The sequence below is a fragment of the Chrysemys picta genome, chromosome 9 (genome assembly GCF_011386835.1).
Source record: "Chrysemys picta bellii isolate R12L10 chromosome 9, ASM1138683v2, whole genome shotgun sequence".
Classification (NCBI taxonomy): Eukaryota; Metazoa; Chordata; order Testudines; family Emydidae; genus Chrysemys; species Chrysemys picta.
In genome coordinates, this window is record NC_088799.1 from 18676283 (window position 1) to 18748371 (window position 72089).

At 39.4% G+C, this 72089-nt stretch overlaps 1 protein-coding gene across 1 annotated transcript; it reads left to right on the forward strand.

The window, feature by feature from the left end:
* Positions 1-7712: 7712 nt before the first annotated feature.
* On the forward strand, positions 7713-60089 carry BCHE (butyrylcholinesterase). The gene is made up of 4 exons (XM_005299204.4): positions 7713-7850; positions 11473-12997; positions 38452-38618; positions 57136-60089. Exons 2-4 carry the CDS (start codon positions 11475-11477, stop codon positions 57258-57260), a joined length of 1815 nt encoding a protein of 604 aa, XP_005299261.2. The 5' UTR covers positions 7713-7850; positions 11473-11474; the 3' UTR covers positions 57261-60089.
* Positions 60090-72089: the final 12000 nt, after the last annotated feature.

A 72089-nucleotide genomic window follows, 5' to 3' on the forward strand; every position in this document is an offset into this window, starting at 1 on the left:
TTTGTCTGTCTCATTAATTTCTTCCAGGCAGAAACTGTCCTTACTGTGTGTTTGTAAAGAGCCCCATCCAATGGGGCCCAAGGATAAAAGTAAAGGAATGGGTGGAGAAATGCAGTGCCCCCCTTCATTGCTGTTAACAGAGGGAGAGTTACTATCTTCTCCCTGGCTAGGCAGTGCTCCTAGAGCTCCCCTTACTTCTTGGCTGATGCAATGAGAGCTGCCCCTCCTTTTTCAATCCATTTTAACCACTGATAACCCCCAATCACAGATGGGGTCTCTAGGCATTACCATAAAACAATATCAAGCAGCCGGTGATGCAGGGTAAAGAAATATTGAGCTAGGTGCCTGCATTCCATCCTTTAGGGGGTGCCTGCATTCCATCCTTAATTGTTATTCTTGTACCTGTGTACTGAGTGTATTTTGGAAAGGTGCCACCACCTTTCTGAGAATGCTACTTCTTAAAAGTAAATTAACTTGGGATTTTTAGAGTTAATTGACAGAAAAATGCAAACGGAGGGAGGGGGGGAAACATGTCCATAGCAATGTTTTTGCAGGCTTGTACAATTTCATCAGCACATGTCAAAGTGAGAGGAAGAAAAGAAAACTGTGTACCATTCATGGAGTGAGTTAATCTGTCAGGAAGCCATATAAGGAAAATGATCATTAGCAAGTTATATGCTTAAGAAATTAACGAAAGTGACTGAAACAATCCCTTTTTCCCTATGCAAAATATGTTGGAATATTTAGGAATGATTCATGGTTTAAGGTCTTTGTGAGATAGCAACTCAAAATGCCCTTTGTAAGGTTATAATCATAGAGTTTAAGGCCAGAAGGGACCACCAGATCATCTAGTCTGACCTTCTGTATATCACCGTTTGTATTCCCCTCATATTATTTTAACATCCTTTTTATTTTAATGTTCCGCACTTTATATCTGTACTTTATATAACCTGAAGGAGTTTACTGTACTTTACCAATAAACCGCCTGTCCTGACATCTCAGTTTTTCAAACAGATGGTACTGTGATGAATTATCTAATATGTAGAAATGATGGCATGTTTCTGGGAAATTTGCACAGATGCTTATAATGAGATGTTCATGATCACACACTGCTTGCACATTCACAGAATGACGCTACCTTCTGTTACGAAAGGCTCTCATACTGCTTTTATGCTTTTATGACTACATTATAACAGCCTCTATCATCAGAGGTCTGATAGGCTTTTGACTACATAAGTGTCTGATGTCAGTGGTTCAAAACATGAATGTAATTTTTCCCTATTTGTGGAAACTGGACAAAGAACAAATCAGCTCAGAGTAATCTCGTTTTTACAAAATGAAATCAATTTAATAAAATTTGTTGGAGGGGAAGGGCTGAATCAGTTTTGAATGATAGGAACTAAATAAAAAGAGACTATGGATTGAAGAACAGTTTTTAGTTTTGTCCTAGTGCAGCAAGTGTTCAAAGAACCTGCACTTGATAGCTAGTCATTATTTCCTCAGTAACCTTGCTCAAGAGATAGGAGGCTGCAATGAAATTAAATTGTTAGCATCATCATCTTAGTTCTTCTAAGACCTTTTCTAGTTCAAGCTTCTGACTTGGTTGTACCAATAAGATTCTATCAGTTGATCTGATAATAGACCTCATGACTAGGAACAAACATCTGAACTAATACTATTAGCAGTTTTCAGCATCATCACAAGGTATTGCTGCCCTGTTCACTGGACCTTACAGGAGTGGACTAAGTTGGATTGAATAGGTGTTACTTATTCCTCCAGAGAGATCCCAGCGGATCATGTATCTATTCTGCAAGCATTTAAATTTCAATTCTTTTGATAAATTTACTCTTATCACTCCTCCTACTAAAAGCCTATGTCAAACCTTTGGGGGAGATTGGAAGATGCTATAAAAATGCAATGTCATTTAATTCTGAGGTCATCCAGCTGCACATCTCTTTCCAACCAGATCTGAAAATTGCTGTTTCTTCGCTGTTCCAGTGTCAGAAGAAACTCAGAATGTGGATAAAATATTGGATTAAACTGATTCCAGGTAGATAGAGGTGACTTATTAACATAGTGCTTTATATTTTAAAGTGCTGTACAAAAATTAACTACTTCAATCTTACAACAACCTATGAAATAGGTCATTAAAAATTGTTATATCTCTTTTACTGTTAGAGAAACTGAGATATGGAGAGGTTAACTAGCAAATTGGCTAAAACCACACAGAGAGAAGCAGAATTAGGTCTCAGGAGTTCCTGGCTTCAAGCCACATGCCTACTCTACTAGATCCAAACATACTCAGTTGTCTGTATCCCTGTCAGGGTCTTACCATTGACTACAGAGTCTGTTCAAGAGTCTCCGTTTGCTTGTAGTACTTATAAATTGTCAGAATATTGAACTAATTTGGGGCATCAATTATTTTCACAAGTGATCTTTGAACAAACACCTGAATCTTCTTTTGTGCCAAGTCAGAACAGCTTGGATACCTACCCAGTGGAGTGGTTGCTACCTGTTGGACACAAATCTATTTCCCAGATGGACAAAAAACTAACTAGTAGAAGTGTTAAACAGCACAGCTTTAACATCTATGCAAAGACTGAATCTCGTGCAGAATACACTGGAACCTAGACCATAATTTAATTAACCTCAACACATTCACATAACATTTCAACTGTGTGCTGACGCTTAATTTTGCTTGTTTTCTTATAAGCCAAAGATGGAAAATGTAAAAGTGCTTTGCAAACCATTTTGTGTATATATTAATCTCTTTTTAAATTCTGTTTATTGAAACAGGTCCCCATAAAAAGACAGAAAAAGTTAAATTATAGAATGATACCATTGGGAACTAAGACTAAATAAACATACAAAATGAATAAAAATAATAAATATATCTTACAATTAGCAATACATTTTTTTTCATTTACACTGATTTCCCCAGAATTTTTGTAAAATAGCAGCCTATAATTGTATAACAAGTAGAAAATTATAGCAGCCTATAATTAGAGTAATAGGGAGAAAATTATAGCACCCTATAATTGTACCAATAATGAGAACAAATAAGAATGCAATGGTTTTTATAAAGGGCAGTGACTTCCATATACTTATTAGATGGGTGTCCATTTTCAAGATATTCACCATAGGTATCTTTTCTAATATTAGGATCAGTGTTATGATTGTTGTCACATTCCAAAAGTGCGAGACATGTTGTTAGGATGATTTGAGATTCAAAAATATTTGAATAGTGGAATGGTATTTGTCTCTGGAAATTTTTTATTATGTGGTGGACACAGCCACATGATCAATGTCACCAATACACACCACATCCTCTTCAGTATAAGGCCTCAGTTCTGCATTTGATCTCACACTGAGAGATTTGCTGCATCCTCACGAAGCCTCATTGAAATAAATGATTCTATAGAGAACATTTTGAGCTGTAGTTTTTGAATCCTAGATTTACCATTGAGTAAGTTACTATGGTGAGTGTCACCTTGGTGAGTGTGTTGGCTAGTCCATCTATTTTCACACTGCTGACTGCCCTCTTAAATTTCATCATTCTTGGAATTACCACCATCAAAGGAATAGTTTTGGAATTGGACTAGGAGAGCTTTGGAACAGGAAAAAGGATAGCTTTGGAACAGGAATGAGCCAAATAATCACAGTGTTGCATGTTGGTCCAACCACTGGCCACCAATCACCTTTATAACTTTAAACTCTATTCAAGGAAAACTGTTTCTACAGTGGCATTGGTTTACATTCATGGCAATGTGGAAGAGTTAAATTAATCATATGAGAGTCCTTACATGCAATACAACATGTTGAGAATTCCAAAAAAATGTATGGCAGAAGAGGCAATAGAAGGGCTAAAGAATTTAAACAAAATGTTCACTTCTTCAGACCCGTGGCAACAATTCATATAAATCAGTCATAATTTACTGTGCATTTTTGTTCCTCACTGATGAAGTAAGATGAAGAGAGAGAACATAGGTTTTCTACTTTTTAACTACAGTATACATTTCTCCATAAATAAGGCACTTATTAAAATAACACTTTCTATATGGTTCTGTAAGAGTCCTTTTGAAGGGCCTTATCAAAAGCCTTTTGAAAAAAATTAAGTAAACATTATCCACCTTGTTACCTTTATCATATAATTTTCCAAAGAGCTGCAAAAGGTTGAAGTAGAACAATTTTTGTTTAAAGCTGTGCTGTTTACACCCTATGAGTAAGGACATATCTTGGACACGGAGGCATGTAAGTCAGATAAAATGTGTTTCCTTCTCTCCTCCACCCCCAAACACTCTCTGTGTGATATTTCCATTGATGATGGTGGTGGCTATGACTGTGACTTGAAAAAATATGACCCCCATTGTTCTATAGATCAGAGCAAGGCTTTTGTTATTGGGATTATGGATGGAATCCAGCAGTCAAAAAGCATTATCAAGTCAGGGATGGGATGGGATGGGATGGGATGAAAGGAGGAGGGTGTTTAAGTCTGAGAGTATCCTTAAAGTTCAGAGCAGCACCTGGTGAGTGAAATACTCTTACTGGTCTGATATAGTAAGAGCATCTCAGTCAAATCTTTTGTAAAACAATTAAGTTTATCACTTGTAATAACTTCCACTAGCATATTGGCCACTCTGGGCTATTTCCTGAAACATCCAGGTATTCAAGCATATGTATAATTTAAGGCTACTCACATGCTAAAAAGTATACATATGCTTAGGTAATTTGCTGATCTGGGGCTTCAGTTATGAAATAATAATACAAATAATATTTTGCACTCCTGTAGTATCTACCTTTGAGGATCTCCAAGTCTTTGGCATACTTCAAGTAGTTCCTCTGAGTATTTTGGTATTTACATTAGAGACTCTCTAGATACAGAGGTAAGATCACTCAAACAACATTAATTCTGCCCTAAGAGTGCCTGAGGTAACTTACCGACAGACAAGACTGGTCTTAAAATAAACTCCTTATTAGGAGGGAAACTGCACAGAAATAAGGTAAAAAACACTTTCTAATGTTCCTAACTTCCTAATGTTCTCTTGCAGCAGCCTGTGCTGTGCCCCTTCATTATTTCTATTACCCAGCAAACAGTGCCTCACCAAAAAAACAAATCACAGCATCTAGAGTCTACAGTAGGAGTGACATCTTTACACTTTCTGGAGGACTTACTCTATAGGACACACAGTGCCTCCTGCTAAGAGAGAGTCTGAGACAACTTGATCTATTAGTCACACAGGTTCACCTCATTAGTGACCACAAAAACTTTATACCTTGAGTTTAATAAATCTCTGTGTTGGACAGAGTTGATAGTTGTTTTCAGGGTGGTCCCATAGGGCCACATTAAGGGTGTTTGATTGACCTTAACGTTGCATACTTTATTTGTAAAGTGTAAATGACTACTGTTTTTCTGTGTCAGAGCCAGTGATAGGGCAGATCTAGGGGACAGATGTTTACGGGGTGGTGGTGACCCATCTTGCTGGGCCTCAGATCTATCAGTTACAAAGTAGCTGAAAGTGAAGTAACGCACAAATCCATCTTCTTGTTTCTTCCATCTACTTGAGGGAATCTCCATGGCAGGTGAAACCAGCAGAAGATGCAGCACTGAAGGGTACATTCTGGGGGAAAATATGTAAGTTGAAGGAATTCAGCTATTTGTCCTAAGCATAAGATGAAGGCAACTCCTCTTTATAAGGGAAATTTAACAATAGCTATTAGGCACAAGGATATGCATAATCCCTCACTGATGTAATTAGAGGGCCAAATGTATGATTTCATGTGGCTTCACTTTCCTGTGTATAAAACTTCTTTGAAGTGTTCATAGATGCTGGGATAAATCAAAAAGGATTTTATTTAGAGAACATATCATTGTATCAGTATATTTGTAAGGAAATTGTTATTTCAGCATGTTCAGATAACAAGAGTCTAGGATCTGCTCTCCGTTACTCCAGTGTAAATCTATTGCAATACTTGGGATTTACCCTTGTGTAACTGAGCTCAGAATCTAGATCGAGAAGTTTTAATCCAAAATGAGTGTGCATATTTGACACTTTCACACTAAAGTTCCAGGGATGTATAACTGAGATTTGGGTTCAGATTGATGATACATTATCACAAAGGCATGTCCCAAGGGTATGCCTAACAGACATGTAAACCTGAACGATACATAGTAAATGCTCTTGGAGAGGTTAAGTGACTGTTGTTTCTTAGAGCTTCCTCACTATGAACAATCCCATTTATCATGATAGTGTCTAGAATTTTCTCTGTCTTCATATTAAAGACTGTAAGTTTTATATTTTAACTTTTTATTTGTGCTTTCTATCTGTTCTGTAATTGCCAATATTGTATTTTTTCCTAATCAAAATAGACCTCTAGTTTGATCATTATATCTAGGGAAATGTATTGCCTTGAGCTCTCAAAGGCAACAAAGTTCTGTCCTATCCAGGATGAAGCTGGCTGTCTTTGTGGTAGTTGAAGACATGTAAAAGTCTGAGGTCTTCCTTCAGAGTAGTGCCAGAGAAAGTTGGGTGAGAGAGTAGTGTGGACACAGAGCAAAAAGATGGTGTTGTGGTTAGGTACTCAGGAGATCTGGCTTTAATTTTTGGCCCTGCCATAGGTTTACTGTGTGACATTAGGTAAACCCCTTAATCGCTGTGTGCCTCAGTTTCCCATCTGTAAAATGGGGTTAATAATATATAATCCTTCCTTCTCTCCACCTCATGTTTGTCTTATTTATTTAGACTGAGATAGGGACTGTCTCCTACTATGTGTCTGTACAGTGCCTAGCACAAAAGGATCCTGAAACTCCTGATCTCAGTTGATGTTTCTAGGTGCCACCCATAATATAAATAATAATAAATTTAAAAGTGACAAACAAGCAAAAAACAGATGGCCCCACCATAAATAACACCCAGTCCTGTTTATGTCTTATTTCCCCAGTTGAAACAGTGATTCTGTGTAGCATAAGTCCATTCAAGTATACATTTTTTAAAACTAAAATTGGAATGAGAAGATACAGTATTGTACAATGGGCATTTGATAGCACAGCCAATCAAAACTCAGAATTTCCATTTCATAGGAAATTCCAGCATTTCAGAATTTGCTTGTATTTCAAATCAGAATGGAAACAATTTGGTCTACATTCATTTTTGTCAAAATAAACACAATTTTGTAAAATATTTTGGTTTTGATTAAACTACATTTTCTGATTGAAACCTGTTTTGTAGAAAATTTTCTGACTAGCTCTATTAGGCAATCAAATTCAGTTAATATAATTGATTATTGTTGCTTGATGGTATATCTGTATAAAATGTTCTCATTTTCTCTCCTTCCACTATTTGTAGTTGGAAATATCCAATTGACCTGGGCTGGAAAGATATTTTAAATATTTTGTCAGATTGTTATAGAAATCTTGAACTTTTGCAAAAGAGAAAAATACAAGTAGGAATAGTTCTTCATGAAAGAAAAACAAAAAAGAAGCAAGATTTATACTTCTGCTGTTGTGTTTGTAGTCTGATTTGTTAAAAAGTTGTAGCCTTGTATTAAGGATAATTTTATTTTTCCCATTCCAATAAAATCTAATGCTTGATTTAATCAAAACTGGTATAATTCTGAAGCATTTCTACAACTATACCATTACCCTTTGAACAGACGTCAGATAAAGAACGGCTGCCTACAGATCAAGTTGCTGTTGCCAACTCTCGCGAGCTTTCTGACAGAAACAGTTGATTATAATGTCAGTACTGTCCAATTTACAGGCTTAAAGTAGCAGCCACACACTGCTTTTCACTGAAGTATACAAAGACCTTGACTCTTTTAGAAACTTTATAGTCTTTGTAATAGAAGCTGGGGTAAGTGGTTCTCTATTTACATGTTTCTATGCCAATATAAGTTACAGTTAAACTCAATTTGTATGGGGATTGTGATCTTTTAAAATGTTATGCTCTGACCATTTGTTGCTCTGTTGGAGATAGTCACTCTGCTCTGCAAATGGAACTGATGGAACAAGTAAGCAGGCATGTGTATCAGACCTTGGTATTATTCAAGGGATTCTGGGCTAAGTAAATTGAACTGAGCAATAAATCATTTATTAATTCAACCATCTTTTCTATTTAAATAGAGATTACGTAGCCTTGTGTATAGATTTTTTGGTTGGGTAAAGATTTGCAAGGAGAGAAAATAATCATTTAAATAAATTATATTCCGTCACTGAATAAGAATACAAAAGCATATTCTGTTTATTTTTATTGGATAAAACAAATGCAGAAGCAACTTTTTAAAATATGCAAATATAGTAAATGACATACCTCTACTTGGTTAAGGTTGGCAGGCTAAAGCAATCTTCTGACTTCTTTTATTCTTGTAGTAATAATCAAGTCATATTTATTTAGCTCAGTGTGTTTTATGTTGCTGAATTTATTTTAATGCAGCATTAAAATTATTACAAAATGTAGTATTTCACCACCAAGTGCAGTAGCATGCCTTTCTATTGCTAGTTTTGTCACTATTAGCAGGAAACATAACTTGAAACTACTATGCTTTCATTTAGCAATGTAGAAGTTTTGTACTTTTTCCAAAGTTTGACATATTTCATTTGCTCATTAAAAAGATCAGATAGTTCATTGGAGAGCTAATTATAAAATGTACAGTATTGATTTTTTTTTTACTTTAACTATTTCTTTAATATTTGCATTAATAGCTGAAACATTTTAGGATTGTGGATCAAAAGTTCAGGATCTGTTTTATATTTGCGGATTTTTACTTTTGTCTCTCTCTCTATATATATATGTGTGTGTGTGTGTATGTATATAAAATAACATAACTGTATGGAGACTAAAGGTTCTACATGAACCCCATACTCCTGATGTTTACACACCCCCCTTTATTATTTATTATTATAATTTCACTTCTTATGCCTATAATATTACCATTAATTATTTCAATCTTTTACAGTTCCAGATAGCACTTTAAATGCTAGATTAAATGCTTGCTTTCAGTGTCACATATTGAATGGTTTTAAAAATTATCCTCCTTATCCAGTTTACTGTATATTGGGTAATTGCTGACTTCCTCTGCTGCTAGGTCCTTAGCCCAATATTGATGCAATCTCCTGGTCACTTAATTCATGAATTAACTTAAAAGTAAAACATCCAGGATTTGACTCTTGCATAATCCTTAACCCCTATGGAATATTTTTCATTTATTGCTCTTTAAAGTGCTTTACAAAGATAGGAATTCTCACTGTATCTCTTTAATGGGTGGGTAAACTGATGTACAAAGCAATAAGTGATTTCATTTTGCCTAAGGACTGCAGCTTGGTGCACTAAATCCCTGATTCTGCAAACACTTGGAGTAATTCTATTGATTTGAGGTTGCCCACACCAGTAAAGTTTAGCAAGGATGTGTTTGCAGGTTTCTAGGTAGGTAAATCTTAAGGTTTGGTTATTGTTAGATAAAGCTCTTTAGCCCTTTTATCTTTATGAATCATATTGAGAAGCTTTTACATAAAAGATTCTATTGCTTTACATCTTTTTCCACAATAGATCATCTATGTACTATAGATTTTTATTTTCTCATGCTTTTAACAAAAAATTGAAATATTGTCTGTGATCATTTATCTCTCTGAGTTACTTTGATTCTATCTCATATTTAGGAATCACTTTAACCAGAAACTTCCCCATTTTTTCTATTCTCCCTCAGCTTTCCAACAATAAACAAATAAATTAAATGGTCTTAGATCAGGCATACAGCTGTACTTTCCACAGAAATTAGCCTCACTCCTTGTAAGGAGAGAAGTGCTGCTCATTAACAAAGAATGAACTATTTAAAGTGGCAGTGCTGAATACACTATGTACAACAGGAGGAGGAGGGGGTAGAACAGAAGAGAAGCTTCGTTGAATATTTTCACTGAAACAGACTATAGGATTGGGCCAAATGAGAGTTTTCTTCTTTTTTGACATTTGGCTTTTGAGAGGAAGAGAATGTTTTTATAACAGAGTTAATAAGTCCAACTTTAAAAGACTAAGATCAATGGGACTACTCACATGCATTAACTTAAGCATGTGATTAAGTACTTTACCTAATTAGGGTCTAAATTCCTAGAATTACCAGCACTTAGAGGCCCCAATCAAGGACTGTACCAAGCGCTGCAAAAATAAAGAAAAAATATAGTCCCTATCCAAATAAATGTACCATCTAAGCAATAACAATAACGTTAATTGTTATGGCAAACAATGTCTATAAAACATTTATTTGTTCATGATTTTGGCATAACTATGTATGTGATCGCATACAAGAACTGAAGTTATAGAGTATTACAGACATACATATCAGTTGAAGTACAGACTTATGAAAAGCACCTCCAATTCCCAGACAGTACTCTTGGGTTTATAACACAGTTATTTTGCTATTGCATTTCAACCTACTTGGGTTCTGTATCATAAATACATGGTTCAATATCTACAGTTTCACGTGATAGAGATCTAACACCCCCAAACATGGGGAAAATTCTAATTCAAATGACAGAGGAGCTGCTTTTTCAGGGTTAATAATGTGTCTGTTTATTTGTGAAGAAATTGGTACATGGCCTGAATTTTGTCCCATAGTTCTAGTAGAAGTTTCCTTGATATCCTTAAGATTGTGCACATTGTTACTAGCTCTCTCTATTTACGGGATAGTATGAATTACAAAAGTAACCACCAACAGAATAATTTCTAATCATGCATTATGTTTTGCATGATGTTCTTCTCATGTATTAGCCTCCAAAGGAGAATGGTCAGGGCACCAATTAACAAAAGTAAATATTATGAAAAGGCCTGAAGGGCATATTTTTGTGTGCTAAACCAGATGAAATAGTATTTGTTCAGTGATTGTGTGTGGGAGGAAAACAGATACTCCTTGGCAAAGCCACCTACGTATGGTACTTCTGGTGACTTTTACTGTGATGCCATACAAGGTGCCTGCTGCACTGGGCATATGGCTAATGGTTCACATAGTCACAAACTCACTGGCCATATACTTTCCTCTCTTTGGCCCACCCCTACCTAGCCTTCAACCTCCCACCTCCTTCCATGTTGTAGTGGACAGAACCGTTGTGGAGCACTACTCTGTGATATTTAGGGGCAGCAAAGTCCCTGTAGATCCTATCCATGCCTGTCCCCTCTGTATTTAGGGACATCCATGCCAATGTGAGGAGAGAAAGCATTGTCTGACTCTAGACTATAAAATTTACCCATTGCTAGAATATCATGTCAGAAGAGGGTAAAGTGGGATTGTTACTGTATATGATTCAACAACAAGTGTAGCCAAGGACAAGCCATGGCTAAAATCTGCTCTGCTGCTCCATGCAGCAGAACCACCCCAGTTTCAGTGCCTTTGGGGCCTTTCACATTCCTTCTGCATGCGACAAGTTTTGGCCCTTGTACTGAAACATTAAAATGCAGGCTCCTAAACTTATTTTTTATTTTATTTCAGGAATGATGACGTGCAGCAATGGGACAAGTGTCTGCACAAGATTTCTGATGTGGTTTCTTCTACTGTATATGTTTGTAAGGAAGGTGCTACCTGAAGACGACATTATAGTTACTACTAAGAAAGGAAAAGTAAGAGGGATTCACTTGCCCGTACTTGGGGGAACTGTGACGGCCTTTCTGGGAATTCCTTATGGCGAGCCACCACTTGGTAGACTACGATTCAAAAAACCAGAACCCCGCAACAAGTGGACAGAGATTTGGGATGCCACAAAACATGCAAACTCTTGTTATCAGAATATAGATAAAACTTTCCCTGGATTCCCTGGGTCAGAGATGTGGAATCCAAACACTAACCTTAGTGAAGACTGCTTATACCTCAATGTATGGGTTCCTTCTCCAAAACCCAAAAATGCAACTGTCATGGTATGGATTTATGGGGGTGGATTTCAATCAGGGACATCTTCTTTACCTATCTATGATGGTAAATTTCTGGCACGTGTTGAAAGAGTCATTGTAGTTTCAGTGAACTACAGAACAGGGGCACTAGGATTCTTGGCTTTACCGGGAAACCAGGAAGCTCCAGGAAATGCAGGTTTATTTGATCAAAGGTTAGCACTTCAGTGGGTCCAGGAGAACATAGCTGTCTTTGGTGGCAATTCTAAAAGTGTGACTTTATTTGGAGAGAGTGCTGGGGCTGCTTCTGTTAGCTATCATATCCTTTCTTCTGAAAGCCATCCTCTTTTCACAAGAGCCATTATGCAAAGTGGCTCTGCTAATGCCCCATGGGCCACACTAACCCATTCCGAGGCAAGGATGAGAACTTTGACTTTAGCTAAACTACTCAGCTGCTCAGGTAGCAATGATACAGACATAATTTTCTGTCTCCAAAACAAGGATCCCCAGGATATCCTCGAGAATGAAGTTTCTGTTTTAACACACAACTCTCTTTTAAAAGTATATTTCTGTCCCATAGTTGATGGTGATTTTCTCACTGAAATGCCACAAACATTGATCCAGCATGGGCTCTTTAAACAAACCCAACTCTTAGTGGGAGTTAACAAAGATGAAGGGACATCTTTTCTAGTGTATGGGGCACCTGGTTTCAGCAAAGATAATGATAGCCAGATCAATAAAACAGAATTTCAAGTAGGTTTAAGTGAATCCTTTCCAGAAGCAAGTGAACTTGGGGTGGAATCAATCATTTTTCACTACACAGACTGGGAAGATGAGCAGAACCCTGACAATTATCGTGATGCTATGGATGACATTATTGGGGATTACAATATCATATGTCCTGTAATGGAGTTCACAAAATTTTTTGCTCAACTAGGAAATAATGTATTCTTCTACTTCTTTGAACATCGGTCCTCAAAACTTGCTTGGCCAGAATGGATGGGAGTAATGCATGGTTATGAGATTGAGTTTATATTTGGATTACCTCTAGAGAGAAGAGTTAATTATACCAAAGCTGAAGAAATCTTGAGTAGATCCATATTGAGATACTGGGCAAGTTTTGCGAAAACGGGGTAAGTTTAAGTTTTGCTGGTTGATTTTTATATCAGATGCACAAACTAGAAATAATGATTCTGCAAATGAAGGGAAGCATTTCAAGCTGCAAAAACATAATACATACACCTCATACACACTATGGGTTAAATCCTGACCTTATTGAAGTAAATGGCAAAACTCTGGTCGACTTAAGTGTGACTCACCCTAAGATTGAAATTCACCACAAAACCCAAAGAACAAAATTTTATTTGAGGCACTAAGTGGGACTTGGGGGATGGAATCCAACCCCCTCAACCAGTCTACCCAGCTTCTGTTCCAGCATATGGACTGGAATAGTGGCCATAACACCTATTGTCCCCATACGGTGGAGGAAAGTATCTGTATTAGTGGATTTGCATAAGACTTCTATAGGCATCGTAGAAATATCCTCTAGGTTTGAAAACATTTACACTAAAGATAGCCATTAGTAGATCCATACAGAGTTAGTCTTAATGTTATAACTCTAGTGCAGTGGTTTTCAAACTAGGATATGTATACCCCGAGCTCTCATCAGGGGTATGCGAGAAAAAATTTGTAATGGCAGACAATGCATCACGTTATGCCTTCCTGTTTTTTTTTATTTTTTTCTGTTTTCATAAGTATATTATGACCCTATCTCAGATGGGTATATATGATAGACTACATTATTTGAAAGGGGTATGCAGCCTAAAAAGTTTGAAAACCATTGCTTTAGTGGTATGTTGAGAATTGAAGCCATGCCTTCTGGTTACTTTACACATATCTACTTAGGGGGGAAAAATCCATATTGTAAATAGAAAACTGTATCCATGGCAATGCACACTTCAGTATTTAACTTATCCTCACAGTAAAAAGAAATCACTTTATCTATATTTTTTTATCCTTACAGTAACTGGCTTCTGAGATGGCTATTTCCTTAAATTTATTTATGCCCTGATACAAAACACACTGAAGTCATTTAAAAGATTCCCACTGACTTCAACTTTGGATCATACCCTAACCATTTTTCATTCATAGATTCATAGTTTACAACCCAGAGGGACCTTTGTGATAATCTAGTCTAATCTCCTATATAACAGATGCCATAGTACTTGCACAAATTAATTTCACTTTGAACTATAGCATATAATTTAGAAAAATAATCCAATCTTGCTTTAAAATTGTCAGTGATGGAGAATCCATCACAACCCTTGGTAAGTTGTTTCATTGGTAAATTAGTCTCACTTCTAAAAATGTGTGCCTTATTTCTAGTCTGAATTTGTCTAGCTTCAATTTCCAGCCATTGGGTCTTGTTTTAGCTTTGTCTATTAAATTGAAGAGCCTTTTACTATCTATTTTCTGTTCTCCATTTAAATACCTATAGACTGTAATCCCCTTAACCTTCTCTTTGTTAAACTAAACAGGCTGTACTCCTGGAGTCTTTCACAATACAGCATATTTTCCCAATCCTTTAATCATGCTCATGGCTCTTCTCTGAACTCTCTCCTAGGGCTGGTCCACACTGGGGTGGGGGATCGATCAAGGAAACGCAACTTCAGCTATGAGAATAGCGTAGCTGAAGTCGAAGTTTCCTAGATCGAACTAAGTTTACTTACTGCAGGTCCACGCGGTGCAGGCAAGCTCCCCCGTTGACAGCGCTTCCTCCTCTGAGCGAGCAGGAGTTCCGCAGTCGAAGGGGGAGCGCTTCTGGGATCGATTTATCGCATCCAGATGAGACGCGATAAATCGATCCCAGAAGATCGATCTCTACCCTCCGAATCGCGCAGGTAGTGTGGACCTAGCCCTACTTAGCAACATCCTTTGTTTATATAGTCAAGAATTACATTAGCCCTTTTGGCCGTAGCATCACACTGGGAGCTGATGTTTAGTTGATTATCCATCATGTCCCTATGTCCTTTTCAGAGTCACTGCTTCCCAGGATTGGTTCCCCCTTCCTGTAAGCATGGCCTACATTCTTTGTTCCAAGATGTATGACTTTACATTGAATTGGGGACTGTTTTCTTCATTATTTACCACTCCCCCAATTGTTGTGTCCTCTGCAAACTGTTAGGCACATATTGCTTAATTAGAAACATATTCATGTTCATAAACTGTTGCCTCACATTTCTCACCCAAATTATTCTTCTAAGTTGATTATGCGTTTATAAGGTATTTAAGAGGGCAGTATTATTTCATGAACAATAAGAATGGCAAAAATTGATTTGGTGAGATGTATTTAATAGGCCTTCTTTTGTATTCATTTTACATTACACATTGAGGGGAACTAACAATCTGTTTAAATGAATCATTCCTTTAACAGATTTTCCCTTTAAGAGCTGTAATTGTTTGGCTTGATGGAAAATAATTCATTTAGCCAATCTATTCCTTTAGCAGGCTTCAATGGAGGCTTTCTTGACTGTACTTAATGAGCATTATAAAAAGAATTAAGATACTACATATTTGCCATCTCTCTGAATTCTATCATACACCACAGAGAAATAAACCCTTCAAATGAATAGTATTTTAATCTAAGTTTTATATTACTGAAAAATTATTTTAATCCAAGAACTCTTTTCAATAGCATCGATGGCAGAACTATATATGCATTTTAGGCAACAAAATGTACTTGCATTGAGTAATTTTTTAACATTGGGATACATTTTAGAAAAGGAATGCATTTGATGCTTTACTATCATATATGCATTAAATTTTTGCAATAAATTGCTGCTCTGGAGCCTATACAGTGAGGTCAGCTAAAACTTGCTATAGGGTTTTCTGCTTAAGGGTTAAGGATGGATCCAATATCCATAGCACTCTGAAACCAGTGGAGATCAGACATTTCAACAGGAATTAAGACTGCACTGAATTAGGGATCTCCACTAGATTCTGCAGCTTTTACAAACCTATCCTGCAGAAAATTGCAGATAATGACAATGCTGTAGCCACCACAACTATATCTAAAAGTGTAGACGTTTCAATTTAAATCGAAACATTTATTTGTTTTAAAAATGAGCTTCTCTTTTCATAGAGATTTTGCAGAGCAATATTTAGATGTGTGCTTTTGGTATTAGCATAGTTTCAGAGGTATAATACATAGTTTCCTGTTTCTCAATACCTGCTTGGTAAGATGAAGTTACAGAGATAAGGGCACAGTGCAAGCTAAAATTAGGCAACGTAAGGTGTGTGTGTGTGCAAGTTTAAGTTTGTGAAAGACTGTCAGCCAATAGTCATGTCATCTAGTCTGATTATCATTTGGACTATAATTAGATTAGCTGGCAGATAGTATTTCAAGTGGTTTCCACAGCAAACAGAAAATACTCACTATCTGTTTCTACTACAAGTATTGAAAACATGACTATTTGTGGTAGATAATACATCTCTGCAATTCTAATCCTCAGCAAAACAATCACATTGGTATGTTTTCTACTTAGTTAACCTGTTAGATGCCACTCACTTCATAAACAAAAACATGAATCTAATCAATGTACACTGCCCATAGTTTAGAATAAGTGGATCAAATTGATTCTAAAAATTATCAGGAGTAGAGTATGCCTCCCCTCTTCCTGACATGTCTGATCATGCACTACAGATTCATAAAAATACAAATACTTCTTGCATTTGACATATTATGCATAGTAAATTCTGGTGCAATAAAACGATAAGTATATAGGGGCAAAAGTGCCTTTGCCATTGATGTTTGCAGTACCAGAGGAGAAAACTAGGAAAAAAGATGAAAATCAGAAAGATTATACAGCACAGTTATTACTGAGGGCGTTTGACCTAATATTCTAATGTGCACTAATACCAAAGCATGAGGGAGGAAACAGAAGCCTGCATATGAAAAGAGATATGAAAAGCTCAGCAAAAGCTGAAAGATTTTTTTTTTTTTTTGTCTCAATGACTTTACACTTGGAGGTAATTTCGAGATGGCTCAATTTACCTCAGAAAGGACAGAGTACTTCATTTAGCCTTCGGTGCTGTGGCTTGTAACTGCATGTTCCTCATGGGTTCTCTTTGAGCTTGCACTCTGGCCCTATATTTTTCATCCAGACATGAGTGCTGGGATTAAGGAAGTTCATATTGAAACAGGCAGGTTCAATGATCCTAAAAGAACGGTCTTCCATTCTCAAGAAATACCTGATGTCATGTAAAACCAGAAAAAAAAGTTATCATAAAAAAGACAAATGATTCCTTCAAAATGTACCCTAGTGATATATAAATCCTTGATTCTTTTGTTTGCCTAATAAAATAGGGCTGTCAACTGGCCTGAAGTTTTCCAAAACAATGAAGACCAAGAACATTTTATACAAGACAGTTGCTTCAATTTTCCAAGTCTGTAGGCACTTTTATCTGGCAACCTCACTAAAAATAAAGGTGTCAATCAAGACTGGCCACTTTGCCAGGAGACACTCTCGTGGATTAGGATTTTCTATTTTTTTAATCAGGATGCAAAAAACAGTACTCTAGACTATGGTAAGACATTAAGAGCCAGAAACAAGCCAGTTAGAACATGTTTGCCAAAATATTCAAAGTTGGATGTCTGAAGTTACAAACCAAAATTCCTATTTAGGACTCTAAGGAAATAGCCTGATTTTAGGATGCAAATCGTAGGTTGAGGTACTGGTCTTTAGGCACCCAGTTTTGCCTTTTGTGCTTGTGAGTGGTACAGGATTGCCTGACCATGGACTGAACTACTTTCTCACCCTGGGAGATGGCCTTTCAGATCAGGGTTGAGATACACTGATGTACAGTGTGAAGTCTGCACTACAGTTGCTCATATTGCATCTGTGGATAAATAGAGGAGTTCAATCTCCAGGCCAGGCAATCCTGTACCACTCACAAGCATGAAAGGCAAAACTGGGTGCCTAAGAGACTGAACTCCTCTATTTATCCACAGATGCAATATGAGCAACAGTAGTGCAGACTTCACACTGTACGTCAGTGTGTCTCAACCCTGATCTGAAAGGCCATCTCTCAGGGTGAGAAAGTAGTTCAGTCCATGGTCTCTCTTATGAGTCTGACAAGAAGAGCAACAATTGGTGTCCAATAGGGTGAGACCTTTGTGAACTTTCCACCATTGAAAATTGCATCAAGATCATCAGATGTGCATAATTTTCAATAATGACCCAGGGATCTGTATTTTCTAGTGCTCCTTGACTCAAGGGAATAGAAATCTCATGCTATCAGCTGATTTACTTAGATTTCTTCCATTTTGGGACAAAATCTCCAGGGTATCTTGCAAGTCTTGCAAGACTTCCATGCCTACAAATGCAATCCAAACCTACACTCTGATTTGGCCTTCAGCCTGATACTCAAATCCTAGCCTGAGCCTAAGCCAGATCTAATCCAAATGCCTCCTCTTTAGCCCAACTTCACTAAAAATAAGAGTTATTTTGAAAATATTTATTTGCTATCTTGCTAAAAATTCAGAATAAATCCAATTTTGAATAGATTCCATGTAATCTGAGTACATTTCTAAATTATCTCACATGATAATGAAAAAGATTTCTCACAACCTCTGATGTCGTCACTATGGTAGTTCAAACAGAAGCCACCATTCTTTGCCAAAAAGAGTTAAGGCCAAAGTCTAGTTTACAACGAAGTGGCCTCTTTACTCTTGTGTTGCTAGATTAGCTATCATTTTATATTTTCTTTTTCCTACTACTCAGCCACATCAGTGATGATTGTATGAATGGTTGGAGAGCAGGATACAGTTTGAGATTAACCCTTTCATACGAGAATTATTCTGAATTTTACTGATGAAAAGAATCTTTTGACAGCTGGATTGTTCTTTGATAGAACAATAGCTCTCTGCTAACTAGGTCATTTTGTTGATGCAAATGTTCTGTTGTTGTGACCATTTCCCTAGAAATCTTTCCTAAGTGCTTTGCATGAAGATTAAGAGCAAAATTCTGACTGCTCTTGAGCAGTTGCTAAAAGTAGGTTGAGGGCTTAGAAGGTCTTTTCCTCCAGTTGGAGAATCCAGGCAGTATACAAACCTGAGCAATAAGATCACGGAGCAGGCTAGTATGCAGCATAGAGACCCCACCGTCCTGGGATGTGGCCAGCTGCATTAGCAATATGGACAAGATGCCAACCAATTGCACATCTACTATCATCTGACCTCTGAGGGGGAAGTGCATGATATTTATGGAAAGAAAAAAACCGGGCAAAGGAATGCTATTTTGTACAATCCATTCTCTCAGTACTCCCTGAATTATGCTACCTGCTTCTGGTCTGTTCAAGAACATGACATCAGAGCACCTTTGTCTGGCTGCTATGGCTCTCCAACACATTGAGCACTCCAAAACAAGGAGAGACCAGAAACTTACCCTAATAAACATCCTTGGAAAACACTGACTAGGGTATGAATTGGCTGAGGGTGCAAAAGGAAATGTTGGTGATGAATAAAGATAACATGGTCTGACATACACTCTGTCTACAGGAGCCACATTCGAATATTCAGCATTTTTGTTTCCTTGGAAAACCTAGAGAGTTATTGGCCTTTATGATGTGACTCGAGTGCTTTTATCTTTCAATAACTATGTGCCTTTTATTGTATCGCTGATGTTCTTTCATCTGAAGTTTATTGACAGGTGAACAGTTGTATTTTCCAGCAACCTTTTTGCTTTCAAATTGAATTCTTTTTATTGAAGCAGAAAGTGCAGATACTTAGGAGTGGCCTCTGTTGAACAATATGTCATCAGCACCAGGCTCACAACTAATGCTCTTTAAAGGGCAGAGAAAGGTAAATATTACTAAACTGTCAATAAGATTCCAGTGAGTTGAAGTCAAAGCCTTACCTATTTTCTACTTACATTCACTGTCACCTGCAGCTTTTTGCTATTGCATTAGTCATTTCAGCTTTTAATAGGCTGAACTGGAGATGGAACTTTTTAGCATTGGGTAAGATTCTTCCATGTTTTTCAAATGCTGTAGTTCACTCAGAGTATTTCTAGTTTCATAAGCTTAATTTTAGGGAATATCTTTCTCCACAACTTTGAGCAAGGAGGAGACAACATTGTTTTTGGTTTCCCTAAAAAAAAAAATCTCTCCTGGCTAGAGAAGAGAGAGAGGTTTTGTTGTTTCTTTGTAAAGAAATAAAGCATAAGAAAAGAACTGGTAGGGGGAAGATGGTGGCTCCAGAACAAAATCATAATTAATTTGTTTGTTTTAAATAGTCTTTCACTTCACCTGACTCATGTTTTTCAGTTGCTATTGTTACCTGGGACCATTTGCAGCTGGACCTAGGCTAGAGCAGCCTTAAGACCAAGGTCTGAACCAGGCCTCAGCCAGCCTGAGACTTGAATGGCTACCCCTTTCAGACCTGCACCTAGCAGAGCTCAGCACAATGGATTCAGACATGTTTTGCTTGATGAAGACCCAATCAAGTCACTAGAGGTTGAATATCAGGCTCTGTATATCTATCTATGTTCAGACATGAAGACCTAGTCAATGTGGATTGAGTTTTTGGTGGGCTTTCTCTGGAAGTTTTCCCTATATGCTTTATTTTAAGTGAGGTCCATGATGACAGACACATTTGTTACTTTCATTTTTCTTCGTCACTTTTGCTGCTCTTCAAAAAGCTTTTGGAAGTAAATGAGTGACACGAACTAGTACTATCAATCATAGTCAGCAGAATGCTCTGCTACCTTCTAGTAAGATGAGGCTTTATTTATCATGGAAAAAATGTATGGCATCGCAAATCAGTTGTTGCTAGGTTATGCCTTTTGCATTCCTTTATTCATTATGTTTATTCAGTGCATTTTTCTAGACACGAGTGAAGGAAAATTGACAAGGAGACAGACAAATCAGATAAGACAAAGGCTCAAGTCAGAAAGCAGTAGAACATATAAATATAATATTTTTAAGGCTTTGTGAAAAATGTCTCCTATAAAAAGAAACTTGCAAAATTTGCCTCGCTGTTTTCACAACTGGTTAAACCAATCTTTTGCAGCCTTTTAAAAACAAACAAAAAAACAACAACAAAAACTAGCCTTTGAAATATTCACCCCTATATTTTAGGGGAACCTGTGTGACTTTGATGGTTAAAGCTCTGAAGGATCTTACCTGGTTATTATAGTCTTCCCCTAATGTTCCTGTGGTGGGCATATGACAAACATCAGTGCTTTTCTTACCAATTTATCACACTATACATACAGGGAGTAGTTTCAGAACAGTGAGTACAAAAACAGAAGCCTCATCTTGAGTCTAGACAGCAGACTGAATTAAAGATCCAAGACTTAGTTGTGTAGAAAGGAACATATATGGTAGAAAACAGAAAATTTAGAAACTCATTTTTTATCTTCCCAACACAGTGGACACAGAGTAGGAAACTAGCTTCTGGAAATAAACTAAACATGGGCTATAGATACTACTGCAATGAGGGCTACATACATTCATAGAAAGAGAGATGTATGAATGGGCCCAAGCCACAAAACTCTGATTCAGATATGGATTTGCACAAAATTCAGGGGTGCATGGGCCCAGGATTCAAAGCATATTTCAACATAGCCCAGAGATTGTTGGATTGGAGCTTATGGTTTCAGCCTTTCTCAAAGAAGAAACGCACACCTTGTCATGAATCCTTCACCTTCTGATCTAGAGCCAAATGGCATGGTCCACATTGGCTCATCGAACCCTCATGTAGCCCTTTTTCTGCCATACAGAAGACAGAAATATGTAGGTGAGATCAAGGAGTTTGAACCAGATGCAAAATATGGTAGGAAGACAATGGAATAATTCACATGTGTTTAGGGATGTATGGGAAGACATATTGTTGGAGCCATGGAAGAGAAAGATGCCTTTATCAGGAGAATAGGGAAGCTTCTTCTGGCATATGGCTTCTGTTGACACAAACAATTAATTAGATATCGGGTAAGTGATGCAGCCATTCCATCACAGCAGCAGCACCCAGAGACATAAATCACATCCATCCACCATCAAGATGATAATGAGTGCAGTCCATAACCAAATGGCATACTATTTGTTCTTGAGCTCCACAGAGGCAGAATAGGAGATGAAGAAGCTGCAATGGGAAAGATACAAGTTAAACCACTTGTGACCAGAATGGATCCTGTTTCAATGAAGAAGGATCTTTTGGTTCATATGGTTGCTCATTTCAATCTTATCAAAAAAGCTTAATTTCAATGTGTTTTAAAAGGAAATTTCATTAAAATTGACACCTTTCCTTGGAAATTTTCAGTTTCAACAAAAAGCATTTTCTATCAGAAAAACATTCCATTAGGAAAAAATTTCACCCACTCTGGTAATGGGAAGAGAGACAAAAAGATAGACTGTGACAAGGTTATACAAGAAGAAATATTAGATCTATATCTATATATATGTAACCCTTCTGCCCATCTAAGTTGGCAGCAACAAGGGCCGGGTTCTGTATCTAGGGGTTCCGTTTCAATAGCGCAATGCAAAACCAGATCAAGCCCCCACCCAGTGACCTGGGACAATTACATACCACCCCCTGGGTGCCTCTAAGAGGCAATACTTCCCCTCTCGCAAGCACGGAGTCTGAGTGTAACAGAAAGTGTTTAATAACATGAGGTAAACGACATCAGCATTAAATTGGAAAAACACCACAAACAGGATTCATAACACAAACCATGAGCAAAAAACCCACCCCAGCAAATTGGGCTATGTCCTTTCCCTTTGGTTCTTGAATCCAGCAACCCAAAAATCAGCTCTTAATAACTTTAGCTCTTTTGTGATTTCAGCTCTTAGCAATTTCAGCTCATAGTAGGGGAGCCCCAGTGCTAGTGCACCATTGGCCCAAAGTGAATTCAGCTCAGCAGCCTGTAACTAGACTCCTAATGGAATCAAAGTTAGCTCTGACCTTCAACAGTGGAGAGAGGAGGTAGTGCAATTGGTGTTTCAAACCCTCGGGGGGGGGGGGGGCAGACCATCAGGTACAAATACCTGTCCCCATCCTCTCTCAATTCACTGGGTTTTGTCACCCATGCCCCTTGTCAAGCAAGTGCTACTTAGGTAATGGTGAAGGACTCACTCAGTCCTTCTGTCATATAACAGTTCCACTGGCCTTGATTCACAGAATAAAAAAACTTTATTCTTCCTGCCCCAATAACAGAGAAAACTGGGGATCCCACACCAGCCAAAGTAACCACTTTCAGTTGCTGTTGTTTCATGCCAGGCGAGTGGGTGTGCCTATGCAAACAAGATCAGCCCCTGGAGTTCTTTTCCACACTCGCCATAATTCACCACCAGATGTCAGGGTAGAGCTCATCCTGACTCTGCTTACATATAAATTGTGGGAGCAAAAGGAGAGTGAAGATTAAAAGATGAGACTCTATAAGCTGGGGAGATGACTAGCTGTCCATTTTGGTTGAGAAAAGAGGAAATGAAGAAGAGTTAGAAGGAAAGACTAGGGCATACAGAAGGAGCTATCTGATAGACTGCAGATGTGAGTTTGGACAGAAAAGGAGAGCAATATTTCAACCATCTTCATAATATGGTTGAAACTCTTGGAGTCAATGAGAAAATCTAAAGAGAGATTGTTCAGCAAGGAGGAGACAGAAGAAAAAACCCTGTGTGATACCAAGAGACAGCGGCAGAAGAGAGGATGAGAAGACACATTAAGTCATCAAGGAAGGACAAGAACTAGGAGAGCACAATATCGTCAATGTGTAGAGGGAAAAGGACCTGGAAGAGGAGAGTGATCAGTGGTGTTGCAAGCAGCAGACAGATTAAAGATAATAAGGACACAGAATCACCCTTATAATTTAGCTAGTGCAAGACACTAGTCACCTTAGTCAGGTGGCTTTGGTCAAGTCAAGAGGGCAGGAGCCAGATTGGTTGGAGGGGAACATGATTTAGAGGAGAGGAATCCCTGGCAATGTGAGGCATACTGGAGCCATTTTATAATTCCAGAAAGAGAATGGGAGGAGAAAGCCCTTATAAATATGATTATTAGGTACCGAAGCACACAGAGTAAAATCTAATTTACTCCTCCCCTCTCCTCCGCACATCCTTGCTATGGAACATCCGCAATACTGTCTCTTTTTCCATGCGACTCATTTTAGAGCCACAAACAAATCTGTGGAAATCATGCTTTCTTCACAGATAGTTCAAAAACAAAAATATGGACTATGCCTAACAAATACAGTGTTTATTATAAACACTTGTTTCCACTTTATTCAGGAGTCTTTAAAATGACTCGGCATCATTCAACATCAGTACTGATGTCCACGCATGTTGTTATATTAAAAAGCAGTAATGGGAACCACTGTTTAGCTATTTGGTACATTTGGATATGGTACATCGTGCATGAAGCCAATAATTGGAGACACGCATTTGGCAGTCATCTGAGGTTCTGGCTTGCAAACTGACAAGCTGTCATAGAATTTCAAAATTGAAAACAGGAATATTTGGTTTAGCCATTTTATTTCAAATGGGGCAGGGTTACAAAATATTTAGACTGGCTTAATATCATTGCCAACATACATAAAAGGTGAACATTTTTTCCCCATATGTACAGAAAATCAGATTCAGAACATAGAAGTTTTGTTCTTGACAAGAGGTGGGTCAAATCATTGCTGAAAAAGTTCTTGCACTTCCAAATGGCAAATCAGAGCTTCGTTTAAAAACTGTGTAAAACCTCATAGTGAACAGTCAAATGAAATAACAGACTAGCAACTGAAAATACAATATAAAGATTTGTCTTGAATTGTGCCACTTAATGCTGTATATATGATGGTCCCATTTAACAAAATGTAAAACCCATTGCAGTAAGTAAAGAGTCTCTCCCTAATGAAGACAGGCCAAAGATGGTCTTGTGATTAAAGCATTGGACTAAGACTCAGGCTACGTAGGTTCCATTCTTGATTATGCTATGGGCTCTTTGTGTGACCTTGTGCAAATCACTTTGTCTCTCTGTGCCTGTGTTCCCCATCTCTAGATAATAAAAAAAAATTGTTTGTCAGGTGTTCAGATACCAAAATGAGGGAGCTATATAAAACTTACAGGTAGCTAGTAGATAGTAAATATGTTGAACCACTTTGGAAGACATCAGGATTCATCAAAACTAATCTTGTATACGTGGAAAAAGTATAGACCCATGAAAAGTCAAAGGGGGAACCAAGGTGGTTGGGGGTGACTCCCCCACTTGCCCCAAAGTAAAGGATGCCCCAGAGGCAGAGGGGGACACTTTTCCACATGATTGACTTCTCTTTGCATTTGTGAAGGATGGGAATTGCATAAATTATGTGCATGTGCAAATTGTGACCACATTAAGAGCTGTGCATGTCTAAGATGGTGCACACTTAAGTTTTTCACATACACTTTAGTACTTAGTTTCACTAGACCATAACTTTTTACAACAGCATTTTTAGAGAAAATCCAAATTCTGTTGCTATTTAGTGTTAACTTCTACCTATAATCAGTATTAATTAAGGGTAAAATCCTCATTTTATAGACACGGGTCTTTTGCCATAGATACAGCTCAAGTTCAAAACTGTTCTGCTTTCCATTTTTTTCTGACTGGACAATGCCATGTGAGTTTAGTTCATAAGAGACTGAAACTGCAGAGCAAAATTTTTGCAAGCTATTATTTTTTTCTAGATAATCCTAGAATTTTTAACTGAAATCCTGATGAGAAATATGAGGAACAGAAACCTGCACATTTCAATTCACTCACAAACACAAGAGAGTGGTTTCCATGGAAAGTGATCTGTGTCAGAGAAGTGGCAATGAGGAATGATAGAGAGATAGCTATGAATCTAGGGCCAAATTGTCACAGAGGCCTCAATCTGGTGTCTAATTCTGTGCCTGTGGTTTTGTTCCCATCAGCTACAGGTGCAGTCAATTAAGGGTGAAAATGATAGCAGCTAACAATCTAGCTGCATGATTTGTGGGAGCAGTTGTTTTTTGGCCCACAAATCTGGAAGTTTGATGTCTAAATTCAATCATTTCATGCTCACAGTTGATTGCACACAGAAAACTGTATTGTAGTGTAGGCATAAAATTAGAAGCTTTTACAGTCTTTTTTCCCCAGATGCTTCAGCCCTCATGTTTGTTCAGCTTTGCCCCTCGGACACAGCCTGAACCATTTGAAGACTGTCTATGGTTACACTACAGCAGTTCAAAATTCCAAGGTCTGCTGTCTGTAGTTTAAAACAAAGAGATCCTTTTGGGGCTGAGACTGCTATTCAAATATTCTGACCATTGTCTTGATTACCAAAGCCTAACAAATCTGCCCGTGATGGATGTGATTTGGTAAGTTGGCAGCCTAAGGATGAACTTCCTGGAATCCCAGTACCTCAAAGGTTATTGTGGATACAACATGATATTGTCTACAAGGCCAGAACATAATAGAAAACATTAGAACATTACAAGGATTATACAGAAATTAATAGACTCATAGCATATCATTTCTGCTGTCCTTACCAAAGAAAGCTAAAGATGTATACAGATGACAACAACCCATTCTTCTCTAAGCTCTCATAGCATCTGGACTGTGAGAAAAGGAGACTGCCACTTCATGTCACTTTCCTTCTGTTAGCCCTCACAAACATGCCCCTCCCCCTTGCTTTCTCTGGTAAGATTTCCCATCAGCTTTTCAAATCTGAGGGGCTCTGGCCCCTCAGAAGGGACTGGGCTTGGGGTGGAAGGAGCGGGGCTAAGGGTCAGCATACCCCAGCCAGCCCTTCCAGGCTGCCTGGTCCATGCCGCCCAGGGTTCCCGTGGCAATTTAAAGGGCCTGGGGCTCCAGACGCCGTTGCTGCGGTAGCGGCATCCAGAGCCCCGGGCCCTTTTAAATAGCCATCCCCGGGGCAGCTGCTCCCTTTGCCCTCCCCCGCATTGGCGGTCAGGGGAGGCAAAAGGGGCAGGGACCTTAAAGCGCTGCAGGGTCTTTTGCCACGGCAGCGATTTAATGCTGCTGCGCCCTCCCGTCCCGTCGGTGGCCCAGCACTGCCACAGCAAAGGATCGTCCTTAAAGCACTGCCGCAGCAGTGCTTTAATGTCCCTGCCCTTTTTGCCTCCCCCGTTGGCGGCCCTGTTGGTAGGGTCCCTACTGGCAGGGACGCCGACGGGGGGGGGAAGGGGCAGCAATGTTAAAGTGCTGCCGCAGCAAAGGTCATTTGCTGCCCCTTCCCCCCCGTCGGTGGTAAAGACGTACAACACATTTCCGCTCTGCTCTTTCTGGCGATTTCTATGTCAGTGAGTTAGTGAGCAAATCTGTAGCGCTATATAGCAAGTTCCTGTACCGCGTGTTAACGAGTCTCACGTGTTAAATAGGTAGCACTGGGAGGCATGTTGCTACCGCACGTTAAGCGGATTCACGTGGAAACGGGTCTGTACTGTATCAGCTCCATTTAGGTTAAGAGGAAGACAATACGGGATGAAAAATCGTCTGCTTCTTTACTTGCAGATACAAGTACAGTCTGAGATACACATGTGATTATTCTTGTATATGTTAGACAGCCTATGTTAACTGTCCTTCACATTCAGAGGGGTAGCCGTGTTAGTCTGGATCTGTAAAAAGCAACAGAAAGTCCTGTGGCACCTTTAAGACTAACAGATGTATTGGAGCATAAGCTTTCGTGGGTATTCACCCACGAAAGATTATGCTCCAATACATCTGTTAGTCTTAAAGGTGCCACAGGACTCTCTGTCCTTCACATTGAAGCCACACAGCATAATTGTGAACTATGGATTAGTAACAGTGTCTGTAAAAAGTTAATAACAGTGTCTGTTAAAATAGCAGTGAGCGAACCTCAAAATGTTTGGAAATTCAATTTGCATAAATACCCAAAAGTTCAGATGTTTATTTGAAGCTGACCTAAACTGAAGTTGTCTCTCCCCACACCCTCAAATGTCCCATCTATTTTTGTAATTATTATTATTTCATTCATTCATGTCAATCTTGGTTTTCCTTACTCCCCCACAGTTCTAGGCCTTTCCTATCCAAGACACTCCAAAGTGACCCTGAGTTAGGGGCCTGTGGTAAGGGGTTGCACAGAGGGATTGGGAGGTATGAAAATGAGTTAGGAGATCATGAAGAGAAAGGTTCTGCCAGCTGGGAAATAGGAGGCCTGGAGCATATTGGGAAGAAAGACTCTTTTTCTAAACCAATACAAACCTAAAAAAAGAGCAGAGTTTGGTTTAATTCAAAATAACTCCTGAGATTCAAGCTGTTTAAATGATTAGTTGTCCATTAAGGGGGTTTTGCACTTGGTAGCACACATTGACTTCCCTAGACCCTATACATTATTTATTTGTTTTAGTCACAACATTTTGAAGACCAGTTTTGAGGACATTTCATGTGTGAGAAAACTTGACAAATGAGGTCCAAGCAATTCATCCACAAGAACCATCTCAGCTTTTGTGGCTTGTTGCACTTTTTAAGTCTTTTGTAGAGTAGAACAGAATCAGACCAAAACAGAAGCAGCAGAATGTTACTTCCGTGGAATACTGCATACCATAATAATTTATGGCTTCAGACATTTATACACATCACTGTTGTCATCAAGTAAGAATCTGGAAAGAATATCCTGAGCCTTATTTAGCATGTATAAGTGATAGAAACCCTAGCTGTCAGGTCCTTCTCCAGTTTCTGGGAGTTAAAATGAGAGCCAGGTGGATCACACAGATTTCTCCAGGGATCAGCAGAAGAAATAATGTCTGCTTTTGATATTCCTCTCTGTTATACTGCAGATTTCTTACGATAGGCAATGGAGCCCCTTCTTGGTCATTAGATTACAAACTCTATTTTGTGTATAGGGTGAGAGGGAATAGACTGAGTACAACAATAAAAAACAAACTTTCCATAGAAAGTAACTGAGGGTCTCGTTCTGCAACCTTTACTCAAGTTACAATGTTCTCACATGGTTTTTCTACTCAGTTCAATGTGAATAATCACCTAAGTCAGACTCCATGTAAAGGTTGCAGAATCAAAACCTAAGAGAGTTGGTTTTTTTGTGTCATCTTTCATTTAAGGAACAAATGGGGGTGGAGGGATAGCTGAGTGGTTTGAGCATTGGTCTGCTAAACCCAGGGTTGTGAGCTCAATCCTTGAAGGAGCCACTTGGGGATCTGGGGCAAAATCAGTATTTGGTCCTGCTAGTGAAGGCAGGCAGCTAGACTCAATGATCTTTCAAGGTCCCTTCCAGTTCTAGGAGATGGGATATCTCCATTAATTATTAAATTATAACAATGCAAAGTTTCAGAAATCCCTTCCTACAGAGATCAAATTAAATTAGATGACACAAGTATATTAATATGTTTAAAAACCACCCGCATTATACATGTACCTAGTGCTATAGGAACCTGGGGTCAGATTGTGACTTGTTGTTTGAAAGGTGCCAGAGGTGGGAAAGAGTGCAAGGGAACTGGATTTTTAAGAATAGTATTAATGCATTTTTCCCATCCACACTAAATATTCCACATGGTGATAATGCCACCAATGGAGTTACCACTTTTTAAACTGATACTTACTATAGTCTCACTATTCCAAATGGCACCATGCATAATCTTTGGATAAGAGACAGAATAGTGAAATACTTCTGTTAGCTTGACTTTTATTTTAGCCTTGTGAGAATCAAAACACCAAAGAGACCATTTTTGAATAAAATATTAGGCATGATGCATTTTCACAGAGAGCCCATCAGATCATTTGATTAGCTGATGTGGGGGAATATTCTGAAGAAGTGTGTTAATTTTAAAAATCTGGAGAATATACTCATTATGCCAACTCACATACTGGTAGCCCCAGTTGGTAATGATATTGAAATCAAAGGTAGTCTATGTATTGTGAAGTGATAGTGTGTCACATTACCATTTTATTATTCAGGAGTGGTGCTTCCCACAGTCTTGTTATTCTAAATGGCACATTCACAAACTTTGGATAATAGACCGGGTAGCAAAATGCTTCTGTCATCTTGTCTTTTCTCTCAGAGTTACTGAAATAACAGAGAGACAGAAGAGGGCATTTTAGTATAAAATATTTTGGCACAGTAGAAAGAATTTACCCAGTGAGCCCATCAGATCATTTTATTAGAAGGTAAATGATTAGTTGACTTGGGAAAATGTTCTGAATAGCTGTCTGAATTTAAAAAATCTGGAGAGTCAACTCATTATACTGAATCACACATAGGTGGCCCCAATTGGTAGTGATATTGGCATCAAATGTAATCTATTTATTCATGCAGTGAAAGCCTTTCGCATTCCTGCAGACCTCTCTTCTTGAATGAAAAGTTTACACAATAATTAGAGCTTCTGGGGATATTTTTGTGTTTATTTTCCCAAGCTTTTGAAGTATTCTTCAGCATCTGTCTATGCTGCCATGAAGCAGAGTTTCCAGAACTATATTTTTTTTGTTCTGACACTGAGTAGTATTGCTCCTCAAGCTGAGGGGGTTTGAGCTATCAAATTTGTGGCACTCCCCAGTGCCTACTTGACAAGGAATAGTGTGAAACTGATAGCTGGGTTTGAGGAAAACAGGAGATAGGACAAATTGTTTCAGCAGGGTTTGGGGAGATTGAACCAAGGTTTAACACCAAATCTGCAACTCCTTTCAGTAAGATTGGGCAGGTAAATATCAGTTTAGGTCCCAGCGTCATCCTCCAGTCTAAGAAAAATCCTTGGAAGTGTTATACTATTTACATGAGGCAAATGTGTGCTGTCACAGGTTTGTAGTCCCTCTGGGAATCAAACCACATCCCAGAATTGTTATTAGCCTAGCAGTTGTTGTGTTGTGACTAGAAAGTGAAAATAGGTATAAATATCATGCATCATGGCCTTTAGAAATTATGTGAGACATCTGGATACATTTGCCTGACTAATGCAACAAACACTTCCTGCCACTCTCTGAAATGATCTAGTGCCTCACACAGCTAGTTACATTTTGAAGGGCTGGAACAGCATAAACATGCCTGGTGCTCCTCTTCAGCTCTCCAGCTAATTAAGAGTGCCCTTCTGTCCAAATGAAGAGAGAGAGAACAGCAAAACCATCTCTTCCAGACCATAAAATATACTGTTCATCCATCTTGCCCAAAAGCCTAGTCAAGATATTAAAGATATTTTATTTGTCTAGTTTGGTCGACTCTCAGCATGGTTAACTCTCAGCAATGTGACTTAATCATTAGCCTACAATTGAGTGTTAAGAAATATTGCTGGGGGTCCCAATCTCATGGTCCTTAATTCCTTCCTCAAACTGCAGGACTCTGCCACCCTTACTCTCATTAAGTGGTCTCTGACTACACTGAAATTAATGGAACTACTCCCCCAGAGTGACCAGGTGTTAAAATCTGGCTCTTTGTGCCTGTTTATTCCCAAAGAGCTGGAGTCTGCTGTCCTTACTCTCACTAAGTAGTTCACTACTCCATTAATATTCCCACTGAAATCAATAGGCTAGATTGTGCCCTTGTCCATGGCTGAGCAGGGATGAAAGATCCCTCATCCTCTTGCTCAACCTACCTGGATCTTGTCTAAAGGGCAGTCCCTCATTGTGAAAAAGTGGGATGGAAGAGAGTGGGGTCTTACTTGAGATGGGAAATAAGCTATATTAATTCAAGAGCCATACAATAATTTTTCTTCCCACAACTTGCCCCTGCGGTGCAGCATTTGTTTATCAACCCTTACTCAATGCTGAATCTAAACAGAGCAAACATTGCTACAGATCATAGCCACTTTCATAGTTCTTACAGCCTTTGTAAAATCAACTATAGGGAATGTAAGAGAGACAGAAGTCATTCTTGCTTCCCATTGTCATGGTACCACACAGCAGAATAGGACCCACTGAACAACAGCCTGGTGTTGAGGAAATCATGAAAACTAGCAATAAAAAAGAAATTCACACTCACATCCTCCCTTAAAGAAACTGTTTAAAGATCAGGGTCAAATTGGAACCATGGTCACTGTTGTTGTTGTTATTATTATTATTATTATAGCACCATAGAAGCCTTGAACAATTACCCACCCAGTTTCATAGAATGGTAAGAAATGTGATAGTGACTGATTCAGGGCACAGATGAAGAGATAAGGAATTGGGCAGTGTTTCAGCATATGATCCTATTAAAGAGGAATATTTGTATATTCTGCCCAGGTTCAATGTATGAATGGAGAAGTTTCTCCTTACTATTTTATTACATACACACGTAAACACATGCACAAATCCAAATAGCTGTTTGTATAAGCTATGGAAATCTATTTTACTATGTGCTACTTCCAGTGGTGAAAGCATTTGAGTAAAAGCTTCCATATGAGGAGAGATTAATAAGACTGGGACTTCCCAGCTTGGAAAAGAGACAACTAAGAGGAGGATATGATAGAGGTCTATAAAATCATGACTGGTGTGGAGAAAGGTAAATAATGAAGTGTTATTTATTCCTTCTCATAACACAAGAACTAGGAGTCACCAAATCAAATTAATAGGCAGCAAGTTTAAAACAAACAAAAGGAAGTATTTATTCATGCAATACACAGTTAACCTGTGGAATCCTTTCCAAGAGGATGTTGTGAAGGCCAAGACTGTAACAGGGTTCAAAAAAGAACTAGATAAGTTTATGGAGGAGAGGTCCATCAATGGCTATTAGCCAGGATGGGCAGGGATGCAAAACCATGCTCTGAAGAGTCCCTAGCCTCTGTTTGCCATTAGCTGGCAATGGGCCACAGGGGTAGATAACTTGATTACCTGTTCTGTTCATTCCCTCTGGGGCACCTAGCATTGGCCACTGTCAAAAGACAGGATACTGGGCTAGATGGACCATTGGTCTGACCCAGTATGGCTGTTCTTATGTTCTTAAGCTAAAGGATAACTAAACACTTCTAAGTCATTTTTAGCTGTATCTTCCCTTGAGAAATTTGTAAAATTGAGCAAAGAACTTTCTTCTGGAGCATTTCAGCATCCAACATGATATTTGTGTTGGGGAATGGTAAAAGGACAAAGCAGAAAGCCAACTAAAGCTCTTTCACTGAAATTAAGTGCACTAATTTACAGGTCTTGGAGAATTCATTACTTGAATGCTAGTAAAAAAAATGAAATGAGTTGTTGCAAAATGATGACCATACCCTGTTCATCATATTTTAGATTAAGCTGGATCTAATTCGATGTGAGATTGATAAATCATCCATAAAAGTAATGCTGAGGAGATACTAATAAAAATGTAATGAATGCTTATATTGTGTTCTCAAATAGTATCAATCATATTATTGAGAAAAATAAGGTAATGGAAATATATTTATTATGATTAATAAAGCTCTGTGTGCAAGGATGTCACAATTTCCATATTAACTAAGTTAATTTTGTTCTACTAAAGAAGTTGCTAATATTAAAACCAGTTGGGAACATTTGCCAAAACTTTTTTTTTTAATGCTGATTCATCAAAACTGAAACTTTTTGCAGAAACATGGCTGTTTTGATGAAAATTTCATTAGGAAGGTTTCTCAAGTCCAGGATGGAATTTTTGGTCAAAATCACAGAGAGAGTGTGGTTAGAGCTCTTCCTTGGAATGCGGGAGATTTTGGTTCAAGTCCCTGCCCTGAATCAGGCAGAGCAGGGACTTAAACCTTGACCTCCCACATCCCATGCAATGGGCTAACCATGGGGTATTGGCTATTCTGGGGTATAGTTCTTCCTCTCCAAAAATTCTGAAAGGTGTCCTGTTTGGTTCCAAGTAGAATGAAAACCAATTCTGAAACCTCAGAATTTGTTGCAAAAAGGAATTCTTATTTTTTGGCTAGGCCTACTACATATGAGCATGGAATATACAGAAATTATCAATGAACAACCCCTGTTAAAATTGTATAGCTTTCTAAAAGTTCCCTCTTTAAGCCAAATCTGCTATGTTTTATGATGCATGAACCTTGAGGGGCAAATTTTGCTGCCAATTAATGGATATAATGTCCAAAGGGTCAGATTCTGATCTCAGTTACACTGATGTAATTCTAGTCTAGCTCTTGTAACTTCAGTATAGCTATTCTGCTATTAGTCCAGTGAGACTGAGATTAAAATCAAGCCCACAGACTTCAGCGGGAGCAAGTATATGTTCAAAGGCAGAATAGGGCCTGTATGTGTACTCTATATATGAAATATGGGAATGTGACTTTAATACAATCTAGCTTTGCCCTGTTGTTTGCACACATTGTGTGAGGTGGACACAACATGTTGATGAAATTTTGGCTCTATTTTTGTCTGAAACTGATCCTACTAAGTTGGCTGAGACACCTGAATTACTTGGCTCCAGTCATGCAACTCAAGATGGAGATCAAATCTAAGGAACAATTTCCCTTTCATCAATGTAATGTTGAGGAAACCAGGAAATAAGTTTGGCTGCCTCATGTTTAAGGACTTATCATCATGAAACATATGAGTGTCCATGAATGACAGGATGCTGTGCCACAGTCAGAACCCGGAGAAGCTCTGCATGGTTTCAGGACATTTTCTTAGACAAAAAGATGTAATGGAAAATAGAATAATAGAAATGTAGGGCTGGAAGGGACCTCAAGAAGACATCTAGTTAGCCCTTTGGGCTAAGGCAGGACCATGTACACCTAGACCATCCCTGACAGGTGTTTGTCTAACCTGTTCTTAAAAATCTCCAGTGATGGGGATTCCACAACCTCCTTTGGCCACCTATTACATGCTTAAATGTCCTTATTGTTAGAAAGTTTTTCCTAATATCTAACCTAAATCTCCCTTGCTGCAGATTAAGGCCATTACTTCTTGTCCTATTTAAAGTGGGCATGGAGAACGATTGATCATCTTCCTCTTTATAACACGTATTTGAAGACTGTTACTAAGTCTCCCCTCAATCTTCTTCTCAAGACTGAATATGCTCAGTTTTTTTAACCTTTCCTCATAGGTCAGGTTTTCAAACCTTTCCTCATTTTTCTTGCTGTCCTCTGACTCTCTCCAGTTAGTCCACATCTTTCTTAAAGTGTGGTGCCCAGAACTGGACACAGTACCCCAGTTTATGCCTCACCAGTGTTGAATAGAATGGGACAATTACCTACCATGCCTTATGTACAATGCTGCAATTAATACATCCCAGAATGATTTAGCCTTTTTTGCCACTGCAACACATTGTTGACTCATAATCAACCTCTGATTCACTACATCCCTCCCATATCTTTTTCTGACAAGTCAGTTATTCCCCATTTTGTAGTTGTGCATTTGATTTTTAATTCCTAAGCATAGTACTTTGCACTTGTCTTTACTGAATGTCATTTTGTTGAATTCAAACCAATTCTCCAATTTCTCAAGGTTGTTTTGAATTCTAATCCTGTACTCCAAAGTCCTGGCAACCCCTCCCAGCTTGGTGTCATCCACACATTTTATAAGAATATTCTCCAAGACATTAATTAAAATATTTTATAGTACCAGACCCAGGACTGACCCCTGCAGGCGCTCACTAGATAGGCCCCCCTAGACTGACAACAAACCATTGATAACTACTCTTTGAATATGGTCTTTAAACCAGTTTTGCACACACCTTATAGTATTTTCATCTAGGTCACATTTCTCTAGTTTTCTTATGAGAATGTCATGTCAAAAGCCTTACTAAAATCAAGATTTATCACATTTACAGTTTCTCCCCTAGCCAAAAGTCAGTAACCCTGTCCAAAAAAAAAATTAGGTTGGTCTGGCATGATTTGTTCTGCACTGCCTGGCCTCCAGGTGCTCCGGGGCTTGGGGGACTGGGGCCACACTGCCCAGTCTCCTAGCACTCCAGGCTTGGGGAGGCTGGAGGCACTCCAGGGCTGGAGGCGCTTGCCTGGGGCAGGGGGCAGCGGTTGCAGTGTGGGGGCTCTGGGCTCCGGCAGGGGGCATGGAAGGGGTGGGGTTTCTGGCAGAAGGAGTGGGCATTGGGGGCTAGCCTCCCAGAGCCTGCAGTTCACCTGCCGCCCATGAGCATAGGAGTGGTTTCTCCCTTCCTTTGCTCATTAGTATGTGGGCAAATTGTGGAGTTTCCTGGGGAAGACACACCTGGAATTTCTCAGGAATTAGGGTTGACTAGGGAGTGGGAGTTTTGGGGAGACGGTGAAGAGGAGACTTTGGAGATAGGCAGCCATTGAAACTGGAATCAGGTTTCCACGGATCACGATGAGTTCTACACAGAAAATTTTCAGCAGGACCAGGCTCTCACCAGTTACATGGATCTCTGCTTCCACAAGGGGGCAGAGTTCAGGCTGTGCATACAACCTCATTTTTGTCATTGCTTGGCACTTGAGTTCTTGCCATGCAATCATAACATTATCTTAATACAGTTAATTTGTATTTGTATTAACTCCATAAACCATGGAATTTCCCAGATTATATTGAGAGTTACAATGCTCATGGCAACATTATTAACAAGAAGGAATGAAACATAGGTGTGATGTGTGCAGATAGATTACAAACCTAAACAATTGTTACAAATTAAAAAATTATTATAATCCTGTGGTCTCTTTGTATTGTTGTATCTGGGAACTGTTTTTTAATTTCTGGAAGTTTTCAGTAAGAAGGGAGCTACAGTACATTTCTAGTTAAGATGGTAAGTGCTCTAGCAATGCAGAGAGAATGTTATAATCAGCATGTTCTGGTATGGCAATATACTATATTAATCTGATCATGTTTTCAATCATTTTTAGTAAAGTATATCTGCATTCATAGGCATAAACCTCCTTATTATCTGTAAATTACAATTTGGAATGTCATGATTTATTTTATAGCATAAAGGCTATTAAATGAATACTGACAGCACTATTAGTGCTCTGATTTTGAACTGAAGTACAAGTCAACTCTATTTAAATCATTGTTTTCAGAAGCCACAAATAAATGTGCAGTTAAAAGGGTTCCATAAGTTAATAAGAGCAGAATTAGTAAAGAAGTGAGCAAGTTAGGAACATAGAAATTGCCATGCCAGATCAGATTAATGGATCTTTTAGTCTAATATCCTGTCTCCACCAGTGACTAGTACCCGATGCTTTAAAATAAAGCAAAACATTAGAGATGGGCCAATAACTAGATTCATTCAGAATACAGAGAATAGGCCTGATGTTCTAGCAATATTTAGATAATTGAATATGATTATTACTTATCCTCCAACCACCCCCATCCACATCACTGGTAAGTAGATCCCACCTGAATCCCATACCCTTTGGGATTCTCTTCTTATTTTTGTCCTCTGAAAGAGGTCACTTATGGCCTGAACCATGTACGCCTCTTATTTACTTTTCCATGTTGAATGCCACTCCTCCTCCTCAACAGCTATTCAGGAAGCTGCATGTGGTTGGAATTGCCCTCATACCATGAAAAAGACTTCTGATGTGGAGGCCGGAGACTGTCCTGTGTACATAATGCATCAGCAGGACAGGAAAGGCTACTGTCCAGTGTTTCACCATTGTACTAACTACCTGAGGTGAAGACACTTCAGACTCCTAGGCAGCAGTCTCCAGCAAGGAAAGCAAAAGTGTTTTCCTTCTTTAAGCACTGAAGTAGGATGTTTAATTACCCTTTTTTCCACCCTGTCTAACCTTCCATAGCCTTGCCATTTAATAGTCACAAATCATCCAGTCTTTATATAAATCATACTCTATCTCAAAGGCCTCCTGCACCAATAAATGATTTTAAGACTTCCTCTCTTCTGCAACTTAAACCAACTTCTTTTTCATCAAGTCCTATCTATTCCCACACAATAAAACTCACCCCTCTCTGGAAAAAAATGGATAAAAATCTTTATGGCCCTAAAACCATATCCCCGTCTTAAATTCAGTTTATCCCTTGGGCCTATTATAATATTTACCACCACTACAACTAATAATAATCATGGTCCTGTTCCTGTTGGAAGCTAATTACATCCTACTAGATGCTCAGCCCCTTTAATTCTCATTGCTTTCATAATGAGTTGTGATTCAGTGTGCTCAGTAACACAGTGCAGGTATTTAGCACATTGTAGTTAAGGGCCTTTTCTTCTAATACAAAAGACATTATCTTCTTCTCTTGGATCTTGCTTTAACCACGGTGGACTCCAGTCACTTCATTTACACAGATGTAAACTTTTACTTGTAGACCCTTCATAGCTACCTGAACAATGCAATCCAATGGACTCATATTACGTTAGCATTTAAATTAAAATACATGTAATACAAGCTCCTAACTTTACTGTTTTGGGGTCATCTGTAACAGATTGTATCTTCTATTAGACCTTCTGGGTTCAACATATGAAATTTATGTAGGTTGGTTTTATTAACTTCATTTTTCCTTTAGGATAAGAAAAAAACAAAAACTAATCTGAATATATTTAGTTTGACTTTTGTTAATTAACCTTAGTGATACGAAAAAATTAAAGTTTTACTGTTTTGGGTGGTGGTTTTATTTCTATCATGTACAAAAGGTGCTCCAATAATTCCAAACTAACATACTGATGTCTGAAATAAAATAACTTGTCAATAGTATAATTTTATTCTATTGATGTGCACAGGTAATTTCCCATGAGAAATGAAATATTTCTCTTTAATCATTTAGAACTCCAAATGGGACTCAGATTAATGGAACCAGATGGCCAATCTTCACTACCACGGAACAAAAATACTTAACATTAAACACTGAAGCTTCAAAGATATATACAAAATTACGTGCCCAGCAGTGTCGATTCTGGAATGTATTTTTTCCCAAAGTCCTGGAAATGACAGGTAAACATTTGGTAAATATGAGAGTATACTGTTCAATGCAAGCACACTTTCCTGATAGTAGCACTGTGTTTCAATTTGAATCTCAAAGCTTATATTTGAAAAGGTTATTTCAATGGAATCAAATCCTGATGTCTTTTCTTAGGCAAACTCTCATTCACTTCAGCAGGAGTTTGCCTTGTTATTCTTCAGTGTGTTATGCAACTCCAAATGTGTCTGATACACAGAGAGCAGATATGTCTGCTTCCAGCTGAGGGGCTTTTGTTGAAACTGTAGTGCAGCAGGCTGTTAATGCTGGAGGTACCAAGTTCAGTCCCCAATGATGACCATGATGGCCAAAAATGGGAGCTTGTCTGGGATTAGCACTGCCAAGGGCTGCAGCTGCTTAGGATGAGTTTTCTTTACCCTTTGTACCTAATCCACTGAGGCTGTGAGTTTGCTTCTGCTGCCAGCTGGGGGATTTGGTTCTTTAGGACCAAGCTGTAGATGCTTGTGATTTATTTCTGGAGTTCCAGGGCTCAATCTCTGGTGACAACCATGCAGTTGTTATATAAAGACTGTGTAAAAAGAATGGAGAGACCTCAGGGTTTGGCCAGTGCAAAATACCACTGGATTTTAATTAAGATTGTCTGCATAGTGCTTTTGCAGTGTTTGTCTAAATCACTTTTAATAACTTTTTATTAGTGATGGATAATTGTCACAAGGTTTGGAGTTATGGTTTCAGTGAGGCTTGGAGTTTGGGTTTAATCATGAAGACTGGAAACTTTGCTATGCTATCCAAATCCATTCAGACTTCAATAACTGGCTAGATATCTCTTGAAAACTGATTTTCTTGTGAGGGTTCTGGTATCTTGCATTTTAGTGAGCCAATGGTACAGATCAGGGTTTTGTGCCTCTGGATATTTTTCAGGAACAGTCTTTATAAAAATGTTTTTGGAGTTCCAACCCTCATCTAAGCCTAGAAGGAAAGAAGTGTGTGAAAATAAAATCAGGTTTTGGAAAGGTTAAGTGATAATTTCACATCCTTCCGTAAAGTTCCGTTTAAGATTGATTCTAGAAGTTGGCTCTAGAAGCGGGTAAGTGTTCATGGTGGCAAAAGTTTGTTTTTGTTCTGTTTTTCTGAAATGGTTAATTCATTCCCATTTTATGCCTTTTGGTCTATTACAGTTCTGATCGAGCTCCTACTGAAATCATTATTACTTTTCCCATTTACTTCAAAAGGAGCGGGATCAGACCAATATTTTTATTCTTGATTGAGATCATATCATTGCAGTTAACTGGATTTGAAATCACAGAATCTAAAGGGATAGGACTGGATCATCGGAATGGTCTCAGATTGTCTGTTGAAACCATTTGCTTTAATCTATTCTGATCTATTTCGGTTCTTAGACTATGCCACATTATCTGAGTGCAATATTCCCATTCACTTCAATAGAAATTGGTTGGGCTCATCAGTATGTTGTAGGTGATGCTCAGTAGCTCTTAGCATCAGACTTCATTTTATTAAATATAAAAAGGGAAAGGAAGCAGCATTTGTAACCAATTCAATGCATTATTTGCTGTTTGGGTGACGCTTTGCTGTGTCTCTTTCATGACACCCTGCCATTTGGTGACTACGTGGGAGATTTTACAAAATAACAAGTATATTTTTTGTGTGCGAATTTGGGTCATTTTCAGGCAAGAAGTGGGTATTTCAGATCTACACAGAGTTGGTTTAATCTGCGTTTTGATCATCAGGCATTACTCATAAAAATGATAATTGTATACTCCATCTGTTTGGATGATGTTATTGATATATGAATGTACTGTGTATACCAAATGTTCTGTGACACGATTTATATCAACACACATGCTTCAGCATCTCTTGGCAGGCCAGCAGAGTTGCCTTTCATGGCCTTGGGCAGGGAAGGATTACAAACCACCTTTCGCGATCTGCCTAGAGAAATGAAAGTATGTTTCTTGATATACCATAAATCATTTATTTTCATCCCTAATGAAAGGTTAAAATCCATGTGCATTTTATATAACAACCTGGTATATGGATTGTGCCAGGTCTTTTCCGGACCCAAAGTCCAGAGTTTGGTTAAGAGACCAGAGGCCTAGCTAATAGTGATCAGCTAAGAGAAAGCAGAATAAATGAGACAACATTGCTTTTGCTAAGATATGCTTGGTCAGTAAAAATGCCAGATGTTGAGGCAATAACTGAATAATTATGTTTCATCCAATGTTTCAAATTGAACAAAGGATCCCTGTTCCTATTGTGCTTCTCCTAAAGGAAAAACAGTCTTCCCACAGATCCAACCTTGAGTTTATGAAAATTGGCACATGTCACTATAATGATATGGTATCCTTCCACCTCCCTTCCAAGGGACCAATGCCCTACCTTAAGACATAAAGGAGACAATCTCTATTTCCATATGCTTTCACTGTTTCTTTGCTTTAACCCCTAGGAATGTATCTGTTGGACAATCAAAGGAGTTACTCCGTCCCTATGGACCCCAAATCAGAATTCAACATATATATTTTATACTAATAACATTTTAACTTGCTAACTTGAGACCATGGGCGGAGACATTGTGTAACCTTTTAACCATTGGCTATTGTGCTATCTTGTCTTGCTGCAAAACCTATCCCGGGGTGTGGAACTGCTTACCCCGTCACCTTCCCCCGCCCATGGAAAATCTATATATTCTATTGTAATCAATTGATTGACAGTGTCTCTGAGCCTAATAAGCCAGGTGACACTCCGCCAGCGCTATGTGTAATAAACCCCTATGCTTTGACCTCTACACGGTGTGGATTTATGTCCTTCAGTTTGGGGGCTCATCAGGGATACGAGTTTGTGAACTGTCTGAGGATCTGAGACTGAAATCCAAAAGAGGTGAGTATGTTTACTTTACCACCTCATTAGGCCAGGGATAGAAGTCTCTCATCCCCTTTCAGACACATCTTGTTTCCTTTTTAATTTGTGTGAAGGACCTTAGACATGTGTAGTCCTAGCAGAGGGGTTGAATAAGGGTACCACTTGGGAGGGAAGACTTGTGCAAGAGGATCATGTACTGTTTAAACAACTAAGGGGTGTGTTACGGAGGACTTGGATAACCCACCAGCAAGCGATTGGCCGTGAGTTAAGCCCAGGATTATCTGGGTACGCAAGCGGTAGGCAGTGCAAACTGGTGGTCCATTTCCTCATTGCACGTAACATTGCAAGTCCTAGGGGAGTGCCCCCCCCCCCCAGGCATGTGACATACATGCTTTCGAATAGCACAAAGTCTCCAACCAATAAGTCCGGCATGTGTGTGTAATTGAAGACACGCTTGGTATTAAGGGTGGGGAGACGTCCTCATGAAATTCAAGGCTGTGGAGAGTTGAAACCATAGCATAAAAAGGGGGGAAAGTAACTCGTCATAAAGGCTGACAAGCATTTAGGAGGGGAAGACGCAAGTTCCCTTCAAGGTCCGCAGCCGGGGTGACGAAAAACCCATGGCGTCAAAAGGAGAGGCAATAATCAGTCCTCGAGAGTACTTGGAATATAAACATGTCAAAACTCGGCAGGCAGCAGCTAAAAAAGCAAACTACTCTGCTGCCAGACCAGAGGCAGATCTGGTTACTTGGTGGAATCATCAGAGAAGTGACAAAACAGACAAAGCAGTAATAGTTGTATTGGATATTCTTAACATAAAGGAGAAAGAAATTGCAACGTTAAGATCTCAAAACCAGGCTCTGAGAGATAAGAGCCTATGTTCTAAAATATGTAACTGTTTGGAAATTGGAAAAGATCCCAGAGAAAAAGAATCATCATGTCTGGGACACACCTCCAGATTGGGAGGGGGAGAGCAAACTCCTGGCATTTGCCAGCCCACCACTCCGCCGATTAACTATCTGTGGGAAAACTCAGCAGCACAAAGCAGAGGGGAGGAATCAGAACCCCCTCCATACATTTCTTCGAATGACAGGACAAATTTAAGCACCCACAGAGATAATAAAGGAGCATCACAAGCATTAATTGCCCCAGGGGAGCAAGTACAGCGTATGGCTCCAATCAAAACACAGTTAAGGAGGTTCAGAAACGTTAACGTGGAGGGTGAGCCAGTAAGGGGACTTAGAACAGAAACAACTGAAATTTACCGTCCCTTCACCCCCCCAGGAAAAACAGGCACTACTGTCTGATTTATCCAAACTCAAGCGTGATAACAAGAATACTGAGTTCTGGGACAAGCTGGATGGCCTGACAGAAATACATGGCCTCCATAGGAAGGACGTTCACATCCTGGTCAAGTGCAAGTGCCCCAGGGATGTGTGGGAGAATCTAGATAATAAATGGAAGACAGGGCGCTGGGCTGAAGATCGTAACCCCAACCCAGCGGGAGGGGATCAGGCTGAAGAACCAGCAGGAATCCCAAACCCAGATGCAGGCACTGTAACAGAATTCAGGAATGCACTATCTGTTGTTCTAGGAGCCCAGACCACTAACTGGGGGGGCTCTGCAGTCTGTGGTTCAGCAGAAGGGGGAGTCTGCCATGTCCTATGCTAAAAAGAAATGGAATGCATTCCGAGCTTATTCAGGTCTGGAGAATATAACATCCCGAGACCATGATGTATTCCTTCAAATCCTAAAGGAGGGGCTGTCTTCAAATCACCAAGCAGGCCTGGCATTAAGCATCTCAGTGGGAGAGACGTACTCAGCGGTAATGAAATGAGCCACAGAAGTAAAAAACAGAAAAAGAGGAAGGTAGCAGCAACCACACCCTCCGAGGAAATTGTAGGGTTCATGCAGTCAGAACCACTACCTGCTTCACATGCAATAAGTCTGAACATATGGCACGTGACTGTAAAAATAAAAATAAAATCAAAACATGCAGTAATTGTAAAAGGAGCTCGGGGGAGTAATCAGCCCCAGAGCTAGCTGCACTGAATGGGACAAAGGGTCCAAACAGGAAAGATCATTTCAAAATATAGCCATAATTGCCAGTAATAAAGTAATAATACCAGAGTGGGGGGAAGTCCAGTAAAAACCCTGTGTTCCCTTCACCCTGAAGTGTGGGCAACAGATAAACAAGATTGTGGGCTAGTAAATATGAAGCCTATATCTGTAGAAGGACCAACTCACAAAGCCCACAGGCAGTACCCAATTAAACTGGAAGCCTTAGAGGCAGTTAAAGATATAGTCACTAATTTGGAATTCAGAGGGGTGATTAGAAAAACCACCTCCACAACTAATTCCCCAATTTGGCCCGTCAGGAAGCCAGACGGGACCTGGAAGTTAACTATAGACTACACGCACCTTAACTGGGTGACTCCAAAGGCACATCCTATTGTGGCAAGCCCTGCCACGATTCTTAATTTGCTAACACCAGGACATTTAATATTCTCAGTCCTGGACGTAGCTAATTGATTTTGGAATATTCCCCTTGCAAAGGAGAGCCACAAGAAATTTGCATTTACAGTAGGAGACCAGCAGTACACTTGGACCCGAATACCTCAGGGGTTCCATAATTCTCCCTCCATATTCCACAGGACAATGGCAGAAGTAATAGCACAAGTGCCTTTGGAAGGGGATATTGTGCTACTGCAGTATGTAGATGATTTGCTAATTGCCAGTTCAAATGAAAAGGACCATTTAAAAACCCTAAACAGACTGTTAATGTATCTTCGCGAGGCAGGATTTAAATTAAGCCCGAAGAAAGCCCAATTGCAACAGCAGCAAGTTTTATAGCTAGGGCATAACATATCACAGGAAGAAAAGGCACTCACAATAGACAGAAAGCAAGCAATTCGAGGGTTAAAGAAACCACGGACAGTTAAGGAAGTCCAAAAGGTCCTGGGACTCCTTAATTTCTGTAGAACCTATATATGGGAGTACTCAGAGATGGTGGAACCAATTCAAAACCTCACTAGAGGGGGAAAGCCTGCAAATGAGTTTGTAATATGGGGCACAGAGCAAGAGGAGGCATTTATAAAAATAAAACAGGCTTTAGCCTCCGTCCCCAGCCTGGGCTTACCTGCTATGGGAAAGCCGTTCCACCTTTACTGTAGCCATAGCAGGACCCTGTATTCCGCTGTATTAACTCAGCTTCACGGAGATAGACAGCGTCTGGTAGCATCCCTATCTACCATAAGACCCCTGTATCCCAGGGATTACTGGAGTGTGTAGCAACTCTAGATTGTGCTACATGAGCTGTGAAAGCTTGTAAATCATACACTCTCATGGGGAAATTAGTGCTTCATACACCCGATACACTTATCAATCTCCTCAACACCGGGGGACTAAGATCTGTAACAGACGCCCGAAGGAGTCAGTGGGAATCAACATTGTGCTTGCAAAACCCTAACTTCTCCATAGTAAGAGACAAGGGAATAAATGTAGCCGAATATCTGAATGTAGAGGGAGAGGTACACAAATGTCTTATAGATAGAGAAGAGGAAGTGTTGGGAAGAATTAAAGAAAAGCCATTAGAGAATCCAAATATAGTTTTGTATGTAAATGGATCAAGAAAGTATGAAAATGGAGTGCCACACACCGGATGGGCAGTGGTACTCAGTGATGGGACAGTGATAGCGTCAGGTCAGATGGAAGGATCAAAGTCAGCACAAGAATCAGAGCTAACAGCCCTCACAGAAGCTTTGAGAGTGGGGGAAGGCAAGAAGCTCACTGTATATACAGACAGCAGATATGCATTTGGAGTAGTGCATGACTACATGGACGTGTGGTCACGCAGAGGTTTTATAACAACAACTGGCAAGCCGATTAATAATATGGAAGCAGTTCAAAGACTAACAAAAGCTGCCAAACTACCATCAGAACTAGCAGTAGTAAAAATAAAAGCCCACAATAAGCTCTCAAGTGAGGAACAAAAAGGAAATTATTGGGCAGATAAACGTACCAAAGAAATTGCACAAGCAAGTCCTATTAAGATTTGTGCAGCTAGAGTGCCAGAAGAGAAAGTGAATTTAAGAAAGCTATATGCAACCATAAGCCCAGAAGAAAAAAGTAAATTGAAAAAACAAGACTGCGTATATAAAAATCACCTCTGGTATGGGCCTGGGGGGAGGAGCTGGTAGCCTCGGAGTGCATACGGGCTCTACTGCTCCATGCCATCCACTCTCCAGCTCATCTGGGGTGGAGACAAATGAGGGCCGCCTTGGAATACTGGTGGTAGCCAGCCATGAAAAAAAAATGCTTTACAATTTCTCGAAAGATGTGTAACGTGCACAAGTGAATGTGGGTAGAAGGAAAAAGGTGCCTCTGAATCACCAACCACGACCACAGGGACCATGGCAAAATTTGCAAATTGATTTTACTGGACCCTTGCCACAAAGCAGAGGGTACACTTACATTTTGGTAATTATTGACACTTTTACCCGATGGGTAGAGGCATTCCCAACCAAGAATTGTACTGCTACAACAGTAGCTCGAATCCTAGCAGAAGAAATAATACCCAGATGGGGTTTACCACTGTCAATAGACTCTGACCAAGGAACTCACTTTACAGGGCAAGTAATAAAGGAGGCATGCAAGGCACTAGGAATAAAGCAAAGGTTCCATATACCATACCACCCTGAAAGCTCGGAAATGGTGGAAAAAATGAACAGAACAATGAAAACAGCCTTAACAAAAGCAATACTGGATACAGGAGAAGGGTGGGTTCGTATGCTTCCTGCTGTATTGTATCGAATTAAAGGCAGCCCAAATAGGCTGACTCAATTTACACCCTTTGAGCTAATGACAGGAAGAGCAATGAGAATGCCTAGCACTGTGATCCTCCCTGCAGGGGACTCAGGGCTTTTTGCAGACAGGCTGCAAAACTACATCAAGGCATTGGACAGAGAGTTGAAGGATTTATACAACCAGGTGAATGAAGGAAAATCAAACCCAGCTGGATGATAATAGCAGTCTGGACAAACCTGCATTTAAAGTTGGGGATTTGGTAATGTGTCGCATTTACCCAGAGGTTAAAGGAATTTTAAAGCCAAGATGGCAAGGCCCTATGAGGGTCCTTCTGACTACTGATACATGTGGAAAGATTGGGGGAAAATTGGGAACATTTTGGCGTCACCAAAATCAGTTAAAATTGTTTGAATCAGCATCTGTCAATCCTAACGATATTTCCATAGGTGTCTCTACAGAACAACAAGAGGAACGACTGACGGGTGACCAGGACAACCAGAACGACCATGGGGAGGCTTCTACTGTGGCTCCTGCTGTCCCTGTGGTGCATGAGAAAGGACGCAAGTCGTGTGCCATGTGAAAAGGAGGACTGGGAATGGGTCACTAACCCCCCTCCTCCGGGTTTGCTTCACTTTAATTGCCGCACTAAGGAAACACTTAGCTTTTGCAAGACACGTGCAGTGGCCAATAAACAAGTTTAGCCAGAAGTAAAGGTGGCACTGTGGTTAGGACATGAGCACACAGTAGAATGCAAGAAGGTCCAAATAAAATCATACACTAATGCTCATAACAACAGGGAGGCTAGTAACATTACAATTTTGATAACAGCTAACTGCCCTGTTATCCGCTGGTGTCAAGTACCAGAAATTATGGAGTTTCATGAAGGCATTTGGAAGGAATCATGGAAGTGTATGAGCTATCCCTTTGAACAGGGTGATGCTCTTAGACAATGTTGTGGCCCTCTTAGAGGAACTATACTTAATGCAACCAGTGTCCGAGTTACCTTTAAAGGGGGACAGCTGAGTACTACTAGTGAAGGGGACTACAAAGTCTTGGGCTATCCCTCATTTGAATACAATTACATGGCATATTGCCACAATGGCTTGGGAGGAAACACACAGACCTCAATACTGGAATTTGTGTGCGATTTTGTGGGAAAGAAACCAAACACTCATAAACAATTATGTGCCAATTATACTGACATGGTACCAGTGGAGGTTGGGCCTGCTGAATCAAGATGGGGCTTACCACTTAAAGCACGAATGAAGGTAACCCCAAAGGCATGGCATACATTTGTTAAACAATGGCTCAAATTAAAATGTCCACAACTGGTAACAATTAACCGGGTTATCAGAGACAGAGTGGAACCACCCAATTGTGTGTCATGCCCTGAACAAATCCCTGTTCCAAAATCAGGATTAATAATGATAGGACCAGCCCTACCGGTCCTCACCTTGGTGGTATTCCACACTTACAGGGTCGAAGTACATATTCCTTTAGAAGAAGTAAACAGGCAACGTGCAAAGATCAGGCCTCAAATAAGTAGAAACATTACTAGCCTAACAAACCAAATTGGTGAGCGCTTAGTTAGACAGAAGAGGGGATTACTAGATACCCTTGCAGAATGGTTTGGTGCAGGTAATTCTGTTGGCAACACCTATACCATAGCATGCCAAGCTGAGAGGAGGGACCGGCTGGAATCAAGGTTGGCTGACGCTGTAATTTCTAATGCCCGGGGAGGACTGGATACTACTAAGGTCAGTCGATTGATCCTAGATAGCTTAAAGAATCTGTCAAACTCTGCATCCACCTCATTAAATATAACAAAATAGCTGAGTCAAGAAGTCACCAGCCTGCTAATAAATGGGTCTAAAATAAAGGCACTGGAGGAAAGTTGTTGGAAACTTTGGCTATCACCACACAAGGAATTGTAACTGATCTCCTTGATGGCCGGGTCCATCCAGCCCTTATGGAAGTGGTGGGACCCTATCTCCCCAGTACCGCTCCGTGGGCATGGGGAAACAAAGAATCAATGAAAGTCCAAAGACCAGTTTGGACAGGTAACAGTATACTCTTTAGCCTTCTGGTACCTTTAGGCATCCCTCATTTACAGCAAGCCAGGATGGTGACCTCCCTGCCAATATGGAGAAGGGGTCATGTTATTAAAATAAAAGGCGTTGCATATGCTGAGGTTGCTGGGAGAGCATTGTATCCTAGTAAATGTTGCACCCATTCTGATAAGGAAATTCTGTGTAGATGTCCATATAATGTTCTAACAAATCTGTCTAGGTTCGAAGTGGCCATTACTGAGAAACTGGCGCACACGGAGCTGGTCCAAATGAATGGTACCTACTGGTGTGTGACTGTACTGTACAACATTTAGGACAGAAGTGAAGAAAAATATGATATCCAGTTGAAAGTGCAGCTGGAATTTAGGTAGACAGGAGTGTAATGAGTCCAACTGGAATCTGAAGAGGACACCCAAACTGACATGTCTACTCTTGCTAAAAGTGCAGTTGAATATTTTAATTACCTCAAGTGGTCAGAGCCTCAGTTTTATGTCTTATCTGAAAAATGGCACCTCCAGCCATACAGTGTTCTCTGTCACCATGCTAGGGAATCAGTTTGGTACTGAGCTACCTACTAACTCATCTTCCTCTGCTATCCTGTTTATTACTTTGAGGTCTCCTGTCTACATAATGGCCAGCACCAATGCTGCTCAACAACAAAGCTGGCTCTACCACACACTAAGCAAGACAGACAGTTGGCTAAAGTAGTAAAATATAAGAGACAGCAAAATGTTTAGTGACTCCAGGCTGCAAGGGTGGATCTTTTCCAGTTTCCTAGGGAAGCAAAATGCCCAGAGCTGGCAAAGCTTATAGTATGACTGCAGATTTAGAAAATTAATAAGAGAAAAACAAATCTCACACATCCAGATAGCAGAAAGAGACACAAATGGAAATGCCAGTCTCTGAATATTTCTAGAGTATTTAGTGTTGGGGATTTCTTAGTGTCTTTACCTTGTGGTGGATTACCACACTATCATTGAGGACCTTAGTTGCAATATATATATTTTTTTGTTCTGATAATACAAGTACCCTAGTAAATTGGGCCCTGGACTTGTCGAGTGTGTGCTCTTGATTCTGAAGAAGACAGAACTCTTGCTGCCTCAGGTTGCATTTCTGCAGGGAGCTGATAGGCTCCTGCAGGGGACTGAGCACTCTCGACTCTCACTGGCCTTAAGAAAAATTCAGGGCACTCAATACCATGGAAGGAACAGACTTAAATATTCATCATGCACAAGGCAAAAAGATTAGTCTGAGGGTACTAGCACTGGCACAATTCACAGTAGTCCTAGAGCCAGAAGACACTAGTCCTTACCTGTAAGGAATAGGAACTAGAATAATGGATTAATTTACTCAAAAGAAGTTTGTTAACTCTTGAACACCCTCCAGTTCTAACAGATATTAATGATCAAAATATTATGTATCCAAATGAATGTTCCTTCCAACACTCCAAGAACCTGTAATGCATCCAGAGACTAACTATCGTGGTGTCTGTTTCCCCTTGAGCTGGCTATAGGCAATTTCCACTCCATTACTTCCTCTGGTCTTTTTAAAAATATAATTTTTTTTTAATTTATAGCAAGATTGTGTCATTATATATTACCTATGAAGAAACAAAACAAAGATAAAATGTCAGAATACTCCTATCAGTGGATTTTGTGAATGTGCTAAGAAAAATATCCTAAGAAAACTAAGGATTAAGCTTGAACATTTTACATGTATGAAAATAGTATCCAAAAGCATTATACATTAGACAAATAATCAGCTGTATGTAGATCATTAAAATGCCTTCTCATAATACAAGAACTAGGGGTCACAAAATGAAATTAATAGGCAACAAGTTTAAAACAAACAAAAGGAAGTATCACAATGCACAGTCAGTCTGTGGAACTCTTTGCCAGAGGATGTTGTGAAGGCCAAGACTATAAAAGGGTTCAACAAAGAACTAGATAAATTCATGGAGTATAGGGTCCATCAATGACTATTAGCCAGGATGGACCAGGATGGTGTCCCTAGCCTCTGTTTCCCAGAAGCTGGGAATGAGCGACAGGGGATGGATAACTTGATGATTACCTGTTCTGATCATTTCCTCTGGGGCACCTGGCATTGGCCACTGTCGGAAGACAGGATACTGGGCTAGATGGACCTTTGGTCTGACCCCATATGGCCGTTCTTATGTTCTTATGCCACAAGTCAGAAAGTTCAATATCAGAAACAGTTTCCATATTACTTTGGGTTAGATTCAGCAACCATTACTCATGTTGAGAAGCCCCATTGATGCCAGTGGGATTAGTCTCAGAATAAGGCAATACTTAATCTAAGGGTGGCAGGATATGGCCCCTAAAGTCCTCTGTCCATTCATTTAATTTGTCTAGTCCCACTCTCCTGCAAACTAGTTAGTAAGGGAGGTAAAACTTATTACAATATTGTACCATCCGATCATTTCTACTGACTGTTAGAAGAAGAAGAAGAAAATAAAAATCTGGTGATTTCTTTAAAAACAAACAAGCAAACAAAAAACCTGCTTTGTGGGTTAAAGCTGCACAGCTCTCCTGAAATTGTATGGATGACTAAAGAACATCCAGGAGAGATTTCAAAATACACCTGTAACCCTTCTGCCCATCTAAGTTGGCAGCAACAAGGGCCGGGTTCTGTATCTAGGGGTTCCGTTTCAATAGCGCAATGCAAAACCAGGTCAAGCCCCCACCCAGTGACCTGGGACAATTACATACCACCCCCTGGGTGCCTCTAAGAGGCAATACTTCCCCTCTCGCAAACACGGAGTCTGAGTGTAACAGAAAATGTTTAATAACATGAGGTAAACGACATCAGCATTAAATTGGAAAAACACCACAAACAGGATTCATAACACAAACCACGAGCAAAAAACCCACCCCAGCAAGTTTGGCTGTGTCCTTTCCCTTGGGTTCTTGAAACCAGCAACCCAAGGATCACCAAAGTCCCAAAAGTCCAACAACCCCCCCAAAGTCTCTGTCCCTGGTCAGTGCAGCCCCAGAGTTTGGGGGGGGCACGCAGGGTGTTAAGGGGCACCTTACGTGATCCGAGGCCGACGGGGTTCCGCCGCAGCCTTCACCACGAGCCGCTCCACTCCACCAGCTGCCCCATGAGCTGCTCCCGCCGTCCCACGAACTGCTCTGGCAGCTGCTCCACTCTGCTCACCGACCTGTGAGCCGCTCAGCTCTGCTCCACTTCAGCCGACCTTGGGCCGCTCCCACAAGGCTCCGCTCTGCTCTGCTAGCTGTTCCTCCAGCCGCTCCGCTCCGCTCACCGACCTGTGAGTCGCTCAGCTCCACTCTGCTAGCTGCTCCACCAGCCGTTTAGCAATATAGCTTCAGGCTCCCCCACTAGTTAACACAGCCTCAGTGATCTCAGCTCATTTGTGATTTCAGCTCTTAGCAATTTCAGCTCATAGTAGGGGAGCCCCAGTGCTAGTGCACCATTGGCCCAAAGTGAATTCGGCTCAGCAGCCTGTAACTAGACTTCTAACGGAATCAAAGTTAGCTCTGATATTCAACAGTGGAGAGAGGAGGTAGTGCAATTGGTGTTTCAACCCCTCAGAGAGGTGCCCATACCATCAGGTACAAACACCTGTCCCCATCCTCTCTCTATTCACTAGGTTTTGTAACCCATGCCCCTTGTCAAGCAAGTGCTACTTAGGTAATGGTGAAGGACTCACTCAGTCCTTCTGTCATACAACAGTTTTACTGGCCTTGATTCACAGAATCAGGGTAACAAAACTTTATTCTTCCTGTCCCAATAACAGAGAAAACTGGGGATCCCACACCAGCCAAAGTAACCACTTTGAGTTGCTGTTGTTTCATGCTAGGCGGGTGGGTGTGCCTATGCAAACAAGATCAGCCCCTGGAGTTCTTTTCCACACTCGCCATAATTCACCACCAGATGTCAGGGTAGAGCTCTTCCTGACTCTGCTTACACACCTAATCCTGCAGACCCCTGTACCTGGACAATTCTTAATATTTATCAGAGCTAAGAGTCAGGAATATATTTGCAGGTACAGTATCTATAGGGTGACCAGATGTCCTGATTTTATAGGGACAGTCCCGATTTTGGGGGCTTTTTCTTATATAGGCACCTGTTACCCCCCAACCCCTGTCCCGATTTTTTACACTTGCTATCTGGTCACCCTAAGTACCTAATAGCAGCTGGGTCGGAAGGAAACATTACTCCTGACTTGTGTTTCCTAGTAAATTATACTATATCATAACTGTTATGTGACCTCTGTCCAGCTCCTAGTGTCCATAACACAAAAATACATTCACAACTGGTGCCCTTTTGGCAGATTTAACAGAGGGGCAAAAAAGGGCAGAGAGCCAAATTTATCTCTGATGTAACTCCACTGAAATTAGGGTACTGTGACATCACCAAAGCAATGTGGGAAGGGATGTGCTGTCAACGGTTTGATCTGTGGGTATATGGAACACTGTTTTCTTGCTTTGTCAAACTGAGCATTAGAGGCCTGATCCAAAAAAGAGACTTTCTATCACGTTAATTATTATGTATCTATTGTTTATTATTATTATTTATTATTATTATTTTTACAATTTATTATTGTTATTTATAATCATGGCCTGCAAATCTTTTTGGATAATCAACTACAAAACCTTTTGAGATTTGAAAATATAAGGAGATTTGGCCATATAAAACTGCATTTAAGCTGTTGCATCTGTTAAAATGTATTAATTATTTCATTGGTTGGCTTTTGTTATATGGTAGTGAATTCGAGTAACCTCATGCTCTGAATTGTAATTATTGGTCAAGATGAATTCTCTAATCTTTTTTTGCCTTCTTTCTGTCATCCCATCTAAGTCACAGGTGGTTGCTTCAAAGAGATTGATGATGTTGGTGATAATGGGATGCATTGACTTGTGACTTCAATTTTGATCTTATCGCTGAAAAAGAGCAAACAAATGGGAACCCAAGTTCTTATTTCAGGGCTTTAGTGTCTCTCTTTCTTTTTTAGATTCATAATGGTGGCTAGTCTGAATTTCTCATTGTCCATTTTCTATAGCTCACTCACTTCTTTTAATGTCCGTTAGGTAGCACTGAAGCATCTCATAATTTATGATCCAGATCAATTATTTCTGATTAGAGATGTATGGACAGGAGATGTATTCAAGTTTATAAAACATTTGGGCATGAATACTTTCCAGTCATTAAGACTTCAGAAATATCTGAGCTTCTGTACCTGAAATATTCAGGAAGAAATGTAACAGTTGCCTGAATCGATAATTGGGCAACACTGCATGGATAAATTAGACTGGATAATCATAATCAAGCTTAAGAAAAGCAATAAGATCCAGGTGTTTTTCTCAAAATAGTACTAGTAATGGTCCAAATGCTAAATTACCCATCCATTTGACATAGTTGCAAATAATCTGGCTTTATCTAAGAGTCTGATTTCTTATTTAAAGTAAAAAAAAAAAATATGCAGAGAACAGCACTTACGGTCAGAAAAGTGACTGTAAAAGTAGAAAATGTAGTATTGTGCATATCTGCTCCTTACAGGTCTTATGAGTCATATTTACATAGTTTATTGACCCAAAAAAGTTTTTAATGTTATCAACATTTGGAAAAGCACAAGCTTTGGGGTTTTTTATTAATGAGAAAACTGGCCAGGAGAAAATAAGAAATTACCTGAATTTTTCCCAAAACTCAAATCTAGTGAAGCCCTAACTGTTTTGGAGCTTTGAAAACAAAAAGTTTGGTTCATCTATTTTTTTTATTTTTTGTATATCTGCATTTTTCTTGCCTTCACTCTGCCCCAGAAGCAAAGGTACTGAATTACTCTTGATATAACTGAAACTAGGAATGCATTAAAATCTTATTGAAAAGTCTCTTATCATTAAATTACCAACCTGGTTTCCAGACCAACAGGTTTGGAAAAATTCAGCTGACCTGCAAATAAACTTTATCTCTTTCGACATAAGAATGACCATACTGGGCTAGACCATTAGTCCATTTAGTCCCATAACCTGTCTTCTGACAATAACCATTGCCAGATGCTTCAAAGAGAATGAACACAGCAGGGCAATTATCAAATGATCCCTTCACTGTCATCCAGTCCCAGCTGCTAGCAGTCAAAAGTTTAGGGACACATGGAGCATGAGGTTGTATTCCTGACCATCTTGGCTAATAGCCATTGATTGACCTATCCTCGATGAACTTATCTAATTCTTTTTTCAACCCAGTTATACTTTTGGCCTTCATAACATCCCTTTGCAAAGTGTTCCACAGGTTGACTGTGAAGTACTTCCTTATGTTTGTTTTAAACCTGCTAATTATTAATTTCATTGAGCAACTTTTGGTTCTTGTGTTAAGGAGTAAATAACTCTTCCCTATTCACTTTCTCCACACCATTCATGATTTTATAAACCTCTATCATGTCCCCACTTATCATCTCATTTCGACGAACTGTCCCAGTCTTTTTAATCTGCCTTTTATAGATGCTGTTCCATGCCCCTAATCATTTTGTTGCCCTTCTTTGTACCTCTCGCATTCTAATATATCCTTTTCTTTTTAGATGGAGAAGCCAGAACTGAACTCAGTATTCAAGCTATGGGCATACCATGTAGTAGCATTATGTTATTTTCAGTCTTATTATATATCCCTGTCTTAATAGTTGCTAACATTCTGTACATTAATGAAAACATTAAGCAGATGTTTTCAGAGAACTATCCACAATGACTCCAAGATCTTTCTTGAGTGGTAGCAGCAAATTTAGACCCTACCATTTGATATGTATAGTTGGGATTATGTTTTCCAATGTATATCACTTTGCACTTCTCAACATTAAATTTCATCTGCCATTTTTTTGCCCAGTCACCCAGTTTTGTGAGATCCCGCTGTAACTCTTTGCAGACAGCTTTGGATTTATCTTAAATAATTTATTACTGTCTGAATACTTTACTACCTCACCGTTTAACCCTTTTCCAGGTAATTTATGAATATGTTGAACAGCACCGATCCCAGGACATGTCTTTGCGGGACCCCACTATTTACCCCTCTCCACTGTGAAAACTGACCAATTATTCCTATCCTTTGTTTCCTATGTTTTAACTAGTTACAGATCACTGAGAGGACCTTTCCTCATATCCCAGGACTGGTTACTTTTATTAAGAGCCTTCGGTATGGGACCATGTCAAAGGCTTTCTGAAAGTTCAAATACACTATATCAACTTGCAAGGATCATTCTTGTCCGCATGCTTGTTGACTCCTTCAAATAATTCTAATAGATTGGTGAGGCATGATTTCCCTTTACAAAAGCCATGTTGACTCTTACCTATCATGATCATGTATGGGTCTGTTAATTCTGTTCTCTACTATAGCTTCAACCAATTTGCCTGGTACTGAAGTTAGGCTTACCAACCTGTAATTGCCAACATCACCTTTGGAGCCTTTTTTTAAAAATTGGCATTACATTAACTATCTTCCAGTCATCTGGTACAGAGTCTGATTTAAGTGATAGGTAATATACCACAATTAGTAGTTCTTCAATTTAATATTTGAGCTCATTCAGAACCTTTGGATGAATATCATCCAGTCCTGGAGAATTGATACTGTTTAATTTATCAATTTGTTCCAAAACTTCCTCTACTGACACCTCAATCTGGGACAATTCCTTTGATATGTTACCTAAAAAGAATGGCTCAGGTGCAAAGATTTCATTTAGCTTCTCTGCAACAGTCTTAACTTGAATGGAGCCGTGATTCCACCACATATCTATGTTTTTGTACAGCACTGTCATAAATCTGTCAGTGGTAGAGTGCCTCATGTAGGAGCTATGTGAGGAGTGCAGACGTGAGTTCAATTGCCCTCACACCAACAGGTGCTGCAAGGTGTATCTTTTTAGCAGGCCAGAGCTCATCTCTTCAGCCAAGGCCTCTTGGTTGTTTCATCCCCTCTCAGGGTCTCAGGTGATTCAAGAAAACAGCCTGCACACAGCAAATGAGCTTAAACAAAAGAAAGGAAAAGAAAAACCTGTCAGCAGTTCCCTCCAGGACATGGGCTGTTGTTACTTCAGAGGGCTTTGGGAGAATTACTTTCAATTACAGAGTTCACTGGACTCCAGTGCAAGTCTCAGTCCCCACCTCTCCCTTTTAGCTCAGGTGATCTGCACCCTCTTTCTGCAGGCTGTCATCTCTCCTGGGGCTGGAGAAATTCAACAGTCTGTTTCCTTCCCAGGGTTAACCCATCTGAGTGGAGTTCCCTCCCTTTAACAACTCCTCCAGTCCTGAAATGATTTGCAAGTGAGGAGGGCAGTGCCACTCCAGCCCAAAGCAGTCCTTAACCCCTTCCACACCACTGTAGGGATTATATACTCTATCACAAGCACCTAACACAGTGGAAATATGATCCTTATTGGGGTTTCTGGGCTGTACTGTAAACTATGTATTAAATCATTCTATATTGATAAAAATAAACAGAGGTTGCTTTTAAAAGCTGCGATAAACAATTCATGTTTATTTGATAAACATATATACAATGTAAAGAGAGCAAATTCATCTTCATAAATATATAATACCTAAGATTGTGCCAGAATGATAGTTCTTCATTTTAACTCGCTACTTTCTGATGCAGTGCTAAAATGTTAGCCACTGAATTTCCAATAGTTGGGGATGAAAGAGAGGGAGGAGAAACTGTTGTGCCATCTAGAGAAAATGGCACTGGTAATCAACATTATTTTTCAATTAATGTAAAAAGAGATTCAAATTTAGATTAATACAACCCATTATGTGTTTTACAGGAAATATTGATGAAGCAGAACGAGAATGGAAAGCAGGATTCCATCGCTGGAACAATTACATGATGGACTGGAAAAATCAATTTAATGATTACACTAGCAAGAAGGAAAGTTGTGCAGGTCTCTAATTAATAGGTTTACCCTTTCAAGAATGTCCATATTACCATTGATCAAGGCAAACATACCAGTAACTATCTAACATGTTTAGCAATAAAGCATATTATGTAAATTAAACAAAATGTCATGAATATAATATTGATTCCCCAGATCTTTTAGTTTATATTCTACCTTGTATCTCAATAAACAATATAAGGCACTCATACCCTTTGAAGCTTCAGAGTATGTCAAATAGGACTATAGAGATTAAAGTATGAAGATTAATGATGTACATGTTATCATAAACACTAGCAGCTTAAAGTCTCACTTCAAGGAAACACTGTAATCTATTACAGAAAGTGTAATTTTTTAAAATAGAAATATCAGTATTTTATAATATTGTCTGGAAAACACAACTGATATAGATCTTTAGCGGCAATGTCACAGCATTATGAACCTTGCTTCAGTAGTAATTTAGTTGACATAAACAGATGATAACTTTTCTGGACACAACAAATGTTAACCACTTGTTAAATCAACGGGGTTTTTAAGAGAGTTATTAAACCTTGAATAATTGCTTCTTTAAGGCCCAGTAACTGGGAATCACCACACAGCCCAGGTATTCATACATTAATATTCCTTACTAGAAGCCAGGGTTAAAAATAATCCTTCCTCTCTGTTATGGAACCACTGTGGAGCCAGTCTGTGTAGCACCTCTCCTGTCCGTGATCCCACTCATCAGGGAGCAAAGGCTCAAAGTAACGGATCCAGAGCCAGGGTCAGCCTTTCCCTGCTCATCTCTCTCTCTCTCTCTTTGCCCTGTGCAAGACTTTCCTGTGGGGCTGGGCTCCGGATAGGGGCTGCAAATGCCCACTGAGCACCCCGACCCTTGAATAATTCTGTCCCTCTTCACCCAATGGAACTAGCCCAGATTCATTGTAGCGAGGAGCTCCCTGCACATTGAAGGATGGATTCAGATTTACTCCTAAGTGACTAGATTCGACATAGTGTCAGTCGCATCCGTTTACCAAAGACCAGAAATATAACCTCAGTTTTCCTGATTAGGTAGAAAAATTACAATCTGTAGAACATGGGCCCTATCCTGTAGTGTGTAGACATTATTCTGGCAATAGTGAAATCATTGGGAGCTGAAGGAGATCAGTATTTTGCAGAAGTGGGCCCTTAGGTTTGTAGGATTGAGCTCCAGGTTTGGTTCATATAAAATCCACCCTAATGTTTTCCACAAACTCTAACTGAATCCTTTTTGTGGCTTCAAAACAAAAATTTGGATAACTATTTCCCCATTAATCTGTACTTCTTGGTTCTGGCTTGAATGGGAAGCAAAATGCCACAAAATACAGTAAGATGCTCTCCTTGGTCCATCTGGAAGGAAGTATTATCAGAATTCTCCTGAGATAGCAGGCTTTGGTGAAATTCATAGTCCATTTTGGCAGACTGAAGAGATCTGGATAACACTGAGATGATGGAGAAGCAGATGAAAATAAAGATGTAAACTCCAAGAAAAAAGACTGACAGCTTCCTTTGCAACAAGCACTTTAGCTGATAAAATATGTTCACCCTTTTGATTAGGGGATATACATTTCTTGTACAAATTCTTGGAAGTCAGTACCAGAACTTTTATCACAATTTATTGGAAGAGCAGTTTCGTGGATTACAACCTGCACAATCAAAAGGTCATCAGTTTTTTGGACAGGCAATTACCATATGTAGAGTAAGGAATGCAAATAGTTAACTACGACCTGGTCTACACTAAAAAGTTAGGTCAACCCAGCTATTGCGCTCAAGGTTTTAAAATATCCACTCGAGCAGTGTAATTAACCCGACCTAATCATGATGTAGACAGTGCTATGTCTACTGAAGAATTCTTCTGTCAACCTAACTATCACATCTTACGAAGGTGGATTACCTACACTGATGGATGAACTCTTCCCATTAGAATAATACATAAGAATGGTGAGACCAATGGTCCATCTAGCCCAGTATCCTGTCTTCCAACAGTGGCTGGTGCCAGATTCTTCAGAAGGAGTGAGCAGAAGAAAGCAATTATCGAGTGAGCCATCCCCTGTCTTCCAGTCCCAGTTTCTATCAAAGAGAAGTTGGCATTGCTTCCCTGCCCATTTTAACTAATAGAGTAGGTAATGAGTACATTGAAGAGCTACAGAGGTGCAGCTGTAGACTTTGCAAACTCTGTGTATCGTATATCATGTTTATAGTATATATACATTTATGGCACTATATAAATTACTATTGTTATTGATGATAATATTATAACATGCAGGATTTTGGTGATCTACAGAGTATTGAATGTTTATCACCTGCTATCCCCTGCTATTCAGACCATTGGAAAAATTTACCGAAAGATTATGAGTCTCTGTGCATCACCCAGCTGGTTCTTTTGGTTCAGAAGGCAGTCCTTTTTTATTGACTTAATGGGTATGATTTTTCAAAAGGGCTCATTGTGGGCTTAACGCTGTCAAAAGTGTCAATAGTGAATCTCAAAGGAAGCAAAGTTAGGTCAACCCTGAGTATTCCTGAAAATCACACCCAAATTCTTGGTGTCATCCTTTCAAGCCATTTCGGTTTGCTTCTGAAAATGAGACAAGCAACAACACTTTTAAAAAAAATTCAGACCTAACAAACATACAATTCTTTTTAAAAAATTAATCATTTAAAAGATATGTAGTATTTTTTTCTGTTTGTACAGCGAGGGGCTGGATGTGTGTATCTGAAGAATAAAACTCTTTTTACAATTTGTAGCTGGACATTGTAACATGACATCTTAAGAGAGGTTGGAGGAAGGGATTCGGAAGAAAAACTGAATAAAATGAAACTTAAACCCATTAATTTGTTGGCTTGCTGACTTTGTTGGTGTGAATATATTTTATACGTTCATTTTTCTTACCCTGGGAAAGGATTTTGTAAAATACCATTACTACATCATTCCTATGCTGTGCTGATTTCATTTAGTCATATGTCTCTATCCTACACTTATGCAAATACAATAAAATCTGTCATAAGTGACTAATGAAGGGAACAGCAAAAAATCAGTCACCCACTGTAGGTGGTGCATAGCTAAATGTCGAACAAAATTGTACTAGAAATTGCATGAGGATACTTTAAAGTAGTTGCTTAAGACAGTCATTGCCTATTGGACAGATACCTTAATATAGATCTATAATCTATATTATATAGTATAATATACATACTGTGTATGTATTGTGGTTAATGATATCGCTATTGGCTCAAAAGGGGCTTGCATCCAGGGGTTGATGGGGAAGATGTGCTGTTACGCTACTCACACACCCTCTCAGGATCCAAAGACTACCACACCTGACTGGTTTTTAGTTTCTGAAAACATGGTTAGCAGTGCAATTAACAATGATGACATTTAAATTAATGCCATTAGGCTTAAGAGTTAACATAACACTGATTTGAGTGGTGTCAGTTGACACCTGGCTTAGAGAAATTGGGTTAACTTCATCATGGTGTTGCCACAGGCCTAGGTACCAAAGTGATTGTTGCTCTGTAAACACATAAACGGATAGAATTTGGATCATTGTTTCTATCTATCAACAGGCTTAGTAAAACAACACTAACGTGGCTACCCCTCTGATACTTAAAACAACACTGTGTCAATTCATATTTGGAAAATGAAATTTAAATGTAAATTATGGAGAAATTGATGGAGCAACCAGAAATTGCCTTTACATTGCATAATGTACAGACTAAATATGAATCCTATACGTTTAGGCCTCTGTACCATTCCTATTATATAGGATGCAGTAGACATACTATCTTTTAAACTACATTATAATGTAATTTTTAATGTATTCAACATTCTGGGGTCTGAACTCCTCTGTGTAACTTAATATCAAAGCAACCTAACCCATTGGTATAGACAGATAACATGCAGCTTAGTCTGAAAAATAATATTAAAAGTGGAAATATTTATATCAGAATGTTGCCTTCATCTCAGCCATTGTTATGGGTCACACTTCCACTGGCTCCACACTGGTTCTGTGGCATCAGCAATAGCTGATTCAGATGGACATCATAACCATCCTAGTACTGCTATTACTCCTGCAATATGTCCAACTATTAAAGAACAGCATTTGTCATCAGTACCAGCTGGCACACTGAAAACCTCACAGCCCCCTTGCTCTTCCTGCTCCTCCAGTGAATTAACTGTTAAAAAACCAAAACGCATTCCAGGGTTAACAAGAATTAGAGGACGTAGAGGAGCTTGCTAATGTGGTTACACTAAGTATTATGGTATCTCTGCTCTGCTAATTTCAGCTATAACTTTGTCCCACTGTGTTGAAGAAATAGGTTAGGAATCTGACAGTGATTCAGAATATGGGCGAGGAATGAGAGCAGCAGCTCTGGCCCAGGCGTGCAGCCTATTGGGGAGATGTGTTAGTGCCAGCTGACTACTTTCTCGCTTGTCTTTCTCTCTCACTCTCTGTGCAGCTATGGGGATTTGCCAACAAATCTGTCTGCTCTTGGCTAGCTAGCAATTACAAAACCAAACACCTGTGTAACAGATATGTGCAGCTGTATATGTTTACCACTGCTGATCCATCTGTAGTACATGCCACATGCCAGTTGATTCACTCTGGGTGGATTGGGAGCTAGAATCCATTAGAGAAAATCCCTAGCATTAACTCATTTTTATCTCTCCTCAGTAACTTACGTTTCTAGGTGGTTTTCTGGTCCTATGTAGCAAGGCATGGGGGGAAGAATTTATCATAGCCTTTGATGCTAATAACATAGGTCTTTCAACCTGATGCGCTAAGACAGCCACTGCACTAACTCAGCCTGTAGAGATAACGGATGTTAACTTGAGTGGTTCTGAATCCATCCAATAGACCTATACCCTCCTTTTTATCTTAAAGTTTCTTTTGGGGCCTTCATTCTTCCCTAGCAAATGATAGAAGCTTTCACATGCTTTTCTAGTCTAGTTCTAGGAGCATCACTCCCCTTACTTGTTTCTTATGCCGTTTGAATGATCTGAATTTTTCAAATTACCCCAATTTCTGCTCTGTACCTATTTCAGTTGCTCTGTGCCAACTTCTTTTAGTTGCTTTTAAATTCAACTATGTTTATGCCCTAGAGCTTTCCATTCTATATATAAAACAATGGAAAGCTCTAGAGAATATATATATTCTCTCTCTCTCTTCTCTCTCTATATATAACTCACTTTATCTCTCAATCTCTTTCTATTTTAGTACAGTGCATTTTACTTTTCCATTTAATCATTTCTTCTATTTCTTTTTTTAAGGCTGATGCAGTTTAAAAAAATATAATTCACAAACCAATCCAGTTTACTCTTTTTCTCTTAGACAATGTAGAGAGTGTTACTTTATAGGAGCTCATAACAGCCAATAGGATAGCTGGATTTTTTGAGAGCGCAGGTAATTTTCTGAGCAACAAAACATTTTGCAGTTGTTCATGATAAGGTAGGAGTAATCAAAACCCAAGCTGATTACTGCAAGAATTGAAAGGAATTTCTCAGTATATTCAACACTGCAAAACTGGCCGTGTATGTGTAGCGGGGTGGACACCCACTCCTGCCTGGGACGGCTTGAAAGCAGCCCTGGAGAGGGCTGCATCTCTAAAAGCTGGGCTGATTGGGGAAGTGGCTGCAGCTGGGCCACACCCCAATCAGGCCACAGCTGGCCTGTATAAGAAGGCTGGGAGCCAGGCACTCTGCAGTCTCTCTCTGCATTCAGAGAGAGAAGGGCCTGGCTGCAGGGAGCTAGAGACAGGGTACTTGAGTGGAGCAGGGCTGGGGAAAGGCAGAGGAGCTGGGGAGCTCCAGCCTGGAAAGCCCCAGGCTGCGGCCTAGCATAAGGCCAACAGATATTGGGGGTTGCAGAGGGCAGCCCAGGGGTAGGCAAAGGCAGCAGGTCCAAACCCAACCTTGCCAGTGATGAATAGGCTAATACTGCAGTCTGCCTCAGGGCGTAGGGGCTAGACGAGGACTGACAGTAGCCTTATACTGAGGTGAGGTGGAGATAGTGGGTGGGGGTTTCCCAGGGAAGGTAGACCCTGAGAGAAAGTGGTAACTGCCATGGGGCAGCACCCTATCTAAAAGGGCACCGGAGTCCAGGGAGAGACATGGGGGCCAAGCAGTAGTGGATCACCTGCCTGCAGAGGGTGCTTTGGAGCTGGGATGAGCTAATTCCCATGGACGACCAGCAGGAGGTGCTGCAGGGGGAGTCCACACGGCTACAGTATGTTACAGGGTTTTTCTTTTTCCTCAGGGCCACTGCCACAGACAAAATACTGGACTTGATCAGCCAATGGCTTAGTTCCTAAATTGCTGTGTGTTGTTCATATGCTCAATCTTTATGAATAAGCTCCTTAGTACATTGTATCCCACAAATATATTTTAACCTTTGTAAGAAATATTGATTTGTCTGGTGAAAACTTACTTTTAAAAATTTGATGTATAAAACACATATATACTATCTTTTATACCATCAGACCTCTAAATCCTATTGGTTTAAATATGGTCACAGAACTTTCTGATATAATGCACAAAGCAGGCAAATTACTCATTCAACCAGTTAAAAGTCCAAAAGCATTTACACAGCCTTCAGTTGATTTAGGACCAAATCTTATGCCCTAAAGTAATTAACTAATTTAGTAATGCTCATAAGGAGAGATAATTCCTTCCTGATCCCTGCAGAAATCTTGATGCATGAATATTGATTACCCCGTCTTTGTATTCAAGCCTACAAAATGTTTTTGATAGACTAGATTAGATGTACAATACTCAGAAAAAACTTTGATGCATAGACTTAATGACTACAGTGCAGTGATGTGATGCTAAAGTCAATGAAGGTGCGCACTTTAACAGGGTTTTAATTGGGTTGCAGGTGATTATAAATAAGGTTCACAAACATTATGAAAGGAAAAAGATGGGTGATGGTAGATTAGGGCAGGAGAGGAGAGAACTTCACATCACATCTCTTCGCTTCACTTCACTTTATGTCTCTTCTGGAGCCCAAAATAAAGTCTAGTTGTGGTACAGTAGTTGCTATGCCAATGTCAATAAAGGGAGAAAGGTTGTTTGATATTGTTCCGCTCCCTAGCAGCATCACAAAATATATGACTAACCCAGTGGCGTCATTGTAGAAATACATACTTTTGGAGGTTGATCATACTTTTGCAGTCAAATCCATGTGCAGAACATATTATCTTTTCCTTAACAATACTGAAAGACAGGATAGAGTCCTGGGCCTTAACTGATGTTATGTTCATTTCAGATCTGAATAGCAACTACTCTCTTGTATGATGCCTCACAATTAACATACATACAAGTGAGAGAACACATTCTCCTGTCTCTTCAAGTTCTGCTTCCATTTTAATTTATTCCAGAGCTTCAACAGCTAATGCTTTACCCACTATTAATAGAATAATGTACAAATGGTGTAGGTGGTTCTTGCAGTTTGGAGTGCTGCGGTTAATTTCTTTAATTTATAAAGTATTTATAAGTCTTAGTTATACTGAGCAGTGGTAAAAATGTGTAGGCAGAAAGCAGTTATCTCCACACATCTCAATCTTCCAAATTAAATTCACTCTTGCTGCATGTCTAATCACTTCAGGGCACCTCATCATCTTCTCTCTATTACAGGCTACATAGCATAATTTCTTGCAAAATAGATATGTATATTTCAATGAAGGTCTTTAGACTGATCTTATTTTATTATCTCACCTGTGAGGAGAGAATTAAGGGGGTTAATTCAGAACCAGCCCTAAGAGATTTGACTGATCATTCATCAAGAATTGTTTAGAAAGTAATTCATGTCGATTTTATTTAGGACTGTGGGAGCTAGTATGAATTACACATCCAAAACAATATTTCTGAAATATTAAAACTTTCTCCCACTCACTAATTACAGAGATGCACATTTTATAGGTATAGCTAGTTGGAGTTACCCCAGAGCCACTAAATAATATTGATGTGCATGACTGTTAAGATATTTGTTTGAAATCAGGAGAAATGAGGCATAGTGGAAAGATTGTATTTATGTGTTTATTTATTTATTTGTTTGTAAATACATTTATGTTTGCAGGATTTATTCATCTGGAAAGATTACTTTTTTTTTCTGTTTCAACAGGTTAGATTGCTAGCTAGGAATTCATTCCATTCGGTATTTCTTTTGCAGTGCTATAAATGTAAGTGAAAATATACTTCAGGAACCTATCCTGACCTGGAGGGGGAAGAAGTTGATGGATTAATAGTTTTATTTTTCCCCATCTCTTCTTTCTAAGATTATATCATAATAAAGAGCTTCTCCTTCTGATTCAGATAAAACTCCCACTGAAGTCACAAATTTGGAGTCAGCAAGAGTGCTTAGAAACCAAAACAACAGGCTCAAATTCAAGTTTATCATAGAAATGGTCAGCCTGATTTGGCATACCACATTTCATACCTGCCTTAGGGAATGACCTTGTGATGCCTATTCTCTTAATCAAAAAATTCTGGGGCCCAGATCTTCTACTATAGAACTAATGAAAGTTTTGTCATTGCAGGAAGAGATCCTTGACTGATATTTACAAATCTTTTTACTCCACCCTCCTCTCCCAATTCTTCAGGTGAGAGACATTTAATATCATATTTAGAAAAAAAGATCCCCACCAACCCCTGTTGCACACACTTATCCTCCTGGGAAAACATACTTTCTCTTAGTGACAAGGTCAACGGGAGAGCAAAGGTAGGGACAAACTGCCTTTGCAGGGGAAAATTCCTTGGCAGTTAAAAATTGAATTCATCTGCTTTACATTTTCTGAATTCCTGTCCAATTCTTCCCATGAAGAGAGAAGGATTTGAAAAGGGACAAGATGTGGAGAGAAACATAAGAGAAGGAAGCAGAAATATGGAGAACTAGTCCCTCAGAATCCTTGGCGAAGTCTGTAAAGTATCTTCAGTTCTACCTAGCTACACTCTCCTCCCACTGTCAAAGCTCTTAAGAGCCTGTTGCCACAGTTTTTTTTCCCTGGGTTTGAATCAACCTAAGCCTATGAGGGAATTGGAAGTAATGGATGAGGAGTGATGACTGACTGTAGTACTTTTGAGTAGATTTGACTAGCTACAACCTTCTTGGAGATTTTTTTCAAACAAAGGGGATAAGAAAGGAAACTAAAAGGAGGAATAAATCATCAATTTTCATCATGTCACAAGGTTAACTATGGCATGCCTCACCGCTCTGTTCTGGGACTGGTGTTCTCTAATATATTTGTTAATGATTTGGCATAAGGGATGAGCAATATAGGCATCCATATTTAATTGAAATTAAAGGAGAGTCAGGTCTTAACTCCACCAGGCCCCTTGTAGATGACACAAAATTATTTAGGGAACAGGGAGAGCTCAGTGGTTTGAGCATTGGATTGCTAAACCCAGAGTTGTGAGTTTAATCCTTGAGGGGGCCATTTGAGGATTTAGTTGGGGATTGGTCCTGCTTTGAGCAGGGGGTTGGACTAGATGTGGTCCTTTCCAATCCTGATATTCTATGAATGAATTAAGGCTTGGAAGGCCTCACATGTGAGGAGATATTGAAAAGTTAGTGCTAAAAAGAGTTTTGAAAGGGATATACAGCCTCATACTCCAGGGCTAGAGCCAATCTTTAATTACTAGAACTCACCCTATGACTTTATTGTAGGGGAGGAGGTAATCCCACATATATCTACTGAAGCGTTTTGTTTCTTTTTCTGAAGTTTTTGGTGCAGGCCACTGTCAGAGGCAGGAAACTAGGCTAAATGAACTGTGAGTCTAATCCAGTCTAGCAGTTCCTATGTGCCTATATATTCAGATATAGATCAGTAACTGGAAAAAAATATCAAGAGATGGTGCCTTGAGCAAGAGTCCAACAATAGCTTTCTAAAAGAGAGGCATTGACAACCAACTACTGTAACAGCTCCCAATCACTGGCCTTCAAATGCTAAGAAGGAGCATAGATATGATTCATGCACATTCCCAGTACCTCGGTGAGTGATTTCAGCTGAAACTGAAGTTGAGAAACCTCCGAGTTTAACTCAAGACACATTTCTCCTCTCACAGAGACATAATTTGAGCGGGATCCCACCAATCTTATCTACCACATAATTTGAAAATTCCTAATGGCAAGATACACTCAGTTGTCACCAGACATGAACATGCCAGATTAAGGTTTTAACCACGTTGAACAGTTCCCACACAGTCAAGACTAAGATTTTAAAAAGTCTTTCTACTGCAGTCAGTCAGAATGAGATGTCAGTCCCCAACATGCTAACCATCTTCTTCCCACTTAATTATTCTCAGGTCTTCTGAATACCTCACTGTTGTGTAAGTAAGATGATGATGATAGAAGACAATAAAATATTATAATTCCCCATCACACAGAGTAGTCTGTTGGCAAGAAAGTAACCTCCCAGAATACCCATTAAACCAAGTCCTTTTCTTTGATGAGTACAGGTGTCCCCCAGCCTCATAATATATGAGAGAGAGAGCCACCACTGATAGATCTTTGGGAGTCTTTTGAATAACAGAGAGACTTCCACAATTCAGTGAAAACACTGGGAGGGTAAATTTGCACAGACTCATTTAAATTATGATGTCATCACCTCCTCTTGCAGATAAACTGTGCAATTTATATTAATATAAAAGCACGCTTTGTGCCAAGCCATTGAATTCTGCATTCTCTTTTATCTATATTTTCCCAAGAAAAGTTGTTCATGCAGCATAATCAGTAACAAAGCCCATATTATCTTGCATTTCATCCAAAAGATCCTAAAAATAGTGTACCATGAAGCTATAGCTTTGCAAGGTATTTGCCGCTGTCTACACACACACAAGTTTAGATTTATAAAATGCATTAAGGACCTTGTTAATGTAATTAATGGATTTAACAAAGCAGATATTACCTAAAGTGGTACAGCTATTGGTCAATAACTCCTCCTTAACTGCCTATATTACTACCACTTTATTTCAACATTTGGCTTCTTATCCTTTGATCTGCTCATTATCTTTTTACCCTTTGATCCTCTTTGTGATTCCTTGGAATACAAATTGATCCATTAATTATATTATCCAAACTCCCTACATTTTACAGAATGTACATTTCTTCTGACCATCACCTTCCATCATATAAATATCTATAATCTTTCCATGTAGTGTATCTGGTATTCTTTGGGGTGAATTGTACAATTAAAGGTACAATCAGACTTCCATTTATAACCCTTTGGGCTGGAATTTCCAAAGGGGCCTGGTGGAGTTAAGACCTGACTCTCCTTTAATTTCAATTAAATATGGATGCCTAACACCGTCATTTTCTTTTGAAAATCCCCACCTTAGTTATCACCACTTCATAACTTTCGGAAACTTCCCCAAATGTTCATCATTGGGGTTTGGGTTCCATGATTGGTTTGTTTCATTTTGGAGAATCTGAGCAAAATGCATTTAAGTGCTTTGAGTTGTGTAATGTGGAAAAAATGGATTTCCTGATGTAAAAAAGTTTTCTATGGTTTTTTTTTTGGTATGTGTGTGCATGTGTATCTCATGAATAACCAAACTTTACAAGCAGAAGCTTTCATCTTCCTCTCTCAGACATTGTCTAATAGTTTAAGTGGAATCTAAGCATGTTTTAAAGTAGAAGAGTTTGAGCAATTAAAAATCACTCTTTCACTTGTACAGTACAGAAGTTAAAGTGCAGTGATGGAATTGTGGTGTTTATGGGACTTTTGGAGAAAAAGGAGGGCGGGTGGCCTGGGACTTAAGAGACCAATATTCAATTCCCTGCTATGACATCAGAGCCGGCGCTTCCATTTAGGTGACCTAGGCGGTCGCCTAGGGCATTAGGATTTGGGGGGGGCGGCATTTTGCCGCCCTTGGTGGCAATTCTGCAGCGGGGGGTCCTTCCGCGCTCCGGGTCTTTGGGGGCAATTCTGCAGCGGGTCCTTCACTCGCTCCGGGACCTGCCGCCGAAGTGCCCTGAAGACCGGGAACGCGGAAGGACCCCCTGCCTAGGGCGGCAAAAACCCTGGCGCCGCTCCTGTATGACATAGACTTGCTGTGTGAACTTGGGCAAATCATTTATCCTCTCTGTGTCTCCATTCCCAGTCTGTAACATGGGAATAGTAGCACTTCCCTGCATCACAGCAATGTTGTAATTATATAAATGCAGTAGGGATTGTGAGATGCTCAGATACTATAGTAAAGGGGACCATATGGCTGTGTCTTAGATCTATAGCAATAATAATGTTGCCCTTTCTTCTGATACCAGCGCCACCTCTCAGCCAAGTGGTAACAGGTCAGCTTGCCAGTAGAGGAGAGATTAGTTACAAGGAGTTTGGGCTAATTTGTAAGTAACTAGTTTGTACTAGTAAGTAATTAGTTTGTAACTAATTTTATGTATTCACCAGCCTCGGAACAGAAGTGGCCAGACAGCATACAGACAATCTCTTTTCAGGAATCTCATCCCAACACCAATGCCTTGTTCCCAGGGAGCAACACTGCCTTCAGAATTAACCTTAATCAGAGACCAAGGCACACAGCAAACTCTCCTGCTGCTCACATAGATCCCTCTCTCCAGAAATTGCCTGTACAAAGAACATTGCATGACCCCAAAGTGAACAAGATTATAGCATTTTTTCCCATTTGCTCACACGCTAAGAAAGATAATCGTAAAGACTATGTGTAACAGTGCCATCTGGCCATGCTTGATATAATGATATCAATATATAAAGCCAAAGCCAGTTAGTTATATAGTGCTTCTGTTTCACTATAGAGTTCCCATTGTTATATAACCAGATTTTTTACACCTGAAGATTACTCTCCTTTACACCATCCATGAAGTGGATCCTTCCAGCTTAGCATACAGAACAGCAATCAATGCAAGACCCTTATCCTGTTCCACCACTCTGCCCAAGAAGACCGACATGGATATGCAACTTAGTCTAGGGTGATCTATTGGTTTAAGCATAAGGCGGGATCTAGGAACTCCTTGAGGTCTAATCCGGTCTATTTAGACACAGCAATTGGGACTCAGTTACTTTAATGAGGATAAGTGAAGATTCTTGGGATTTCAAAATTTCTGGTTTCACTCTTCACTTGAGTGGGAGCAGAGTGAGGCCAATGCTGAGCACTTTTGAAAATCTCACCCATAGAGCACTACATAGCATAAATGTTAAGATCTATTTTTATTAGGATAACATGACACTTCAGCTCACATATCCATTCAATACATCAGTTGAGATTGCCAGCCAAATTGGTGATGTGTCCACTCAGAAATAGAAGGAGACAACCACTCATGTCCCAAAACCCACTGAACAGCCATCAGATGGCTACCATTGCTTATGGAATATGTTTTTCTTCGACATCCTTTCTGCTGCAAAGATATTTGAATAAACCTTCCTTGTTATTTTAAAGGAGCTCAAATGATTAGTTTCATGTGCCATGCTTCTCATTTGTGTGTCTCCCAATCCCCATTATCAGACTATTTATGCGATCTATGAAGAATGCAAGGAGTAAAACAGGCTGTGTGAAAAAGATGCTGTTCTCGAGAAAAATTTGAAGAATCTTATATGAATTACCTTTCTTTCACTAAAATACTTTAAACACAACTTGTGTTTATTGAATAAAGTCTTTGCACATTCGTACTTAACTGTACTGACCTATGTTCCCCTTTCCCTTTTTAGACTCACTTGACTGCATTTCAGTGGCAGACTTTTACATTAGTTCTTAAATATTTCACATTTTCCTATACTATGAAGCACTTACAGTTGTTCAGTAATCGGGTTGTTCAATTGGCTAGAGATTTCTTGCCATGTAAAAGTGAACAGAGAGGTCCTCCAGAAAGAGAATGGTCTCTGAAATAAAGCAGGCCATTTCGCTGTAACTGAAGCAAGTAATGGAGAATTTGTAAAATAAAATGTAAAGGAATGAATTGTGGTCTGCAATAAATACTTGCATTGCTCGAAGGGTATTTCCTTTTGAATTATAGGATTTCTCATTCACTGTTTGAGAATCAGGGCTTATCTGCTCAACTTCACTTTATAGTCCCCTAGCCAGATATTTTAGCTGCTTCTGAGACATACTATAATTCAATAATATCAGAGCAGCTCAATACATTTATTGTAGATCTGAGGTTTTCCTACCATAACAAGAAATATGATCAAAATTGCTGAGACTGTAGATTTTCTTCAGTATCAGCTATCCTAAAGGGCAAAACTTTTTGTTGCTTCCTTGGCTAGCACTCAACACCAGCAAGTATTTTGAAGTGAATGATAACGTGACCACCAAATTTGCTCCCCAATTTCACTTTGATCCTACTTGGCTTGCTGCCTAAATTGAGATCTAAAAGAGCCTCTGACTGAACTAGCTAATCAACAAGCTGTATAAGGAAGAGAACTTCCATGGCCTCCAGAAATATGTTCCCTTCTTTAATTTGTGCACAATAGTTATCCCGATCAATATTTTAGTAATTAAAATCCAGCAAGTGACAAGTGTTGGCTCTCTTAATGTGAACCCATTTCCAAAGTTGCTATTTCCATCTGCCCTGGCACGTCGATAGCGGCATCCAAGGATCGTAACATTTTTATGCTCTTTAAATTTCTGTCCAAACTGCCTCAGCATAAACATTTATATGATTTCTCTCTGAAGATTAATACCATCTCTCACTAATAGCCACCCCATTTTGTGCTTTTCCCCATCTCTCCCTCCAGTAAATTGCATCTGGTATTTTAGTCCCTTGTTCATTTTCATGGTTCAGCCATACCGCTGTTATTCTGCTAATATAGTAATTTTTGAAAATATGTATCTCCCATTCAGCAGTCGTATTATTATGTATGCCCCA

Bases quoted from the DNA above. Each gene is read 5' to 3' on its own strand.
- BCHE (XM_005299204.4), top strand. From the start codon at position 11,475: ATGATGACGTGCAGCAATGGGACAAGTGTCTGCACAAGATTTCTGATG. The intron at 12,998-38,451 runs GTAAGTTTAAGT...TTAATCATTTAG, and splicing joins GCAAGTTTTGCGAAAACGGG to AACTCCAAATGGGACTCAGA. The intron at 38,619-57,135 runs GTAAACATTTGG...TGTGTTTTACAG, and splicing joins CAAAGTCCTGGAAATGACAG to GAAATATTGATGAAGCAGAA.